Below are 72,089 nucleotides of genomic sequence, written 5' to 3'. Positions count from 1 at the left end.
TTTTTTCATGTGTATATATACATATATATATATACTAAAATAAACATATATTTTATATGTACATGGAAATAAAATTATTGATTACACAGACAACTTCTTAAATGATATATATCTAAAATATTAAAATGAAAATTACCAAATCCTTCTGGCTTGATCCCCTGCCTTGTCTTTGCTCCCTCATGTGTATTCATTCATCCCTCATGCTGGCTTGCCCCTGAAGGACCAAGGTCTGTAAGCAGAGAGAGAGTAACTTCTCTAAATCTCAAATGGCAATAATCCAGGATTTAAGAAGCAAAATGGTACCATTACTGCAGATAATTGTAACTCTGGAGAAATAGGTCAGAGCTGCAGTTCATCTCACCGCTGCTACCAACAAATGAGGTCACGATTTGCTTTCTTTTACTGTGCTGTTGCTTTAAAATAAAAAAGCTTATTTTTCTGTATCGATGAAGGTAATGAATTCCCAGGCAGCAACACAAGAAGAGATAAAAGCAGGAATTAAATCTCTGGTCTATGTGGCCTTGGGTATCCAGTCCCACACAACAAGTCAAGGCTCTTTTTAATACTTCTTTTGCAATCACAACCACTGTTCCCCTTCAGTTGCATACAATGTGCCTGCAGATGTAACACTGTTTTCCAAACACCCTCAGTGGAAAGGATAAACATGCAGGCTCTTCTCCCTCCTGAAACCTGCATTCTCTGGGTATTTGTTAGAGACAAGTTGTCTCTGCAGAACAACTAAAGGCAATGAAAATAAGAATCTCATCATTTTCTGTAATAGCTCTTGTGGAATGTAGTCATTCAAGGAAAAATTCGTGCAGCTGGTAAAGGCAGTGTGACTACAAAAAAATGCAGCCTCCCTATAAATTCTCTGTGATCCCTGAGGAAACCTCAGGAAAAAAGGCCATTGCAATGCAGATTTGCATGGTTCCCTGAAGGATACTGCACTTGCACAAATCCTCCCCTGAAGAGATTAAGCTTTGCAACAGTTTGCACTCAAATACAATTAATTTTGATGGCCCCTGCATGATTACAAGTCTAATGTTTAGTTTTGCTATCAATTACCACACGAGACTCTTCCTGGGTCACTACTCTGTGAGCTACTATGGCTTTACTTACATTGAGCCATCTCCATTCTCTCCATAATTTACACATTTGGAGCACAATGGTCTCTCTGAACCAGCTCAAGTGTAAAGGAACAGTAATAATAATAAATAAATAGTAAGTTAATGCTTTTGCTGTCAAGTATTAGAGGCATGGAAGAAATTAATGGCCACCTCTCCTGTTCTACACCCTGGCATAGGAGTTCAATTTTGGTTCAAATAATAGATGTTTATGTGAATAATAAGACTTGTGTGCAGGTAAGTCACTAGCAGAGTCTTGTGTGCAACCATTTACTAATTAATGCAGTTTGTTAATGGCAAGTATATGTATAATTGTTGGTATTTAGGTAATTACTTACCATTTGTAAAAATCCAATCAGCTTGTGCTAGGAGAGAGCTGTTAGTTCTTTTCTGATTAAGAAAGGTTACCCTAACAAGAACCCTGAAAGTTTGCAGTCAAGGTTTTTTGAAGTTTTCTGCTTCGCTATTCACCTCAATATATACATCATCTGTGAAATATTTACAGAGGAAACCACTTAAACAATGAAATATAAATGAGTCCAATGCATTTCTCTGCCAGGTTTTACCCAGAGTGGTATTTGGGGGTTTATGCAGGGATAGCATTGCCTAATGAATCTGGCCAAGTGGAATCAATATGAGAGTAATTAATTTAACTCCATCTTTTTATTTTTCAAAGTGACAGATTTATGACGGGCCATGAAAGAAACATGAAGCATTACCACTTTCCCTGTACTGGAGGGTAGATAAAGATAACTGGTGCTCCTTCTATGACACAGAGGAAGAGGAAAGCTCTGAGCTGAAGGAGAAGGCAGGGGGGAAGAAGGAGGAGCTGGGAGCAGCAGACCTGGTCTCCTGATGGCCTGCAGCCATTCCGGGGGAGCAGCACCAAAGGACAGCTGTCACTTGCAATAACTGCGGCATTCCCCAGAACAGACAGTGAGATTAGAGCAACAATCACAGAAGAGGCACACATTGTATCTGCTGGAGTCCTTCACAGCTTCATTTCACCCACTTATGACCCGTTTGAATTGCTGTGCATGGAAAGAATAATTACTGTCCCAAAAGCTGCAATTTTGTTTTCTCTTTTATTTTCCTCCCAGATATCCTGCTCTTCTTTCTCTCCTTTCTTTTTAATGTAAAAGGACTCTAACAGCCATACTAGCTGCTGAAATGGAGAAACCAAAGCAACAAAAGCATTTAAGCCACCACTTGTATATTCATTCTCTCTCTTTTTGCATTATTCTTGGCTATAAATATTTTTGAATGTTGTCTCTGTGGCTACACACAGAAGTTCCCTTTAGCTTTAGGCTTTAATGACTTAGTCACCAACACAGTAAAAACCAGAAAGCCTGGGAACCCCGGACAGTTCACATCAACTCAAAAGCTGTCCCACTGACATAAGAGATCATTGCAGAAGCAATATTTGGAACACTACAGGAATGAAACAAGGGCTTGATTCCCTTTCTATGGATAAAATGTTCAACAATCACCCTGCTAAAAGAGTGCAAAGATAGCAGACTGAGTGTATATGTGTTACACTTGGCTTTTTTAGCATTAATTTCCCCTCTTCTTGTTTAAACTAGTGGAAGTATTAAAGCTTATGACCAACCATGGTAATTTCAATTTAGACCACTTCAGTTTGGTGAGCACTTTCAATTTAAAGTACACGCTCCAGCAATTCCAGCAATACAAAATACTTTCCTTTACAGCTGCCCAGAATAATACAGGATTTGAGCTCTCTTAAATCTTACTCTCCAAACTCCAAGGGGAAAATATTATTGCATGCTGAGAGTCCTTACAGCAATTTCTGCCAAGCCATAAAAAACCCTGTAGTTTTACTCATATGCGCTGATTGGTTTTGAGCAGTAGTGGAGATTTTGGAGGGTTTTGTAGGTGAGTGTGCATCTGTGCACCCTGTGTGTGAGCGGGTGAGTGACTGTGTCACCCTGTAGCAGGCTGTACCAGCTCCAAGACCTGCAGATCTCATTGGGAGCTCTGTTTATTCCAAAGGCTGTTGGTGTTTGCAGTAGGTAAAATGGCTTTCAAGCCAGCAGGAAGAGCCTGCTCCTGGGGACTACTAAAATACTGCTGGGGGAAAGAGGAATGGAATCTTTCAAAGATCTAAAACTGCATTTTGGGCACATGTAAACACTGAACAGAAATATCATAATCTTTAGTAAAGCAGAATCAGAGTTTACAACCCAGTGAGTGCCTCTACATCTCACCTGCTTGGAAATTTCTCAGGGTTTCAGTGGGATAGGACAACTTTTTCCAAGCATTTCTCCTACTGAGAAGGAGAAACTGTTGAAAAACATCGCCATTCCCAACGAACAACTCCCACAGCTTCCCAGGAAAACAACATTATATGCAATATATGAAAACAATATTAGAACACACTTACCACACGTGGTGGAGAAGAATGTGGGTAACTTCTGCCTGTTCCAACTCATTCCCTTGGCCACTGCACTCCACAGCACCAAATCCTGAGGAGCTGCTCAGGGCTTTTGCTGCATTAAGGTGCTGCTTTCACATGGTACCTGGATTCTTCTTGCTCCCACACTGCCAAGCCTCTGGTTTAGTCCTGGAGTGGGAAGTCAGAGCCAGCAACCAGCATCAGGAACAGGAGATACAGAGTGCCCACAGCAGGTACTCGTCCCACCTGCACCTTCCTATCAGTTTCCAAGCCACAACAAAGTAAATGGTACAGAGCAAACTTTTCCTGGAGCTCCAAGGGAACTGTCAGGCAATATCTCACCTGGGTGTGGTTTTGTACAATCACTGTGCACATAAATCAAGTGTGACACTTACATCAATGCAAAGTGACTGTAATTGGACTCAAGCAGTCTCTTAAAACAAAAGTAAATTATCTAGATACATGTAAATAAGTCCTGAGGGTACTCTTCACCTCCACACAGCTCTGCTTCCACGGCCTGTTGCTTGATTTAGAGTTTTCAGTCCTCACACCGTTATTTTCCATTGTCTTCATGGATTATTTATTTTACATCAGAAAAAAAAAGGCAAAGGAAAAAGAATAAAAGTAATAACTTAACAAAAGATGAAACCATATGTTCCTTCTTTCTGGTGTTAAATCCACTTTGGGAGCAAAAAAGGTTATTCGGTCTCTTTGATCTTGAATATGTTGGGTAAATTATATCTCTGTCTAACCAGTTCAGTGATTTTCATACTGCACTGATACTTGACAAAGAACTTCACTGAAGTCTCTGAAAAATGTGCAGCTGTGAAAAAAGCATAAGCAGGAGGCTAGGATGTGTGAGAAATAAGTGAATAAATAAGACCCAATTTGTGATTCCTGCATGAGAAGTGAGCACTCATCCCTCTGCAGCCAGGGCATGCTGCCAAAGCAGGTGGATTAAGAGACCAAAAGGGATTTTTTTATGTTTTGTAAATTGACAATATGGCGTAATTCAGAGATTCCACATTTACTGAATAAAAACCTGTAAGGAAAGCTACTATTTACCACAAAAGCAGGCTCTTCGTCATGTGTGTGTGCACACATTAGGGTACAAGAAATTTTCTTTGAATTTGATGACATTTAAAAAATGATGACATTTATACAGGACTTTCTTTACTTACTACAAACATAGTATGTGTGTGACCTGTGTTTTTTGGAAGATGATAAAGTAACTGGAAAAAAAATGTATACTCCCTCTTCCCAGTGTTTTCCCCAGAAGCCTCCATAGCTTGCTGTGTATTATTTGCTGAACAGTAAATACTATTGCACAGCTATCTCCCAGCTGTCATCTGCTTTTGCTTTAGTCATTCTGCAAGACTTAGGAGCTGGGTTTAATTGTTTCTACACCCAATTCAACTGGTAACTCATAACATGCAGATCAGCTAAGTGACAAAAAGAAAAGGTCAGGAAAATCAGAAAAATTTTTAAAGAGGATTATTTAGTGAAATCAAGTATTTGTTAATACTATGCCCTTCTACATGATTACTATTTTCTGTTTTAAAGTCATTTATTGCAAGAAAATGGTATCTCCTATTCCTGAAACACCCTTAGAATATTAAAATATCTTAAATACCTTAACATATCAAATATAAAATACCCTCAGGTATTTTCTTAGGTTTAATATATTTGAGAAAGTTGTCAGAAGCATATTAGTTGACTTGTATTCCAGTTTTAGTCCATTCTGAAATTTTACTCAGCAATTAATCTGCCACAAGAAAATTGTATTATTCCAATATTATATGATAGAAAATGCTAAGTCAGAGTCCTGCATAAAAACTCCTGATGAAGTCTTTCCTGCCATACCTCACTGTTCACAGTATCCACAAACACACTGCTATAAATGGTATTTTTTAAAACTGTATGAGACCTGTCTGATGGTTTCACCTAAATCAACACCAGTGGGTTAAATAGCAAGTTCAGGGTTATGTGGTTATTGCAGTTGCCAGGATCAGAAAAAAATCTGTCATTTCCAGTAGACAAATGAGAAAATTTAGTGAAACCCATACATAAATAACACCTGTACTGCCTAAAAGCAAAATAACACTGAAAGCAACTGGCTTACAAAGTGCTGGTTCTATTGCAGACTTGAAGGCCAGGTAAGATTAGGGCCCAAGAGCAGGGCAGTGATGCCAGCACAGGTGTGAGGGTACAGCCCTGGCTGCAGGGCCTGTGTTACCTTGCCCTCAGGGGCATGCTGAGGAGCCCCAAAGCTGCAGCACCATACACCCACATTTCTCTTCACAGAGAAAAGCAAGGCACAATTCTTCCCAAAATTATTCTTATCATTTGCTGTGCCTGTGTTTGTGCCAAAGTAGAATGCAATATGGAGATTGTTTACCCAAAGTGATGGTGTTTTGTTTCCTTGGCCTATCAGGGCCAAGTGTCTGTGTGTGTGTCGGGACTGTGGGCTGACAGTCATGAAATTCTGTGCAGTGTGTGCAGAGTTGAGTGCTTGGCAGATTCAGTTTAGATGTAATGTAACATAGTGTAATATAGTATAATAAAATAATTAATTAACCTTCTAATAAAATGAAGTCCTCCTCATCATTCCTTCCTTCATCAGGAGTTCCCTGTGAATACTATACAGCATGGCTTACCAAGGCAAAACTGAGGCTCTGCACCATCCCAGGAACACACAGCACAGGGTGAAGGCAGCAGTGCAGTTCTGAGTTGCTCTCACTCCCTGTAGACCTTGGGGCTGTTGCAATGAAGGCCTCTCTATTTCCAAGGCAAAGCCATCATGGCCTGGCCTGTCCAGGGCAGCCTCAGGGCTCCTCCATGATGTCTCCTCCAGAGGGATAATCTCCTGGCCAGAATGGTGTGCTGAGGACACCTTCCATCTCAAGGACACTGCAGATCAGGTGATATTCAAGAGCTTGCACCAGTAACAGAAAATGTGTTTCATGCACAGATGAGGCCAATATACCCGTGCAGAGCTGCTGAGCAGCTCAAGGGGCCCCTGCAAGTGTTTTCACAGGAGCATGGAACAGTTTGGGTTGGAAGAGACCTTACAGATCATCCACCCACCCCTTGCCACGGGCAGGGACACCTTCCACTGCACCAGGTGGCTCCAATCCCCATACAACCTGGCCCTGGACATTTCCAGGGATGTGTCCTGGGTAACTGTGGCTCTCCTGAAGGGAAAGCCAGTGTTTGGATTTGCTCTGAATGTCCCTGCAGGTGTGAAACGTGGATGGCAGTGCTGCTGGAACCAACTCTCTTGTGAGGTTTCCTGTACTCTCTGCTAGCAGTACTGCCAAGAATATTCCTCAGACAGCTTTTTTGCAGTCACTTGGAATTTCACACTCTAGATGAAAGCAATTCAAAAGCAAATTGAGAAGCAGAGCTTAAAAGAAATAAGAGTATTTCAGGTTAGTTGTTTTAAGATTGAAGAAATGAGCAGGCTTAAAGGGAAAGACTCCTTCTTTTGGAATCAAGAATGCACCCTATGGATCCAGAATGCATCTGGATCTCTGCCTATAGCTGGAAACAACTGAAGTGGTACAGTAGCATAGCTGGCTTATCCATGTTTTGGAAAAGCAGTCCTCTCTCAGCCTGGGGAAATGAAGATGTGTAAGGATATTATCCTCTGCAAGAACTCCACATCTGACACTGCTTTTTGTTTCCCCCACAAAACTCCAGGCAGGAGAAAGCTCAGCTCCCCACAATCTTCAGCAAAGGTCTCTGGACTCTGGAGAAACTCCCAAAGCAGCCTCCAGTCCCTGTGTGTGTGATCCTCACATGAGAACTATTTCCATCTCCAGCTTGCCTGAGGACACGTGTTTCCCTTCTGAGTTTTTTTGTACAAACCACCTCTTGGTGAGCAGCTGCAAAACAAGGAGACGTGCTGGAGTCAGCTCTGGAACTGCTCCCGAGTGCTTGCTTGTGCCTCATGCCAAGGAGCTCCAGTGCTTGGGTTTCATGTGGAATATTGTCTGTGCTGTCACCACGGGCACAGCTCCCAGGTCCTGCAGGTATAAGGAGCCTGAGCACACTTCTCACATCTCCAGGCACAGCAGCTGGAACCTGAAACAAATATTCCAAGCAACATTTCCTAAGGTATGTAGAGAGGGCCTAACACGAGCCATCAACACCCAGAGGTCACTGATTTAGGAGGCTTTATGGATGGAAAAGGAGAGGTGCCCAAAGTCCTGGGTCAGGAGGCTTAATACAACTATTTGTGTTACTATGAGAGTAAATTTGCTAGCATTGTATCATAACAGTTACAAGTGTCTTGGACTGTCTTTCATTGCCTAAATATCTGCTTTTGTACTAAATATTCACATAGACTGTGATTGAGAATACACTAAAGTCATCTCCTCATATAAAAATCCACACGAATGCTTCCGTTGTTTGGAGTTTTTTGTTCAAAAGTGGACAAAGAATCAACATCTTTCCTGCTCCATAAACCAATTCTACCTGTATTTTTTTGTAGAGGCTGAGTGTGTAAAGCCAGAGCCTTCATTTGAGGGGAACTCTGTCATTATCTTCCATCTTCTGCTTCTGTATCATTCTACATTTCACAGCCCAGAAGCTTACAGGTCCAGCTGAAGGATCCTTGGAGCTCTACCCTTATTCCAAGGGCTCCCAGAGGTGCAGAGAGTGGTACCAGATACAATCCCACCTTTTGTCTCATGCTTCTCAGATGCTTGTTCTTCACAGGAGCTGCTGCTACACTTCTCTATGAGGAATGTTGGAGGAAGAAGTCACAGACACAGTATTTGTAGAAAACATGAGAAAAAATATTGTATTTTTAAAGGAAGAAGACAGCTTGAGCACAAATGAGAACAAATCAGAGTGAATCATTTTCACTCACTGAACTTAGTACAGAAATGGGGGGAAGGGGTGAGTGTGAAGATACTTCCCTGTCTCATTCTATAAAGTAATAGCAAAACCTGCTCAGGACTGCTTTAAAACCTGTATGAAGCACTTAGTGGAGATACAGCTTCTGTACAAAAACTCAGCAGAGCAAAATCATACAGGAAGAAAACCCATGGGTTGATTTAACAGTGGCAGAAAGGCCACTACTAACTGTGTCCCCACCTAGCACATTTACACAGCTTTTAAATCCCTCCAGTGATGGTGATAAAAGTTACTCTGGTCACTCTGGAGAGAAAGCATCTTCAAGAAGATGAAAAGGCAACCCAGCACCCTTCTAAACAGGAAATCCTTTAAAGAGAATGATCCTAAGTGATGGCAAGACCAAGAGCTGAGGGGGAGGGATGGGAAGTGAACCTGGCAGGGGTAAAAGCTGGAGCAGAAGATGTGCACAAAGCCCAGGATTTCAGTGCTGAGTGTTGAACACCTGCCCAGCTCAGTGGTTCTGGGGTGAAGAAATAAATGCAGCTGTCTCTGGAGAGGTGGACTAACAGTGCTTACCCACGTCCATCCTGCACTGACTCTTCTCCAGGCCGTGCTGCTGCAAGTTGGCCTCTGCTGGGGAAGAAAGCTTGGCAAAAATAAGTTCCTTTCTTGCTCAAGGTCTTTGTGCCGACTAGCAAGGGCCAAGTTCCCCAGCAGGGCTGGAAAAGGTGCCAGGATGTGTAACTCAGTGAGCTTGTCTTTTCTTTCTTGGTCACAAAAAGGAGTTACTGCCCTGCACTGTGCAGGATGTGAATACCTCCCCCTTTATCTCCCAGGAAGAAGGGAAGGGCTCCAGAGAGGATCTTACCAAGGACTCCCCTGACATCTCACCCAGAGCACCTTGTGTCCTCCTCCCTGTCCACCATGTAATTTAAACTAAAGTGAATGACTTCACCCTTTCTTTGGAAACAAATAATAAACTACACAGCATTTTAATGACAAATCCTTACGGAGATGAGTAATGCTTTGCTGGAGAGCAGCACCTGGACTAGGAGTTTTTTGTGTTTGGTCTCAATCTATGCACACCTTCATACATAAAGAATTTTAAGATGATCTGAGGGCTAAATTAAGAAATTAGAATCAGAAAAACAATTACAAAGAAGGTGTGCACTTCTAACAATCTGGGTAATTAAACATTGGAACAATTTAGCAAGATGGGGGCGGATTTTCCATATGGTTTAACATGTTTGTACTTAGGCTGCTTCATAATGAACACGTATCTGTAGCAAATTTATGAACACGGTTTGAACACAGATTTTTGCTTCAACTTGTAGCAAGAGCATAAATAGACTTAAAGTCATTAACAGGAAGGCTAATAGAAAAATGAATCACACCATGAGCCACACTGGTGATCCCACCTACCTTTCAGACATCACAGGCAGAGTTGAACCAATCTCCAGAAGGGCAGATTGGGATAGAAAAGAAAAAACAATATTCATAAGAGATTTATAATTAAAGCCAAAGATTCATTTCCGTTGGAAACAGATGGCCAGGCAAAGGCATTGGGGATAATTTAGCTAAAGCCTGTGCTTCAACTTGCTAACAAAAGCATGGATTTAGTCTTCCATGCAGAGGGTAACCTGTTTATTCCGTATTACAGAGCAGGAAACACCCGCATCGCTTCAAAACTGACACACTCACAGGGCCAGTGCACAGCCAGCACTGCTGGGAAAGCACTGCTGCCTCCAAGGAAAAGAAATTCCAACTGCAAGGGAACAGAACAAACAAGAAGACCGGTAAAATCCCAGGGAAGAGTAAGAGATTGAGGGCTGGGTGAATCAGGAGAATGTAGTGATAATGGGTGGGAGATGCTAAAGATGGACAATAAAACCTTTGTTTTCCTTCCCTTCTTTAAGGTAAGGAAAACCAAGGTTACAGTGTTGCAGGATAAATCTCAGCACCAGAAACACACTTTAACACCTTGGGAAGTCTTCTGTCTTGGGAGAGAAGAGTCCCTGGCGTGGCTTTTCCACTGGGAATACAAGGAAAGTGTTGAGAACTTTACACCTGAACTTGCTCTCCTTCCATCTACCCTCCCCATAATGAACAACCTTGCTTTACTGCTGTCACACCTATCTCAGTAATTCCCCAAATGCCCCTCTACACCCCTGTGTGTCTCTCACCTGGATGTGTGCACAGCAGGAACTTCAAACTCTCAGACCTGCCCCACTCTCATTATCAAAGCTGTTCATGCTTCCAGCAGTACTGACTCCCTTGCACTGCAACTCTACTTCTCCTGATATGTTCTGAAAGTACTTGGTGAAAAAAACCAGTGTAAAATAAATGAGCTTTGGGGAAATAGTATCACTGGATAATTATTGCCTGATGAATTCTGGAATTAGAAGAGAGACTGAGTGAATTTCCTCATTTAGCAGTGACAAACCAGCATGCTGCACTTGGAACCAGGAAAACGAGAATGAAGATTTCCCTCTAACTATAGAAATGGAGCAGCTATTTTATGGCACTGATTACTCACCTCTAAGATCTTCAACATGCTCTGCTGGGAAATGCAACCACTGAAACACTCCTACTATGCATGAGACCCGAGGGCTATATCTGAACAAATATAATTTCTCTGATTTCAGTTAGGGGGAATTAAACAGAGCCTACCCTCTGTAATGAGGAAATGGGAAAAAGTGACTTTTGAAAATATAATCCTCATACAAGGACAGGTGTATTTTTCCTGAATTACACATTATAGGCATGGCTGCTGTGAGCAGATTATGGGATATAAAATATAATGAGAAAGTTTATTCTGTACCCTTTTTCTTTTACCTGCTTTGCACAGGCAGCTTTTATAATATGGTTGTAAGGGTTGAGACAGAGAATGGAAATGCTGTGAGAAAACATTAAATCCTTTTTCTGGGATATTTTCAATCTTGAGTGTTTGGTTTGGTTATTTCTTTTTCTTTCTAAGAATAAACAACACCTAAGGAGTAAAAGATTGCCTCACACAGAACAACAAAAATAATCACAAACTCCACAGCCAGTTCCCAGCCTAGGAGTGCCATCCCAAGCCCAGAGCAGCAGGGGATGCTCTAGGCTCAGTGCAGCCCACAGGGCTTTCTCCACAGGAGGTAATATTCCTGTACATCATTTGAAGGACACTAATATTGGAGTATTTTATTTACTTTTGATGACCACACTTTGTACAGTCTACTGAAAATCTGGAGAAGGGGTGTAAAAAAACTTCAGCTCCTACTTGGGAACTGGAGAAAGTGCCATAAGATGATTAGACTCTAAGGAGCCAATCTGTTCAGCTTCTAAAAAAATATTCAAGGTTGGAATACAGATGTACAATCAAGAGAGGAAAACAGCAGGTGCCAAAGGACTCTTTCTCTTGTGATAAAAATAACATAAAGCTGGAATCTGTAACCAGACCAAAAATCAAACTAAAAAGAATGCATTTATACCTTTAACTCAGATATTAACTACTGCAAGAGATTTACAGTGGGAAGCAATGGATTTTCCATATTTTTCTGATCTAAGTCAGAGGTGGATGCTTTTCTTCATGTTAGTTCAAGAAACAGCTACTTTCCAGTTAAACAGAATTTCCTGGGTTTGAGCAATGAAATGGGACTTGAAGACAATGATAAGAAATGGCAACCTGAATCCTGTGCCTTTGGGAAGGCACAGAACTGTGTTCTGTGTTTCAGAAGGCTACTGTGTAAGCAGACAGGACAGTGAGAATGGTTATTGGATGTTTATGAATTTAGCTGAATTTAGGACTCTGCTATAGGAAATGTTTCCTGTGTGCCTCTGAGGAACAACCACAGCTAACACAGGAAAGACATGATCCACCTGGATTTCAAGGACTGTCTCCTAGTACAGGTCCATGCTGGCCTCTGGCATGGACGAGAAAGAAACAGAATGTCACAGGGATCTCAGCCTGCTGAGACTTTTCCACAGATTTCAATATAAGCACTCCACAAGTTCAGTCAGGCTGCAGGGTAAGAGAGTGATGGAAAAGAAAGACAGGAACCATTTAATCTCAGCTTGCTCATTACCTGGGATAACTACTGGATCTTGGCAGGCTCACAGGCTAAGGAGTTGAATGACTGCTGGTGAGGGCTCAGTGGCTGTGGCAGGGGAAACAGCACACGGTGTTCCTCCTCACAAAAAGCAGACACTTGCTCTTCTCTGCTGCCATTCCATGCAGGGGCTTTCTAAGCAGACTTTCACATCCAATGTTGAAAGCAGAATTAATCATGCAGCCTTTTTCCTTGCAAAGATAAGAGAAAAAAAAATCTAGCAGCAGTAAAAACCTCAAAGAAATCACATTTAAAGACAAAAGATGCTGAAGTCACCTGGGCTGAAGGCCAGAGCTATGTGCTCCCTCTGTACTTTTTCAAATCCTTCATTGTGGATTTCTTTCAAATTCTCCACAGCCACAGAGTAATAAGAGATCAATTCTTTAGGTCTGCCAAGAGATTGCTTAGGGGTCACTTGAGAGCCTAAACAATTTGGTGAAGATAAACACCACAGACTCAATATGCTTTTTATCAACACTAATTATATTCCCTCCATCCAGAGTGACAAGATGTAATGGAATCTGCTGATGAAAACCAAAATAAAACTGGAACCAATTACTGTAAAAAAGTACGCCGTGAGAGAAGGACTTCAGAATGTTGCCCAAAGGTAGGACATTACTAGTTATGCCCTTCAAGTTTTGCCAATATTCAGAGCTTTGAAGCTTGTGTTTCTTTAGAAGAATATTAGATGATGATATATGAAGCATTTCTTTAATGGCATACAGCTCACTGTCCCAAAATGCTCCTTTTAAGCAATGTGCAATTTCTTCATTCAAAGTCTGACAGTAGTCACAGCTTGGTGCTCTTCATCTTCTCACAGGGCCACACTTCCCCTCCTTCTCCAGCCATCTTAAAAACCACAAATGCAGCTTGGTTATCTAAAAGGAATTAGTCCCTAGCTTTGGATTTTGGCAAATCCTTACAGATGTTGTCACTAGCGATGTCCCTTTCCAAACTGTGCCCACACACTGCTGGTGTAGAACCATTCCTACACTCAGAGTAAGGCTCTGACTTTCTCCTGCACACTGTTGCATGCTGAGCCAGCTCAACTAGCAGAAGCAAGCCACATTTAATGAGGAATAAATAGGCCCTTGCCAAGTAATGCTCGTAAGTGATCTTTTGAAGCAAATCTAGGGAACAAAAACAAATATCATGGCCTGCATTGATTTCAGGTGATTAAATACTTGACTTTTACTGAGACACTGATGTTTATAAGGAATTACAAAAAAGTATTTTTCAGGCTACATCAATATGACATTTCAGGACCCTGTTCTCCTTTCATTATGGAAATTCACAATAACAGTTGTTAATCAGTTCTGTAACTTCAGTCACAAGCTAAACTTCAGCAACCTTGCCCTGGTTATACCTGAAACAAATGGAATTAATGAAATAACTTTATAACATGGATTATACTTTTGTTGCACCATTAATTCAAATTCAGGTACTTAATTATACCTTCTTTCATGTGGTTATCTGTATTTATATTTTTTGTTATTAGCTTGCTTGGCAGAGATGAAAGTAGGAAGCATAACACAGGAAAAGAAAGCATTTTTGTATTTTCACATTGGCCTGCCTTTGACACAACTCCCCCACTTCATCAAGACCTTGACTTATGATCCACAGAAAGGAAATCATGTACATTACTGAGTATTCCTCTGAACAGAATGAGATGCTGAAGTGGAGCTTGTGTTCTTTTGTGGTCACATTGTCATTTGCAGATGACAAAAGGAACCTGCATTAATCTGGGAGTGTTACATCCTGAAAACCAACAGGTACTTCTTCCAGTACTTGGGTATAGTGCACATCAATAGTCATCAAAATAACAACTCTTTGTTCATAGATCTCCTTAGCTGAAAAAAAAAAGCCTATCAAACATATTACAAGTGATTTTCTTTCTTTTTTTTTCTCAGAGATTTCCTGCATCCATTCAGAGTAGGACCTGGGACATCCAGCACCCCCATTTGCACGAAAGAATACCACTGGGAGGAATTGACTATCTGACAACATGGTGGAGTGACCCCATGGCCTGACACAACACTGTGGAGTGACCGCACAGCTTGCCGTAAAATGGCAGAGTAATCCATGCTTTGCCACAAAATGGTGGAGTGACCCCACGGCCCAACACAAAATGGTGGAGTGAGTGACCCACAGCCTGACACAAAATGGCGGGGTGACCCACAGCCTGACACAAAATGGTGCTCTGACCCCACAGCCCAACACTAAACGGCTGTCACTCACAGCCCCACACAAAATGGCGCTCTGACCCCACAGCCCCACACAAAATGGTGGCCTGACCCCACAGCCCAGCACACACCCTCAGACCGTTTCCCTCACACACCCTCACTCACCATGGCAGACCAACACCCCACCTTCCCCTGCCCTTCTCCAAGATGTTGGCCTGTCCCACTCACCCCCAATGGCGCCGTGTGTCCGTGCGTACCCTCAGGGCCCATCAAAGTGTGGCCATGCCTGGGGAGCGCAAGGGGAGCAGAGCAGAGCCTGGGACACGCCCCGAGCTCCCAGGGCTCCCCTGCCATGGATCCAGAGGCCCTCAGGGCATGCTGGGCCCCGGGGTGTTGCCTACATACCTTTCTCCTTTTTCTTCCTCTTTTTTCTCCTACCTTCTTCTCAAAATACATTGTACACCAAACTAAAAAATTCCAGACAATGCCTTAGAAAGTGCCCTGTTGTGTCTGGATCAGTCAAAGTCTGGCTAAGTTAAAGTTTACCAAGTTCAAGTTTGTGACATGCTTTACTTTGGGTGGTGTTTAAAATTTACAGAGTATGTCACTATGCCTTCGTGCTCTAAAGTTTGCAGGTCTGGCTGAGCTTCACACGCACATGGCCATCCCCTCCCATCTTCCCCACAGGGAAGGACTGACAGTTCTGCTTTACTCACCATTCCTGCCTGGCACAACCTTCCACTCCTCTTTACCTGTAGCTGTGCAAGAGTGTTTTGTCTCCAAATTTATGTCAAACTAAGTAACAACAACACAACAATAATAATAACAATAACAATATTATTGGTAATAAAACTTTAAAAGTCACTGATGATGTTAAAGTTATCTTACCATTAGAAGATTGTTTGTGAAGAGCTATAAAATAAAATTGTAAAAACCCGGAAAAGACAGTATTCTTCTGAAGAATAGGCTGGCCCCCTGAAGGTGTAGTTGTCTCTGAGACCAGGTCAGAGTTATATCCAGCCTGCCTTTTCCTTGTGCCCACACAGAGTCTGGAGAAAGCTTGAGACAATTTGAAAAATCATAAGTAAATGCTCCCCATTGTCCGTCCCCTACCCAGCCTTTCTCCAGGTCTCTTTTCCAGAGTTTACCCATCAAACCTTCCCCAAGAGTGGGCATGAACATATCTGCAGATGCAAACAAGCTGTGAAATCCAGCTGGGAGCGTGTAGGAGCTACTGAGAGCTCAGCAAACAGACAGTGGGGTTTGAGAGCTACACAGCACCCCCATGAACCAGAGCCCAAGGTGCTGCTGCAGTGAAACAAGTGTTGTGTGAGAGCAGACACAGAGCATTTCAGCAAAACATTCAGGAATGCAGCTCAATTGTGGCTATTTCCTACCTCACTCTAAAGCCAACTTCTGCCCTCCACTAGATTAAAATATCAGATTCACTGAAAATGTACTCCCACTGAGTACTCTATGAACACTTACTCACGTGGCACATTTATTTAATACACAGAGAACTGATTCACTGCTCTGCCTTGCACTGGTTACTTTCAAGGACTCCCATTCTGACTGACAGAGAACAGATATAAATAATTATAGAATAAAATGTTGTCAGGGAATAATGTTCCCTGCTGCTTTTGTCCAATGAAAGCCAAAGCCATCATAAAACTTTCAGGAAAAAGGGCAATAATTAATTCTATGAGGATAACACTCTATCACACTGCCTTGCTGCTATTATGACAAAATAAATTAAAATATTCTAGTCTCTCTGTATATAGTTTAACTTATACACCTAATTTTCGTCTTTTAAAACTACCTTGGAAAATTAAATTAATCTTCTCACAGATATGAGTTTTATAGATCACATTTTGAAGAATAATATCTCAATATGCTATTCTCATTTCTTTTAAGGACATCAACAGCATGTCTTTTAAAAACTGAGAATTTAGAGAACATCAGAGTTCCTGATTACGCACTGGATAGTGTGGATGTGAAGAAAAGCTAGACAGATTTCTAAGGAATTCATTAGTCATCTTAAGGACCACGCAGCATGAAAAATAACAGTGACAATATCAAGCACTTATGCAGATACACACCATCCTTTTATAATTATTATTTACATGCAATTCTCCAAGTACATTTTTCTGTGTCCTCCCCAATATATTCATTACAGAAGTATCTTGAAGAGCTGCCTGACTTGTTTCTGTGTTTTGTTAATGGCAGCTTTATTCTTCTTTACATTTTTAAGTAGGCCATTTGCTGGGGTTTGGCAGTATGTACCTGCAGTTAGTTGCCTTTTGAAAAGGTCAGAGGTTGCTGGAGTTCTGGACAGCTGTATTTCACTCAGATTTCTGTGTGCATTGATTTTAGGAATGCTCATTTTTTTAGCCATAATCCATTTATATAAATATAATTTCTGAGTTAAGTAACACACTGCTGAAAAGCAGGTTTATCTGAACTTTTACCCAAATAAATTATAGCCATTCAAGAAATGAATCATCAATTTTACTTAACATAATTCATCTTGAAGCTTATATGTGTGTGTTCATTTTATCAATTACCACAGATCACCACCAATGTGCAGCCAGTCCGTGCATCCATCATCCATGCAGACACCTTGGAAAAGGGCAAACTTTGAAGCATGTCTCAAATGATATATATATTGGGAGAAGAAATTCTGTTTCAGAAGCAAAATGTCATAAAACATCCCTGTACCAAAAATAATAGTAATGAAACAGCTTACTTGAGTTTGTTTAAAACAAACTAGGCCAGAATTGCTATTTTGGATGCAAAAAAAGAGGCAGACCACTTTTATGAATGCCATAAAAATAAACTATTTTAATAGGTACATAAATAAAAGGTTAAAAGTAGAATTTTCCCCCTGAACATCAAGATGGCCTAGTTTCTGTACAGAAATGAACAATATTCATGGGACTCCTAAATTAAATAAACCCTTTGTTACATTCAAAACCACTGAAGGCAAATACATAATGCAGTGATGCACCTGAATTGTTCTCCTTCCTCATCCTAGCAGTGTATACAGTATTTCCTTGGTTTACAGTACTCTGAGGATATGAATCTGTTAAATAAACTCTGAATGACAGGGTGGAAATAAAATTTAAAAAGTCAACATTAAAAGAACCCAAACAACTCTGGCACCCACAGGGGTACCTTGCATCAGCCAGGAAATTTTAATGGAAGAGAAATAAGGATTGTGCTGTAAAATAAATTATCTATTTTACATATTGTTTTATAGTTATCTTAAAGTGTTTAAATATTACATTCACTTTGGTGATGTGTTTTTGTCTATCCTGTAATAAATTACATGAGGTGTGTGCTTGTTGGTCATGTGTTTTACTGCAAATAGGGGGAGCTCAGCACATCTAGGAAATGTTAAAAATATTTCAGATTTAGTTAAGATGGACAAAATCTAATTTAAAGCAGCTTTCCTACTATCATGCCCCCCGCCCCAGCACCTCTACAAAGTTACCCTGATGGCTTCAGTTTTGCTGTGTTGTATCAAAACATGTCACAGGCTGATGACTAACACTTACTGACACACAGAGGTTCTTGGGTTTTGTTTCTCCTCTCTCCCTCTGAACCATCTGTCAGCTTGAGAACATCTGCCATTAACATCTCCATGCTCTCCAAAGATTCCAGCTAATTAAGGCAAGGAACCATCATTTGTCCATCAAAGCTAAGTTTCCTGAAACAAGATGCTATCCCTGTTGTTATCTGGAATGTGTCTGGTGATGGGTGAGGACCACTCATCCTGTGGAGGAGAAAGTCTGTCACATGGTCACTCAGAGTGCTAAGGTATCTTGTGCTGGTGAAATCAGAGACAAAATTAAAAGATGACAACTTTCATTCATAGTGCAGAACTAGCATTTCTAGTCTATTCCATCAGAAGTTCAAGAAGTGGGGCCAGGCTGACTCAGGTCTTGCCAAGGACCCTGCTTAGAGTTTACCCACCAGCAAGACGTGACCGGCAGTGAAATGACTGCCCCTTTATCCGATTGGCTTTCTTCTTCTTCTTCTTCATCTTCTTCTGCTTATTTGCACCTTTGCTTTTGTCTGATTTCTTTTTCTTTTCGTCCTCTTTAAACCATGGCCCCCAGACTCCTCCATTGAGCTTGGGGTTGCTGCGAGGGTCCTTGGGCGGGTAGCGGACGGGCACCGCGGTCTTGTTGAACTGCGAGAGCCTCCGCAGCAGCTGCTTCACCACCTCGGGGTGCCGGGCAGACAGGTCCACGCGCTCGTAGGGGTCGGCCGTGATGTTGAAGAGCCACACGGTTTTCCCGGCCGACCAGGAGACGCGCTCGTTGTGCCAGCGGTTGGGACCCGCGTTGCTGAAGGCCTGCGGAGGCACCCAGTCGCTGTAGCCTGGGTTTCCCGTCAGCAGCTTCCAGTGATTCACTCTGATGGCAGACTGGATGGCAGTGTTCCAGATCCCATAGCCAGCGGCCCAGGAGCCGTTCTTGGCTTTGGTGTAGATGGGGTCAATGTTGTGCAGGATGTCCACCCGCGGGGAGCGCTGGCCCTCGCTGATTGTCTCCCACACGTCGTAGCCATCCAGGTGGATGTCTTCATCGATCTGCCCCTCCGCCAGCGTGATCAGCGTGGGGAACCAGTCTGTGATGTGCACCAGCTCCTTGCATACAGACCCTTTGTTTTTCAGAAGGGGGCTGTGCACAAACCCGACGGCGCGGATACCTCCTTCCCAATAGGTGCCTTTGCTTCCTCGGAGTGGCCAGTTACTGCCTCCGGCCATCGGCTGCCCGCCGTTATCAGAAGAATAAATGATAATGCTGTTCTCGTAGTAGCCATACTTTCTCAGAGCGAGGGTCACGTTGTTTATGGCCTCATCCAAGCAGGCCAGCATGGCCGCGTACCGCCGCCTGTTGATGTTGTTTATTGAGCGGTAATGTTCAAAATACCTGCCTGGTGCCTGAAGAGGCGAATGGACAGCTTGGTAGGCAATATAGAGGAATATGGGTTTCCTGGGGTTATGAGAAGCCAGGATCTGCTGCACTTTCTGCGTGTACATCTGCGTGGAGTAGATGCCATTGTCGTGGTCCCAGGCGGCGTTGTTGTTCTCGTACAGGTCATAGCCGCATATCCCAGGGCTGTCGCACTTGAAGTGGGTGTAGTAGTCACCGCTGCCCAGGAGCGAGCCAAAGAAGGAGTCGAACCCCCTCTGGGTGGGCATGCACTCCCGGCGGTAGAAGCCCAGGTGCCACTTGCCCACCATGTGCGTGGAGTACCCAACCTCCTTGAGCTTCTGAGGTAGCGTGACATTATCCAGAGGTAAGCAGTTGGGCTGTGTCGGCCGGATGATGGAGTGCTGCAGTCCCGTGTGGATCTGGTACCTGGAGGCGGGAGGAGACAGGCATCAGGGTGGTGGAGGAAATGCTCAGGTGTATGGACACCTTAATCCTAACATAAAATGTCCCTATGCATGCCAAAGCCTTCTCTGGAAATACTTCAGAGTGCCTGTGTATGCTGCTTTCAAAAACCAGCTCGGTCACACCATCGAATCTGTCCTCGCCTCACTGAGGGATGAAACATTTCCCTCCATGACCTGAGCTACTCAAAATACCTACATATACAGGAGCACAGGTACTTCGAGGCACCCTTCTTTCCTCTACATGTCTCCATTTAACAATGGCTATAGAAAATTATGTGGATAAATACAATTTTTACAGTGCCTCGTAATTTGCTAGCGGTGAATGTATTTTTAAATGCTGCGCTTTGAGCATGTAAGAGCAGTATGTTTAAAGGATGGGGTAATAAATTCTGCAGTGCACTACAAGCTATGTGTAAAGAATACATATGGCTTCCATATGATGAGAAAATGAATCCAGCATGAGCAGCAGTAAGTATCAAAAATCAAGGGCAAATATATTTATACCAGTTTGACACTAAAAAAAGAAAATGTAACAGGAGATAGTACACCAAAGAAAACTTCTCCCTGAGTGTGAGAAGAGGTTCAATTCTCAACAATGCATAGAACAGCCAGGTCCACCAATACTGCGCATCTCCCTCAAAACCGGTTCTTATTAATTTGTGGTAGCAGGAGTTGGGGCTTCTTGACAAATTCTGCTGGTGTTGCCAATCTGATTGGCCTCCTGAGCTGTCTAGAAAATTAAAACCATTAGGCTCTGCCTGTCCATAAACAACTTGAAGCCTGCTTTCATATGAGGGCTTCCTGGCCAGGATCTCCAAAGGCGCCATAGCTGTCTCTAATGGCTGGCAGCATGGATGGATTGTGTAACTCCCAGTTCATTCTGGAGCTAATTTCTTCAGACCCAGAAGCTCTGCTCTCACTAACTGCCTGCAGAAGCTCTGGCTGTTGTGCTGCTCTGGACCCAGCGTGCTGCAGGGCTGCTGCTGTGCTCCGCCCCCTGGCCCCTCTGCACAGCATTGTCTCTGGGACCAGGCTGGGGACCTGGAGCCCTGCCACCCAATTGTCCCCAAACTCACAGGCTGGTGCTGACAGCACAGGAGGTGCTGCAGGAGAGAGCTAAAACACACCCTCAAAATGATGGGTTTCTGGGATCTGCACTTTGCTTTTGTAAAAGAAATGTCACACACACAAGTCCCACATCCTTCCAATGGTTCAGCTGCAACATTCTCTTCTTAAAACAGGTAAACTACACCAGGAAAGCCATGCAGTGCTCCATACTTCAGCTCATGCCATATTTGGGACTCCTCAGGGAGCTATGTCCATAAGGCATTTCATTTCCTTCCCCTTCTTTTTCCTCTGCCTTGTTAAATCCTTTCAGAAAATTCCCATTTTTTGATCCAACTGGAAAAGTCCTTGTCCCCACTTGGCTATTTTAGTCAATAGTTTCTGCTTTCTTAACTCTGACAGGCTCCTTGATCACAAGGTCAGCCCCCAGTCCCAGCTGGGCAGTTCCTCCGTAACAAGCTGTTTTGCTGGAAGTCAGGATTTTCTCTGAAGGGACCCAGCCGGATCCTTCCACCATCCTTCTCCTCTGAAAACTGAGAAGCTAGGCCTGAGGGGAACAGGCCACAGAATCTGCAAAACACTGCAAACCAATCTTCCTCTTGTAGGCAAATGTCTACACAGAAAGCACGATAGTCACACAACATTCATTCCCATCAAGAATTCCTAAAACACCAGGCAGTTTCCCCAGCGAGGGCTTTTCAACTAGAGATCCAAGCATGAAATTCCTAAGCTGTTGATCTGACAAATATTGAACCAAAGCCCAGCAATTATTAGCCTCAGTCACAGAGGCGTTCAACAGTGCCTCCTGCTTCAGCAGTGCCCTAAGGAAGTTATTCAATATGCTGGTAACACTGCACATATAACACACATCCATCTATATGCACATATATTCCCTGCTGCTGCCTCTTTGCAGGAGACTCCGGTGTGTTTCCCAGATGTGTCTGTGTGCTATTTTTGGCATGGCTGTGCTTTGGAATATACCTATAGGCACACAGACAAAGAGACACATTTTTACACTCTTATGTGTAAAAAAGAAGTCTGCAAACCAATACATTTTAAGTTGAAATATTTCAAGTGTAGAAATGCTTCAAAGAAATATCAACCTCTGATTATCAGAAGACTGTTCACTGTGACAAAAAAGGTCAAGATTTGTACACTTTCCTGTACCACATGCCTTTCTAATTGATCCATTATGTGGCAACATTACTTTTTCAGTGAAAGCATTTAATTTTCAAAGGACTTGCAGGGCATCCATAGAAAAGCAAAGTAATCTCAGCAAAAGACAATGATGATATGGAAGCAAACGGCACTAACAGCAATAGAAAAATGTCTCAAAACAACTGTTTTGAAACTGTTTCCAGACTGTGCAAGATGAAAAAAAAACTGAACCAGGAAAAACATAAAGGGATTAGGAGGCAGATGCTGATTTCAGGGTGTTTTCTACCAGATAAAGTCATGAGTTCATCAACTGCCATGAAATGTCTGTAAGACACATCCTATAGATTTCATGGCTTCTATTTTTTATAATAAATTGGCTGAATTTAATCCCAAATGCAGAAAGCAAGTTAGGACTGTGAATAGTCTGGAATTCATTATTAGAATTTCAGCACCAGTAACCAGTCAAATTTAAGCAAATGCTGACAGGCCACAGAATCTAATTTTACTGGTTTTTACACTTTGACCTTCATGGGCATTATTTGCATATAGGCCATTAACTGCTGAGAGAGGCCATTAAAAGAGTGGGGGTTCAAGACTTGGGAATACTTTAGATGGATGTGCTGTGCTCTCCTTCTCCCTGCTCCTCTGACATTCTGGATCATAGGTGTCTCCTTTAGAATACCTGAAATTCCCAATCTGCAGAACAAGGAACTAAGTAAAATTTGTGTGAAGTGTTCAGCTAATAAGAAGCATATTAAAAATTAATTTCTCCTCACTATACAGGGATGGCTCTTTGTGCATTTTCTACTCTTGTTTTTGTTTTCTGGTGTGCTGTTCAGATGTTCACAGTAAACCCACTGTGATGACTGTTGCAGCCAAGGCAGATGCTCAGTGCTGGCTCACTGACACACTGAGCTGTTTTCTTGTTTGCAGGGGAACCTTTAAAGCAATGGCCTCCCTCTGGGAGCATCCCAATGACTTCATTGCCCTTTGCTTCCTGGATGCTCAGAGAAATATTTCAGAGGGTTCTTAAAATAAATAAATAAGCAAATAGATCCTCCCTCCTGAGTGTGAGCTCATGACACCCCTTTCCAACACGAAGCTCAGGCAGTGGCTTCACAGCACTCCCACCTCCAGTCCCAAGGTGCAGAGCCCATGAAGCTGCTGAAGGTAAACTAAACTGCACACTGAAGTGCTGGAGTGTTATGGATGCAAAGCACCACAGGCACACTGAAGTCAGCGAGACCTGAGCTTGAGGAATGTGCTAACATTGGGAGGGAGGCTTCATTTCCCCCTTCTGATGCCCTCAGCAGTGCTGCATTAGTTTCCAGCTCTCCTCTGCAGTGACAGAATCTCTGCACATTTCACTGCTGCTCCCCAGGGCAGAGAGCAGGGCTGGGGAGGGCTGTGGAGGGGAAGGGATTCTCCTGGCACACCCCACATCCCCTGCACAGCCTCACACACATGTGGGCCAAGCCAACTTTCCTGAACAAACGTTTCCCTAAGGAGTTTTCTATTGAGTGTTTTCCCCCTTAACTTCAGGGTGGGTTCTGCACCATGCTGAGGAAGAAGTTGGGATGTTTCTGATTTTGTAATGTGCATGTATAACACTATTGATTTCAAGCTCTCACAATTTTCAAATACTGCATTATTTGTCTTCAAACTGAGATTCTTTTAAGGCTCACTGTAGATTAACAAAGAAGCTCAGCTGGAAGTTTCTAATTTCAGGAACTTTTGCTAGCAGAGGTCTAGTTAGTACATGTGGAAAATGTATTTTTATTATGCTTGCATAGCTCAGGATATGTTGAAAAAAACCCTCAATTTTAAAAATAATAAACTCTAGCCTAGGATTCAGAAAAGGATACTTTAAATAAAAACCCCATATTTGCCAGGAGTTGCATAGAGAGTGACAGCACTGAGGTCTGCACGCTACATATATTAAAGAGATCACTATTGATGATTGTGCATTTCCCTGTTAAAAATAATGAGATACAATAAGCAGATACCAGTCAAGAACATCGATTTAGGGGTTACTAAAGAACAGTCTTTGACATCTTACCTGAAACTATTTGTATAACACAACAGCTAAAACAAAGGAATTCCAGGTGAGTAAAAAAATAGGGAAGTATGTGATTTTGGGGGCTCTCAGTCCTCAGACATCCAAGTTACTGGGAGGAAAAAACCCCAAGATTCCATTTGTCACCAGCAAATCATCAGAGACAGGACACCATCACCAGTGAGAGAAACCAGATACAACAAAGACATTCTTAGAGTGGACTGAGGCTTTAGCATGGAGCCCACAAGCCCTACATGTTTGACAAAGTTGCTACTTTGGGCAGGGATGTTCACTCTGAATCATCTCAAAGTTGTTTTCAGCTCTGTAAGGTGCTTGTGAGGAAAGCAGGAGCAGTTCAGGAGCTCTTCCACCCAGGCTGATGAAGAGCAGGGCAGGGGATCCTGACCATGGGCATGTTGGGTATGGACCAGCATGAAAGAATCACACAAAAGGACTCTGCAGCAGAAATATCTGCCATAAAAATGAAATGTTTCATGCTGCATATGCTGAGGTTTTTAAAACTAAATCAGAGTAAAGCTGGAAAAGGGGTGAGGTGATTCAGGAGACCCTGGGGCAGAGGGCAGAGCTGAGCTGATTTAAATTGGATGTAAATAAAGCCCTTACAGCCTGACATGAATTGCTGCCAAGCCTGCAGCAAGTCCTGGTTCCCTCAGACTGATGACAACAAAGCCAGAGTGCGTAGCCACAGTGCTTCTGTCTCATTGCTATTATGTCAATTTGCTGAGAAGCAAAATGTTTTCTAAATGTTCATGTACTTCTTATTTCCATTCTTTCCCTAACTTAGAGACTGATGACAAGGGTTGACTTTGCAGACTTCCAAATGCCAAGCTGCCATGAGAGCCCAAGCAGTGGTGGCACCTTGGCACTCCTTAGGGCAGCAGGTTATGCATCTGTTCTGGACAAGAGCAGGTTAAGCTAAATCCTATCTATCTCATTTCTTCAGTGTTTACAGTCTATGGCAACTGTGTGTAATCCCATGGGATACACTTCTTAATGTCAGCATCAAAGTTTTCATGCTACATAGTCTGCTCAGTGCCTATCCCAAGGAGCCCCGAGCCCACACTACATTAGTGTACATTTCAGCTTTCAAAAATAGCAGAAAAATACAATTTTCTATATTGGATATATCATTCATTATCTATCATTTAACCATTTTTATCTTCTGGCTTATGACTTTGGGATTTTGGGGGAAGGTGGGTTATGAGTGGAAATGCATCAGAGAAGAAAATGCAACATTAAAAACTAAATACAAACTCCAAACCTTCACAGACTTTCACTGTGTCAGCCCACACAAATCAAACCTGAAGTCTTCACTCAGACATACACACATTTATTTCATCCTCAGCTGTATTCCTAGAATTTTTATGTGCTTATAAATCAGACTGAAAAAAGCATCTACTTCTTTACATTAAAAGGCTAACTTACATTATTTACTGTTTTATCACTCTGGCAATGCTATTGCATATGTGTCATTTGGAAGATTCTGTATCTTGCCCTACTTTCAAGTTTTTCATTGTTGTTTTTAAATCAGTTAAGGATCTTCCATCAAATTCAGGAAAAGAAAAATAAAGTAGCAATTTCCTTGCAGACTAATAACGTTATCAGTGTTGCTCCCATGACCTTTCTCCAAGGACTTAGAGGAGCTGAGACATCCTTACTTTGCCAAATGCCATTTGGATTTTGATGCATGAACTCAACCTCAGAATCATGTTGAAATTCTGATCTCACACCAGCCCTGGCATCTGGCCATTTAAATAATGTCCGTACACCCTGATATTGTTTATACTGCGAGAAGGATTTTTATCACCTGGCACCTAGAAATGCTTGAAAACTGGGGAATCATGCCACAAAAAGCTGTTCTCAATAGCTCTCTATTCCAATAGTTTTACATCTCCAGGATATGCACCAGATCCTCTCTCTTTCATCTTCCCAACTCCTGCAGCTGCAACTGGCACCCCAGGAGTGAGGCAGTGCTCGGTGAACAGCAGGAAAGCAACTGTTGCCTCCAGAGTTGTGAGTTTTAAAGGAAAAATATCTTACTATGGGACCAAGCTGGGAGGGAAAAGAACAGAAACTTTCATCTGCATTTCCTGAGGGCTTCTCTCCCTGGTTCCAGAAGCTTGAAGCTCCAAATTAAGTTGCAATTAGTATTTTCATACACTAATTACAAATTTTCTACCAAACATTATTCAACTGGCAGCTTATCTGCTACCAACCATTCCTGTCACTGAGGCCATTTATCTGCTCCAATGGGAGGATGTTGGGAAAAATGAAAGTTTGACAAGAAAGTCTCACAGATATGTATGCTCAGAAGAAAGATTTTTAAATGTCAAGTCTGATGAAGGAATAGAGATGGAAGCAAGTTTTGATATAGAAGAAAAGAGTTGCTGAGCCAGCCTTACTGGCTAACCAAGGAGACAAAGGGTTTGTTAGTTGGAAGGGGTTTTTATGGCTTAGAGCAAAGGATAAACCCACCTCAAACAAGAAGATGTTTTTACCCAGCAGAAAGATAGCACAGGCAAACAAGTTGGCAAATGTGGCAAATAGAAAAATGGTCTCAGAATTTTCCACTGCCAGAAAACTGAAAAAACAACTTCTAGCTTAAACTGTAATGTACTAACTTTTGGTGATTGGAGAATAGTAACATGAATATGGTAATTATAGTAGTTATGATAGGCTATAGATAATAGTTAAAATATAGATTGGTTCTACTGCAATAAGATGCTCAGCAAAGAAAAGTATATAATGCACTATAACCAAAACCAAAGGGTCTCCAGGCCTGCCTGCAGCTGGAGCTGACAGCTGTAGGCACAGCTCTGTCACCCACGACCCTGGACTGCTGTAACCTCTTGGATGGAATAAACTGCATTTTGGAGAGCCCCTGGAGTCTCACATCCCTCATTTTGGCTCTTACAGGAGGAGAGCAAGGAGAAGGGAGAATGTGGGAGTTGGCAGCAGCTGAAATGCACATGTGTTCATGCAGCTATTGTTTTCTTTGCTCCCAGTTTGCTGCAGCTGTGGAAACAGCACAATGTTTCCAGCTTTATCACTGGAATTCATTTAGGAAAAGGGGAAATGTGTGATTGCATAATCGGTGTTGTGGTTCCATGTCTGCACGCGAGTGACATGGAAAGAAAACAATGTCACCAAATGCTCTGCATGCCAACCACAAACCCAGACCCTCACCACCGAATTCTGGGCTCAGCAACAGCAGATGCCAGTGGATATGACGCCTAATCACCATGGTACAGGGGAAAGGAACCTAAAATGACTCTGCCATTAATTAGAGATGGATTTGTCATCCTGCTTTGGTCATTTTTGCAGGAGAAAAACCAGAAGAAAAGGAGATAAATGGAGTCTAAAAACTGCGTGCAGAAGAATCCCCCCCCCTCCCTCCTTGGGTACTCCCAGAGTGAGGCTGGAACAGGACCAGCATGCCGGGACAGGGACACAGCACGTCCCAGTTTGTAAAGGAGAGGTGCCTCCATTCCGGTCCCTGCTCTCTGCTGAGCCGGGGAGAACAGCACCCCAGAGCCTCCTAATATCCCAGAATAGTCACTGCTACAGACAGGGCAAACTTCAAGGTGTCTCATATTCTGTCTAAAAGAATACTTAATTGCAAATAACACAGGAGTTTTTACATGACCTGCCATGCACATGTGTGAAATATTTTCCACCTATTTCTGTGACAGTTTAGGAAAGTTGGTTCATCTTTATATAGGAAGAATTTATTCAATGACTGCACCTAAGGGACATGAAAGATATTCATTATATGGCTGCCTTTCATAAGAAGACATCTCTCATAAAAATGACATATTTGATGGCAGCCCTTAAGGTAGCAGCCAAACAGTTATTGTCTTATATTACTCTCTAATTAAAGTTCTCATTTTGAGCATTTAGTACCATTTCTGAATTAAAACTGTCCTTAGCTATTATTTACACATCCAGCACTTAGAGCCTTTATCGACCGAAATGCTATAAAATGACCTTGAATTGACAGCAAGGATGACTGAGGGCAAAAACACAAGATGTAAAATACAGGTTAACAACTACCACATCACAGGCTTATATGGTATCATTTGAGAGAGGTAATTGCTTTATAATTAAAGAACGTTATGACATGGAAAAGAAAAATAGGACTATTTGGTGCTTCAGAGACATCTCAAGTGTTTTAGACACCTTCACAACATCCAAGCTTTGTGACAGCTGTAATTTTTTATTAACCACTGAACAACTACATAAACACACCATTTCTGAGTGTGACATTGCAGAACATCATAGTTCCACTGCTTTAGTGAGCATAAGTGTACCATAGGCTATTAAGCTCCATTTGAATCCTTGGATAAGTCTTACAGACAGTAATTTAACATTGGAGATAAATTATTATTGGGAGAGTATGATGATCAAGTGGTAACAGCCACAAGCTCTCTTTAGTATTTATAATATTTCTATTATCCTGCTCTGTGAGATGTCTCAAGCTCAACTGTCTCCAAGATTCTATAACAGGATAGAGAACAGATTCTGCCCCCCATAATCAATATGTACCTATTTAAATAAAAGTGTAATTCAATCAATTTCAATTGAATAGACTTCTAGGTAAATTTTTTTCAGAGTCATCAAAGTATCAAAATGAGTCTATGAATTAATGCACCAAACTCCTTTTTTTCATGTGGAGGTTCACCAGGAATGCTGATTAATTAAGAAACATTCTTGGATGATTATTCCTGTTTCATCTCAACTTTGTTATTCTATTTGTTCTACTTAATGCATTCTATCACATAACATCATTGTAAAACATGTACACAAGCATCAAAAGGAAATTATCTTCTCCTTCATCCCCAATGTATGGCACAGCAGTCTGAGACAGCAGGATTCCTGCTGTAGTCTTTGGAGTTTAATTATGCATTTCAGCCAGAGCACTGGATGCTGCTGCATATGAAATGATAAGGTGCTGCTCAGAACTGAGGGTGTCACTCACTTCAACAAGCAAAGCTCAAGTTTTACAGAGGCTGCTGTGCCCACCCAGACCCCTTATGTGAGGTCTGTTCTTGGCAGCAAGAGAGCAATGCCCTCTGGTGCTCAGACACTACCCTGGGACAGACACCACCCACAACTGCTCCATGCCACTTCAGAGCACCTTCCCAGAAAAGCTACAGCCTTAATAATAAGAAAAACAGCTTCATCTGGAAAAAAACTCCAAACTCTAATTTGACTTTTCAACAATATTGCTGGTTTTCTGGGCTGATGTTTACTGGCAACAACAGTGGCACTGAACCATTAGTGAAAGGAATTACCTTGCCCTGAAAGGGAGGGAGGCTGGCAGCCAAGGGATGGTCTCTTCTGCCTTCTGCACAGTTCTCAGCCTGAGCATCCCCACTGACCTCCAGTCCTTTTGTCCTTCTGACACTCTGATATCAGTTTCTGAGTCTATTGTGCTGCTCATCCCTTTGAGCAGGGATGGAACCATGCCTGTTGCACAACACAGCTAAAGCTCAAATGGGCTTTTTAGTCCTGATAAAAGAGGTGGCAGGATGTAAATGAGCCTCACCCTGATGCCAAACCACTTAGGAACCGTATTTGTTAAAATACGGTGCTTACAGGCACCTGCTTATTTACAGTGATTGCCAGCAGTCATGTATGAGTTCAGTCACATATTGCTGGCTGCTGGATTTTCTTTCTATTTCCTGATATTTGATTCACCTGAGAAATATAACATGAAAATCCCTTTTTCAGAATTCACCACAATATTCTCGTTCAGTTTTGATCAAGACAAAGGCACTGTGTGTGGTTCCCAAAGAAATAATGGACAAAGATAATGAGGTACTGAATTAACCTGGGTCCCACACGACAGGTTCCTGACTGACACCATGGGGAAATGGAACATCTTTGTTTACTCACAGGAGAGATTCCACATGGAAAGGAGCTGCTTTCACTGCCAGTGTCTGAGTGGATGTAGGTGTGCTGTTGTAGCACAGGGAGAAGAGTGGGGAGCAGTGTTGCAGGGCTGTCAGTCAGTTCTGTGACAATTTTTAACTACCACATCAGACATCACACACTACATAGTGTGTGATTAAAAAGGGAAGTAAAATGTCTGCATTCAAAGCACCACATGTTGGAACTCAAAAGGAGCAAAGCAACTTCAGCAGATACATGACCAGCTCACTGTGACCCACGGCTGGAAAAGACACTTAGGATGGAGTCCAACCAGTGACCTGACAATGCCAATTCCTCTGCTAAACCATGTCCCTAAGTGCCACACCTATGTGGTTTTTAAATCTGTCAGGGATGCTGACTTGAGCTTCAGATGGTTCCAGAATTTGACAGTCCTTTGGGTGAAGATATTTTCCCTGCTATCCCACCTAAACCTTCCCTCGGCACAACTTGAGGCCCCTCCCTCTTGTCCTGTCACTAATGGTACCTGCTGAAGCTCAGTGGTACTTCAGAGGGATTTCTCTGCTCCTGTACCAATAGATTTGAGTTGCTACCTTGGCTCCCTGCCCAAACTAAACAAGGGCTAGGAGAAATGTAAGGCTTCTCTGTGGAGCAGGAATGTGATAGAATTGGAGAACTCTCCCTGTCACACTTGATGGCTGCAAGATGCCATGGCACAGACACTGTGAAGCCCCCTCACATCACTCTGCTGCATTTCTCCCCCTCCCTCAGCCTCCCCCACCACAGAAAGGAACAAACTGGAGTTAACAGGGGACAGAGGTTAACAGCACATCTGTTTCTAGGCCACTGTGCAATGAATAATGAAGAGATTTGGAAAAATGCTTCTTTATTCCCTCCTAAATCCAGCTTAGCAAAACAAGCAGTGCTCTCTTGGATGTCAGTGCTGCACTCCCTAATCCCTCCTAACTCTCATTCACACTGCTCCTCGCTCACATCTTGTTTTGCTGCTGCATTGAGGCAGTGTCCAAAGGCCTAACAGCAACTGGGGCTGTGGTGCAATATCCCTGGAAATAAAATGGAGCATAAAATAGGTGCCTTATTGCTGTTGGTCCCACAAAAATCTAGAAACAGAGTCTCTTATATGTCTAGCAATTATGTATAAAAGCAGACAAAGCTTACATAAAGCACTTGCTATAAAATGTTAATGTATTAATGAAGCTGTGCCTTATTAAAGATGCTAGTAGGTGATTTTGAGCCTGGACAAAATACTTCAAAAATGACTCATGTAGCAGAGTGAACTGGATAAGAGTAAGTGAGGTGTAAATAAGAGTAAGTAAGGATAAGAGTAAGTGAGGGACACACAAAGTTTTGGACGTTTGCATTCATCATATCCAGCAACTCAATACACTAATGGAACCTAAGCAGAGATACCATCAGCACTGTATGCTGCCTTCTGTGGGGCTTTTGCCCCCTGTCTGAAAACATTTATTTAAGTAAAGTGATATTAGCATCACATACCCTGTGAGAAGGGGTTAAAGGGCAAACACCTCCTGGAAAATGAGGATCACCCATTAAAAATTGAAATTAAAAGGTATAAGTAGTGATTCTTTGAGAAACACTAGTTCAGGAGAAAGGGAAACACATTTAGCATTTATCAGTGTGTGATCACAGAAAAGCAGCTCCTGCATATTTGGTCTCCAACCCCAGGGTTTCCAGTGAGAAATGTAGTTGGAAAAATACGACAGCAAGATCATAACCCATCCATTCTTCTGAAGCACAGTTAACTCTGTGGAAAATTACTCAATCAGTGGCAAGTAACTTGTGGCTTCCAAATCACTTACATCCTGTCCAGGTTGTGAAATTATGTATTTCAGTGGTTAATAATCCTGGCAATAACATCAAAATTTACAAAATGGTGTAATGCTGAACAAAGCATCACCAGTTAGAATCTGTTCTTGTTATTTTCAACGTTCTTCTCTAAGTGGGAATAGAAATTTGCATGCTGTGGAGGTTGTAAAGGGAAAAGAGGGAAGGAGAAGAGATAAGAATCAGGCATGCTTTGCATCTGTCTTGAGTGAAAAAGCAAAATCTTTCCTCTTCAGGAGCCAGGAAGGCTAAAGGAGGAGCAGATCAGCCCCACAGCAATTTGCTGACATTGTGTACAGTGTCTGTAGCAGCTAAGACTGTACCACAGCACAGAGGTGACGAGTGGTGATACCACCACAGAGCCGTGGCTGTGTTCAGGGGATGAGAACATGGCAGGAACACTGCTGGAACCACAACATCTGCTCGGCTTTGTTTGCATTCCCTAAACAAATCTGTGGGGTGTAGCTCCAATGGGTCACACAGGAGACAGGAGCCAGTGGAAGCTGTGAACACTGCAGGGACCCTGTCAGCTCACATTCTTATCTTTACTGTCCCATTAGTGACAGCAATTAGAACAGCATTACTAACTTGCCCCACCAAACAGATATATCAACAGCCCTGTGTACAGCTGTACAAAGTCAGAGCAGTAAGTCACTGCTAACTTTGTATATATTGTCAGAGCACTGGGCTTGTCCAGGATCACCTCACCAGGTTTTTCACAGGAGTGGGTGCACGCTATAAAACACATTTTCAACTTCTTCTACAAATATGCCCCTGCAACTTAACCACACTGCCTTGGTTCTTCATGAACTCTCCCAGCTGGCTTGTTCAATATCCAGCACTTAAAGTATACTGAATTCTGGTAATCTGGCTGCATGACAGTAAAATTCCTCAACAGTCCATTTCATGCCCTGCTTTTCATGAGCAGTGCTCAACAAACTGCAGGACCCACTTCTTTGCTATTATTTGTGTTAAAGTCAAACATTTGCTTCTCAAACCCAGGCTTAGGTCTGTGTGTTCAAAATCAAAATGCAGAGGAGGTGACTAAAGAGTCAGCAGCAGCAGAATGGGAGAGCAGCAAAAGGTCTGTAAAACCTCTGCCTGCATTCCTTGAAAGCCAAGAGTCTGGGCTGAATATGCATTCTGGCTCTGACTTGGAAGTTTCTCCCACATAATCTACTCCTATAATCTCTCTTATATAACTTCTCATATAATCTACTTCCTCAAGATGGAAGCAGGGCTGATGGTCACTGGGGAAACTGCAGCCACATCTCCTGGTAAGGAGATTATGGAGAAACAAGGTAAAAGAAAGAAGGAAAAGATGAAAAACCCATAAAACCCACATTATAATCAGAGTGGAACTCAGTGATTCCAACAGGGCTTCCTCCAATGAGTAACATTACCCAAAAGTTTAAATTAAGCCTTTCATTTTTTTACATTTTCCTTTAGAACTTTCAGACATAGAGCCAGTATAAAATCAGTATTTTAAAACCAAATAGACACTAATCTAAAAATCCAGATAAATCCAAAAATCTGAATTACAATAGGCAACAACAGTGTAAAGGACACCATGAGTCAGCTAACAGGCAACAAAATTTCCTCTCAGATTTTTATTGGAAGTTCAAATATTTTTTCCTGCTTAGGGGGTTGTGGTGGTTTGGGGTGATTTTCTTTGAAATGTCATTCAAATTTAAACACTCCAGTATATTTTCTCATGTCGCTCTCCTGCTTCCCCTTTTCCCTTGCAATTACATTATTATACCAAAAAAAAAAAACAAAAAAAAATCTTGTGGCAAACTACTTTTCTGCAGTTGGTCACAGTGAGCATAGCTTGGACATGATGCATCCATCTAGGAACAATAGAATAGGAAAGAACTGAATAATTGGATTTGAAATGGCAGACATGCTGGGATAGCTGTGGAAAAGCCATGGCTGGACACACTTTCTCTGGAAATATGTAACTTCAGTTGTGGGATGGGAGAGGAAGTTTTCTGCTGGCTCTTCATTTTTTTTTTTTTTGGTATGTTACATAAGCTCCCTTTCCTCTTTACTTTTATAACAGCACATAAATATTTTATGAACTATAGGCCTTTGAACTGTGTTGCTCTGACCCATTGACTGATTCTCATTTGCCTCTCTGAAACTGCATCTCAAGTGCTTTGAGAAATGCATCATCCTGGGCTGTCATATAAAACCCAACATAAACCTCACAACAGCAATCCTGTTTGTTGCCAATGATACAAGTCAACTCCAAGGACAATAAATTTCCACTTGCTAATAGCAAGGTTGCTGGAGACATTGGCATTCTGATATATTAAAGGCATAAAGTGCAAACAGCTTTTAATTCATTCTTTATATTCTTTTAGTTAGCCACCCCCAAACAAAATGTAAGAAAAGGAAAAAGGGAAGAACAGCTCCACTTTTGCTGTAGAATAATGTAAATCCTGATTTTCACCAGCAAAATAATGGCTATGGATCTTACTGCATCTCTGGAATTATCTGTAGGTGCCAGTGATACCCATGCTGTTTCAAGGCAATCCCAGACCAACATCTGATGCTTCACAAAGTGCACAAGACTTTCTCATATTGTGGAAGAAAAAATATCTAATGTAAGGCATTTAAAATGGTCCATGAAGCTATTTACCAGTCCAACATTAGTAAACAGCTCTTAATCATTGACTACATTTTCTAGAATCCTCCAAACTGTTCCAGTTCAAGAGAACTTTGGTGGTTTTTTTTTTCTTCCCCCTCCCTTCTTCCTATCTGTTTTCATTCTCATTCCTATGGGATGAAGGATCAAACCCCATGCTTGAAAATACAGCCAATTGCAGTTCTAGGATCTAAGCTGGAAGGCTTGGTTTGACAAGGAAATACCTCCTTTTCTTCTGAGATTACCTGTATTCCCTGTACAGGATCTGAAACTGCTGCTCCAACTCTTTCCCAGTTGGACTCAAAATTAACATGTTAGCTTCACCATGATGTAGAGCACTTGCTTGGGAACAAACCTCATTTACCTCATTTTTATTTCATTTGCTCCAGGAAGACCTCTCATCAGTATTCCTCCTGAGCCTATAAATATTCTTTGCATCAGGCACTTCTAAGGACTTGATGTGCTGGAATAAAAGCCTCTCTGGGTCACTGGGGCTCCTTACTGGGGCCATGCAATCACAGAATGATTTGGCTTGGAGGGTCCTTAAAACTTATCCAATTCCAAGCCCTCTGCAGTAGGCAGGGAACCTTCCACCAGAGCATGTTGCTCCAAGACCATCCAAGTCCTATTATCACCTATATTATAGCTAATAATATAGCTCATACAGATACTCTGCTGGTAACAAACACAATAATGGAGCCAACAAAATAAAGAGCTGTGTATGATGCCCATCCATTTGTTTTTCTTTTGCTTTTCTAGCTGAAAACAACAATTTTTCTTTATTCCTGCCTTACCTAGGGATGAAAAAAAGGAAGAAAATTCTCATTCTCTTCTTGAATCTGCAATTTCCAAGGTGTGCTACTGAGACAAGAAAATGCAACAAAACAACAATCTGACAAAGGTGAAAATTTTCAAGTGCCTGACTACTATGGAGCTCTTGATCAGCCTGTAGATGGAAGAGATAGATTTGAATTAAGTAGTTAAACAAATGAAATCACACAAAGCACATGTTGCCTTCTAATAAACCCCCAAAATGCACACAAATTATTTCATATTCTCAGGAGACAGAATGATTTCTTACACTCACTCTCTCAGGAATGTGCTTAAAAAATTCCATTTCTCCTGCCTTAACTCCTACATCAAAATTCTTCCCAATAATGACCATGGCTTCAGCTGCTTTTCCAAAGCCAGTTGATGGCCTTTCTCTACCTGCAGGTAGTTTCTTTTCTTGCAGAGAAGTGACAAAAATTAAACACTGTGCCTGCCCATTTCCATCCTAAAGCAAGCTAGCAGCTGAAGCAGCAAGAAAGGCTTTAAGAGCCAAGAAGTGGCCATGTCCATGGCTCAGGGACTCTCTCCATGCTCATGGTGACAATCACAGGTTAGAGAATCACATTTTCCTTCCCAGAAAAAGTTTTGCGATTAGCTAAGGCACAGGTTGGCCTCTTGCTTGCCTGGCATTATCATCCACCCACTCCAATTAAGCCATAGTTCCTTTGTTCCCTCCTTTCCTTAGATAATGGATTGATGAGGTGTGAATTCAGCACAAGTGCTATCAGCAGCCTGGGCACGCTTGGCTTTTTCTGTACCAACACTCTAGTGCCATAAATAGGTGAAATCCTCCCTGTCAGTGAAGGGAAGCAATCTGTTCTCTCCCTGTCATGTTCCTGGCATGCCAATCTCCACTTGTACACATAGACGCAGTCCCAATAGGGGGCAGGAAAAGGGAAGAACACACAGTTCAGCTACATTTCGAATTTCGTGTGTTGCTGTGGGTGCATTTCTGTTTTGCATGTACTTCCTGTCTTCAAGCACCTACTCCTTTACCTAAGGGGACTGTGGGTTTATTTAGAGTTATTTAACTAAACAAGTTATTTAAGAAAATACACACTTTTATTCCTAGGAGGTATATCAAATTATAGCTTCAAGGGAATGACATTTTGTGTTTAGTGAATTATTTCTGGTTTAACCATGGCAAAACTGTGTGTATTAAATAAAATCTTGTGAATACAAGCTTCACTGGCTCCTAAATTTAGGTGTACTTACATAACAAACTGAAGATGTATCAATGTAAAAATTAATGGAAAATCATAGAATTGGAATAATGGAATGACAGAATGGTTTAGGCTCCAATGTCCCTGGTATGGCAGGGACACTGAGCATGTTCCATTCCTAGTCCCTGCTGCTAATGGAGCATCACTGGCTTGACAGGATAGAAAGGCAGAGGAAAACAGGGAGCACACCTTCCCACAGAGGTCACATACATTCACCCAGCACAGCCTGGGAGGTGAAGGACACTCACTGGCTGTCTTTGGCAAAAAGAATAAAATAAAATAAAATTTAAAAATTAAAAAATTTAAATTGCATTTTCTGAAGCACAAGAACACTGAAATAAGTCTTGATTTATGCTGAGTTTTGTGGGGAGACAAACTGACTGCAATTAAAGCATTGCTGTGAAAGCCCAAGTTGCTGAAAGATTTCTTTAAAAAAATCTTAATGCAGGAGAACATTCTCAGTTTGGATCAGGGTACTATAGACCAAGTTTCTCTATGGCATCAGCAGCTGATAAGCCTCGAGCAGAAGGCAGAGAGGAAATATTTTAATTCCATTCCTGTCTGGCCAGTGTTGCACCAGCACCAACTGTTTCAGACACTTCTGCAGAACAGCAATATTTGCAAGTGTTTCTTCAGAAATGTGCAGGATTTAATTCCAAGTACACAGGACTGTTTTGACACCATTTATCAACTGCTCCCAAATAGATCAGGCTGGGAGCACACTTGTTCCATTTGCTAAAGTCAAAATTTCCCTTGTGCAAGCCAAGGGAATTAGGCTAGACAAGGGTGGGGGTTTTCTTTGTACACTTTTGCTGTGTTTTTGCAAAGCCAAATACCCTGGCCATGGACATTGGTTGCCAGAAGACTGAGTTCAAGTGAGAGAGCACATTTACCTTCCATACAAGAATAGCTGAGCAACAGACCTTGCCCTCTCCAGTAATGCCATTTTATAAAAAGAAACTGGCAATTTATTCATATATATACACATATATATGACATAGATATATCTATATATTTTATGTTTTACTCTGGCAAGGAATTAGTTTTCCTCCCTTCTTCATCAAATCCATGGATTTTTGGCAAGGAAGAAACTCTCATGGTACTAATAACAGCATGCATGGTTTATTCCCAAAACCAAAATCCAATTCACTGATAATGAGTGACTATTCCATTTTGCTGGACATGATTCAAAAGCAAATGAAGGTCATAATTCTAATAAAAACCTGTATTAGCTATAGCAGAGCAAACACCTGGAGCGTGCCTAATTGGTCAGCTCCAATCTTTAAAATGTAATGAAGGCCCAACAGTAATTTTGTAGGAAATGTCCTTGCTGTTAAACACCATATATCCACCCCACAAGAGCCAAAAGCTTCAAGTGGTCTTTTAAGAAAATGTCTTTATATGTCAATGTTCATTACATCATGAAATTGGTCTTTGCTCAGCAGAGAAGTAAGATTTTTAAAGATCACAAATGTATTTGTATTTTTGAATACCAGAGCTGTACCTGCCTATTAGTTTTCTGGCCCTGCATATGACTTACCAGCACCTTGACCTGCAACACAGACCATTTTTTGTGATGAAACACAATCCAGCAACTTCATCTGTTACAACTTGTGAAAGACAAATCCTTCCTTGCACAGAACCAAGATTCAGATGAGGACAGCCTGGATTCCCAGCTCATTCCAGCCTTGTCCTGCTGGCCTCAGCACAACACCACAGCTACAGAGGAGGCTCTGTCTGCTCCTTGGGAAACTGCCTGCCTCATTTCTTCAGAGAAATACCCAACCAAATGAAGATGGAACAATCAGCCTATTCTTATCTTTCTGTAATACCTGCAGGTGACATCCAGTGACACTCCAGCAGAGCAGGATGCATGGACACTGGCACAGGTCATTGGACACTGGAATGCCAAAACTCTAGATCATTATTTTGCTTGATGAACCAGAAACACAGAGAAGGGAGAGCAGAAACACTTCAAAAACAAAACAAACTCAAAACACAAACACTCAAGACTCCAAAAGCTCAAGGTTGAAAAAGACATCCTGAAGAAAACATTTTACTGTGAGGAGGTGAGGGGGTGAGCCTGGCACAGGTTGCCCAGAGCAGCTGTGGCTGCCCCATGCCTGGAAGTGTCCAAGGCCAGGCTAGACAGGGCTTGGAGCAACCTGGGATAGTGGAAAGTGTCCCCGCCCATGGCAGGGGGTGGACCAAGATGAGCTTTAAGGTCCCTTTCAACCCAAAACATTTTATGATATGCCCATATGATTTCTTTAACTAACCCTGAAAACTGATTTGGCAAATTCAAGTTGTAAAATGAAAAATTTGGAATAAATATATTTAAGCTGCAGGCTTTTTCATTCCTAAAGTACATCTGTGAGGAATTAGAAAAAGCAATTGGGTTAATTACATTTTGAGTGATTATTTTCATAGGGGTTATGAATATATGTTTAAGGTGAAATTTATACAGATTAAATTCCACAACCTGTTCAGACTGTAAATTTGCACTCATCAAACTGCTGCACTGCCTGTTGAAGAGCTGAAATTCAAAAGGAAATTGAATTAGAGGAATAACCTGAACTGAACAGGAGGCAATTCACTTACAATAACCACAAAGCAGTGCTTTTGGGGTCAAATAATCAATGACAGTAACTTATGTTTCTTGCAGAAAAGAAGATCTGGGGCTTGCTGCTAGCCCAGCCTGAGGGTGAGTCAGCAATGACTTGGTGCTATGGAAAAAAGCTTTGTCTTATCAGGACCTACATGAGGGGTTAGGGAAAACCTGACACCCTGCTTTAAGTAAGGCAATAAAACACAGGCTCCCCAGGTCTCTAAGAGGAAAAGAAAATGCATTTGCTTCATATCCAAGCATTGAGAAAGGGGACAGAGCTCCCACCTGGCCGTTATCCTGTCATGGGATGGTGTGGTTTGAGTGCACCTCACCCTGTGCTGCACAGAATGTGGGAGTTGTCAAAGGAACAAGCCCATAAGGATGATCAGCCTGGTTTAACTGGCAGATCACAGCTGAACTGGTAAAAATAGTACAAGATCTGTTGTTCCTGTGACATTCCCTACCCATCAACAGCAGAAAAGCCTCAAAGACTCTGATAAACAGACGCTTTGCCCAGATTTTCTGCTGAGGTAAATTCATGCCAGTAAAGGAGTTGTTATGCTGCCTTCCAATTACTCAACTGTGAAAATATTTTAGTAACTTTGGGATTGAGAACAAGATAGCAAGGCTGGACTGGTCAAACTTTTACTGGAACATTGTGTCCTGTTCCTGATGACACTTTGCAATAAGAAATAGGCCCAGATATAAAAGTCCAGAGGAGTACACTAAGAACCATCAAAGGTATATAAACCAAGGTCTGTGAGGAAAGATGGAAAGAACTGAATTTACTTAGGCTGGAGAAGGGAAGAGCAGAGATGTGATAATAGACTCAGATGTACAGATTTATCACCTTTTGTAGCAAAGTAAGTTCTTCACCTGAAAATTGCCGAAAGATCAGAGGCTTAAACTGCAGGAGGAAAGATGGAAGTTAGACAGTTTCAAAGTTATATAACCCAAATTACAGCTGAGACTGCCTAGGGAAAGTGTGGAAATCTCTGTTGAAAGTTTTTTAGGAAAAAGTTATTCCCAGATATTTAAATAGCATTTTTAATGATTTCTTGAAGGAGATACATAGTAATTTACTAGGATTTCTTAAAACTGTTTTCTTGACTTTTCTGTGGATGCAAAGCAACAAATGCCAGTCTGTTCCCTCCCTTCTGAACTGTCCAGCAGCAAGGCAGTCAGCTCAGGAGCCATAAGGGGAACCATCCAGAGAGCACCATCCAGTGAGCCCAAGCATTTATTATAAAATCTCCTTTGACAACAGGCTTTTTAACTGTTTCAAAATAATTTCAGAACTGTGCAAGGAGTATTACCTTTTATACCCCTTCAAGTGTATTTACAACTGTAATCAGCTATAATTAATCCAGCTTTAAAATACTGATAAGGAAAGTATAAATATTATTTCTTTATGCATACAAATCTTTACACCTGCCAATAACTGATTAACAGAAACATAAATTCTTATTGTATCTGAAAGACACATCAATCTGCTCTCATTCCAAAAAATACCTGAAGAATTAGAGAACTAAAGGACAGGGTGAGACAACCCATTCTTGTGGAGAAGACTTGGTTTGGCTCTTCCTCCGCTTGGTGCCAGAGAGGATAATGGGGAAAATGAAGAGAATGGATTTAAGACTGGCAGCCAAACTGATTGGCCTTGGAAGCAGAAAGGAGACTCTGAAAGGACATCCTGGTGGGCTGCTGTCCAGGAAAGCCTGGAGGTGGTTCGGGAGGCTGCAAATGTTTCAAACTAATTCTGGAAAGACCTGAAAAGGCTGAGTGTTTACTGGGGATAGTGTGCGAAAAGGTCAGGGAGGCATCCTGAAGGACAGGAGGGGAGGGTGGCACAGAGCACCAGTATTACTGCAGATATAATAATTTCCTGTGTTTTTTTCTTAGAAGGATGGGAGGCTGCACAAGGAACTGGCAACCAGGTCAAGCTAATAAATAGTCCCATTTTGTAAAACACACACCTCCATTACCAGAGAAACACAAACCAGGCAACAGCTTTCTCCAGGCTGACTGGGGAGCAAAGGGATTGCTCCCCACTTTCCCCTTGGATGATGGGCACCCTCATCCACAGGAAGGGTTTCCAAACACACGAACCTAGGTGAACAATCACAAGGGCAGGAAGTAAAATCTTGGTTGTCTGACTCACTGCTTGAGTTGTTTCTTCTGCTTCTGACCCCAAATACATTTATTATGCAAATCAGTAATTTATTAAGGAGCAGAAATGTCCCCCAAGTACCCCCAAAACCCAACTATGACATGAAATCATTTAATACAGAAATGCTCCACTCTGATTTTTTTTTTTCTTTTAAGATATCTCAGGCTGCATCTTATTTAGAAAGAAAAGCAAAGTAGCTCACAAATTTCATTTTGCATTACCACGGCTCACCAGGGTTAATGGTAACAAAATAAATGTTTTTGTTGTTGTTACAGTTTTTCAGATTCAAAAGCACTTTAGGGGTTTGCCAGGAAAAGCTGCATTTCTATATATACATATATTAAAAATCCCATTAAATCAGTTTACTGGTAAAGACAAGGCATTGTAGGAGGTAACAGCTGAAATTCAGGCTATTAAACCCCAGTGCACTTCCAGGTCACATATAGCAAGAAACACGAAAACAGAAGCTGGTAAGAATGGAGAGGGCCATAAACCAAGCAGCAAATACTTCATTTTTTGCCTAGAGTACTTGTACAGGGGGAGAAACAACACAGAAGTAAGTTGTTCCTTCCTCCCCTCCCCCAATTTTATTTTGACAAATCAGAACCATAACATAATTCAGGAATTAAGAATTAAACAGACCACAAATCAGAACTAATGTGGAATGATGGTAGGCAAGTACGTACAAGAGTAAAAAAATCTGCTCTTAAAAAAATCAGCAAACAGGCTAAAATAGCTTCCTCTGAAGGCTCTTGAAAATGGGACCATGGAAAAATTAAGGAAGGAGCTGCCATTATGCCGTGGTCATTAACAAAGTCTCTAATTAGATCAATTGGCTCTTTAAAAGAGAAAAAAATAAATATTAAAAAGTTCACAAAACACTTTTCTTAACTAAAATTAACAGCATGGTAAAGTTAGGAAACTCCCTAACAGTCAAGATTGCAATTTCTTGAATACTTGGCAATATTTTTTTATTTCTAGGAGGAAACAAACAATAAAGAAGAGTTTATAAAGTCAGTGTGTCCCTGCTGTGTGATGTAATTCGGCAGGAGACCTAATTCAGCAACCTCCAGAGGCCCCCTCAAACCCAGTTTTCTGGGACTTCATCAACACTGATCCACGGCAACTAGATCGGAGTATATAAAATGCAATGGTAAATGGTGTTTTGACAAAATTTATTACATTCAGAGAGGTACAATTTGTGAGGCAACAGTGGGTCTATTAGAGTATATTTAGTCTAAAGATACTACACTGCTTCCCCCTATCCTGAGACTAATTTTCTCTTTTCCCTTCAGCTTCCCATTTTCCTCAAATTATAGTGTTTCTTCAAATTTGTAATTTTCTGCCTCTCCAACACAGAAGGGAACTCATTTCTCATGAGAGCTTATTATCACAGAGATCGCATCTAAAGCAGTACCTTGGTACCCAGTTGTGTTCTATAAATGCTAAGAAAAATTACATAATGGGAGAAAAATCTCTTTCAGGGAAGGAATGCTTTAAAACTCATAAATGGAGATAAAAGTAGACTGAATCAGAAAATGGACGCAAGAGATTTGGCTAGAAAACAGCTAATAATCTGATAAGAGGATGCACTGGAATTAAAATCTACCCCAAAAAGCTGAATTAATATTTCAATTAAAAAAGGAAAAAAAAATTAAAAGCCAAAGTAATTTAGTTTGAATTCCGCACTCACAATCAGAGTGCCATGACAGTGAGAAAGCTGCCATGGCACAAACATCCTCACTAACCACATGTTTAAGTGTAAGGAAAATAAGGACTAGGTTTGGTTTCCAGATGTGAGATTTCTGCCCCAAGGTTGAAAATAAAGGCTCTGGGGCCATAACATACTTATGATATTAATAGTGGCTACTTCAATGCATGTTATCTAATATCTGCAGAGATGCATTTGAGAAGATAATTTTGTGTTTGAAGCAGATTAAAATCTGCCTAATTATCCCAGATTTGTTTTCCAACTTCAGCAACATTGTGTCCCTCCAACCTCGAGCTTGATAATATGTTGCTAACAGCCTGAATTAATAAGCAGGTGATAGCTGACACTACCAATTAATGTATTACAACTGCAGTTGAACTAGGATGATGAAACATACTGAACTGCTTTCTTATTATAAACCAATAAAGTTCCCCTTTTAAAATTCTGCAATTTCATCACAGGCCATGAAGCTATTTCAGTCAATGCTAAAAACACCTTTTGTATTATGAATCCTTTCCATTTGTTACTCATTAGGATTGTCTTAGGTTTTCTCTGAACTCTTGCTATTGCATTCCAGCCTCCCAATTTACACGTACAGAGAGAAGCTGAGGTCAGCAGCCAGGTCTTCTGGTTTTTAAGTGAGAAAACCAATAAATTGGGTAGCTTTGATGAAATGCTTACTGATACAGAGAAAGCTAACACATCCTACACAAGATCACTCGCACAGGCCCAATCTTCTTTGCCTTGTGCTATTTATATTAATTGAAAAATGGCTGGTGAATTACCTCCTTCATTCTGGAACAGACATTCCAGAATGGACCAAACTCAACTCAGCACAGAAAATCTGACTGTGAATCAATACAAAGCCAAGCAAAAAATATGGAGGGAATAGGAAATATCAAAGATTGACTTTAAACCCAAAGTGCAACAAAAATTCAAACCCTAAACTAAGATACACACAATTGTCAAGACAAAGCCCTGGGTGTGGTATTACCACCCACAAAAGTGTCACAGAGACAGAAAGAATGTGGACAGATCCTTCCCTTCTTCTGACATTCAGCTCACAAATCTGGAAAATCTTTCTATGAAATGTAAAGTGTCTCAAAGAAAACATTAATTTAATTTGTCCCATTTCATTTGGTCTAAATCCTTTGACAGGAAAGCAGACCTCATATTTTAATTTCCAGTTTTATTTTCAGCCACCCATCTCAGGTTCCCATCTTGATTCACTTGAAGGAAGAGTAACAGTGAAAAGGGAGAACTGCACAGGAGTCCATGGCCACCGCTCATCCAGCTTCTTGTCACCAGCAGTGCTGTGTGCCACCAATGCCAAAGCATGTATCAGGAACAATGCTAAAAGGGCTAAATTCCTTAATTATTTTAAGCTTAACTTTTCCATGGAATTTAATTTCTCTTTTACAGTTGGAACACCCAACAAACCAAACCGCAGGATAAAAGCCTATAACAAGCTCTTTGGAGTACTGATAATTTACAATTACAGATTTTCTAAATTTATTTCCAACTCTATTTCAGCCTACTGTACTTTGGAAAAGTACATAACTTGGAAAATGAAAAACAAAAATCAATTTCCACTACATAGTTATAAATGTCAGGCAATGCTGTTTACTCCATGCAACAGACTTTGCCTATCAAACAATATTCTTAGAGGCTGCCAGAAAGTGATGCAAGAAAAAGTTATCACAACCTGTCCTACACTTTGCTACTTCCTGCATGTGCCACTTTTTATCTTGATTGCTTGCATGTAGTTTCCCTTCCTGCTCTGTTCTCCACATGCTCCTCTGTGCAGTCAATTAATAATTACGATGATATAGACAGACCTCTTGTAGCTTAATACCCCAGAGCAGCTCAGTACTTGGATCTAATTTTCCATAGAACAGAGGAGAGCAAACAGAGGCAGAAGAAAAAAAAGAAAAATAAGTCCTTGCATTTACTTATTTACTTGTTCTCTGTGTGTGCTTCATATATATGTATGTATGGACAGTGTCATGCTAAGCGAAAGACATAAGAACATGGAAAAAGATACCTCAACATCTTTGGCAGCCGTCCCATAAACGGTCCTGAAAGAAGTCAGCAGAAATAAACAGTGACATACTCCAAGAGTTATGAGGCCTAGGGGGAAAAAATATTGAAAATTTCCAGAGAAAACTAGGATAAAGAAAACAGGAATTTCTAGGAGAAAACTGAAATTCAACTTTCACACAGCATTTTCTCTCAGAGTGAACACTGAAATAGTTTCTGGCATTTAGTAGTGTTTTATTCACACCATGCCTCAGAAGGCCTTCTGTATTAATCTGTACTTCAAATGAAGCACAAATGAATCCAAGCTGGAAGAGACCTCATCCAACTCTTTTCCCCAAGACAGACTCAGCTATGTTATGTCATTCCTGACATATCCTTCCTAATGACTGCCGCTGGAGAAACCCAGCAATTTCTCAAAGCCAGCTATTCCAGGGTTTCACAACCTCTATGTTGCAGGTTCTCCCTCTGATCTGACCTGAAGCTTTCCTGCTCCAGAAAGCCCCTCATTTCTTGTACCATCCAGCATGACACTGAACACACACAATGCCCCTTCTCTACACAGCTCTTAAAACACCAGAGGCCTACCACATCCCTTCCCATTTTTCTCTTCTTCTGCCTAACAGCTCCATTTCCTCTGATCCTTCCCCCTGAGTTATCTCCCTGAGATATCAGATCACCCTTCTCTGGACACTCTCCAATGATACAGACATTGCTCTTGGGGAATGATGCCCAAGTTTGGGCAAAAGTGCTCCAGCCATGGAGAAGGGTTCCTCACAGACCCACCAGGCCCCACATTCTCACAAACTCATGTGATGTTCACCTTTTTTGTAACAGCATGACATTGCTGACCTCACACCTAGTGCATGATGCACTGTAATTCCAGCTACTTTTCTAAAGGAATACTGTCTAAGGAGTTGATCACCAATCTCAGCCTGTTAAATTTCTTCCTGCTTCAGGAATTCAGCAGAGTATCTTCTATTTATCACTGCTGGCTTTAATTTTGTTTTATTTCGGATTATGTCTCTAATTTGTCAAGATGATTTTCAGTATCACTACAGTCCCTTAATGCTGGCAGGCCCTCCTCTCCCACCAGCCCATTTAATCAGAACATTTTATTTCATCATCTCAGTTCTTAATGGAAACACTGATCAGAATGAAGCTCAGGAGCACTGACTGCCAAGTCCCTTTACCCCAGAGCAGATAAAGTATCAGGTCACCTTTTGCTTCTTCAGGCTGATATTCTGCAGCCCTGATGTTTTGTTTCTAATGGAGTGTTAGATATGCTTCCCAGTACCCTGTCAAGGCTCCAGGACCCTTCACTGCACTCAGAGCACAGCAGGTAATTCCCAGTCCCACACTGCTGTACTGGCTCCTTCCCAGAGCAGCACCCTGCTGGAACTGCAGCCTGGGCCAGGATACACCCAAAAGCAAGGAGAGAAGAGGATGACCAACAACTCACACCCGCAGAGTAAAGGATTTCTGCTTGCCTTGAATCAGCTACACTGCCTGCAACTCAAAGTACTGAGCCCACTCCTGTTTGCCAAAATAAGTCTTAGTTTGCTCAAACATTGTCATTTTTAATGCTGAACTAGGTATCACTACACAGGGATGCCTAGAGCCATATGCCTAACACACATAGCTATATATATGCTTATAAATGCGTGACATTTCTAAATTAGATAAGAGATATAGTTACTTCTATTACAATAACACTCAGATTATGCTTACTGATTACACACTCTATTTCTGTCTGCTTTGAATGAGCAAATTCTCAATATTCCATTTTATCCCAGGGGAAAAAAAGGATTTATTTCCCCAGACTTTCAGCATTTCCCACCATCTTCCATCTCTGCATTCCATCTACAGTGCAAAGCTCATTCCAGAGATTAGTGCAGGGCTTCCATGACTACGAAAAGGATTTCAGATTCTCACTGATCTGTAACCCCAGCTGTGCATCAGATTCTATAAAGAGAGATCTCTATTCCTGAATAGATGAGGAACCTTCGTGTGCCCCAGATGGATTCCAGTGCACACCATGTTCCCCAGGCTACAAGTCTGATGGTCAGCAGAAAACCAGGAGCCTAGAGGAGGAAGCAGGTATCTAAACAATGCCAAAAGCATTTACAGCATATTATGTCTAGATTCCTCCTTATCAGTCAGTATTAATTGTCAGATTCCTTTGCTAAATTAGGTATTGTTCCAGCAAATACCCCTGCATTGCATAATGCCTGCTGCACAGAACTGGGACAGCTACCCCAAGACATGCTTCTCTAAGCTTATAGGCTTTCAGCCAGGTACCCCATTCTGCTCAAATTATTTAGGTTTTGAGGTATGCCTGGTACTTTCAAGAAGGAAACAACCACAAAAAATACTGTACCACACAAAACAACTCATCTGGAGACAATTTATGTCACTCACAGCCAAGCCCATCGACAACCACAGGTTTAGTCCAGCTGTAGGAGGTGGGAGAGGCCAGGCAGTGTCCCAGAGCTGCCCAGGGCAGAGCACACTCTGTCACCCAGGTCCCTGCTGCCACACCAGCTGTGCAGCTGCTGTGCAGAGCTGCTCCCTCACCTCCTCTCACAGCCCCCGCACATCACACTGGCCCTCAGCCCACTGCTCACGCCCTTCTTCATTCCTGAGGCTCAGCTCAGCTGCAACCCCCCACACACACCCAGAAGTACAGCCCAAAATAATAAGCTGTGGAAGCCAGCCCTACTAATGGCCTAAAAGCAATAGTTTTGGATGGAGTGAATGGGGAAAGTGACAATACTGTGGGAAAGCAAGGAACGAAAGCAGCCAAAGGCTCACACACAGGGTGTGAGAAAGCTGATAGGGACTCAGAAGTGGTCAGGATGACAAACTCACCAGCTGCCACACTGTGGTACAGCACAGGGGGAAAAAAATAATTCTGCCTCTTCCTTCTAACAGGTCATCTCCAGCCTCCTGCCCTGTACTAGCTCACACACAGGACAGCCACCATAAGAAGGGTCTTTTTACTAACACAGGCCACGGAGGGGCTGTCTGGAGACCTGTGAAGAACTTGGGCTGTTCAAAGTCTTCTCCAGAATTTAACTTCCACTTGGCAACCTGAGTCAATCATGACTCTGATTTACACAAGTCCCTCTGGATTTGACTGAGCCAACGGGCTATGTTTGGAACATGCTCTAGTTCAAGATGTCCATGTCCATGGCAGGGGTCTGGACTTTTAAAGGTCCCTTCCAACCTTAACTATTCTTTGGTACTATGTTAAGCACTGGATGTGTATTGGGAGGCATGGAGCATCCAGGTGATCCTCCAGAAGATGAGCAGGTCTTTAGCCTGGAACTAACACATTTAACAACTCAAGAAATACCACCACTTGTCCTGGATTAGGAGTGCCCAAATCCTGGCATTTTAATTAAGACACCTCTTCTAAGAAGGCATTACAAGCAGTCATCAAAGCATTTACCTTCAGCAAGAATGGAAACAGTATTCTCTGAACCTGCCCTGTGAGTACTCTATCCAGCCTATCAACCCCTCACCAATCCCTTCCTGATTCCTCCCTCATGAGAAACAGTTCTCTCTCTACAGCTCCTTTTTTCCCTAACATAGAACAAGATAAAAAAAAATACTATAAGGGCTTCAGACCAGCAGACTAAGAAAATAAAGACAAAGTATAAGCAAATTTCTTTTTTCCTATAAAAGTTTCCAAAACCAAAGCAGGCAGATTTACAGAACCATTTCCACCTAGCAAGCCAATGAAAAGAGCAGGGCTCCTCAGAACATGCCTACCTTTTACTGTATTTAAAGAAGGATGAAAATAGTTAAACTGAGTAACAGTTATCCTTAACTTGTACTTTTCTCACGTTGAGACAATCTCTGCAGCCTCCAAGAGCCAGAGCAGCCCCCTGGTTCCACTGGAACTCTGTCATCCCATTCCTGCAGCTGCTGCATGAGTCATTGCTGTGCGGCATGACACTGCCTTTGTGAAGCACTGCTTCCCAAGCCATCATGCTCAGAAAGCTGGCTGCCTACGTGCTGCTGGCAGAGCTCCTGGCCTCCAAGTGCTGCGTGCCTCTAAAGACAGCCGAGGTGCACTGATCGCTGCCCTGGCACCCGTTTCCCTTGAGAGCTGCTGCTTTAGCGGCCTCAGGGCAACTCTGTTCTTGTGAATGAGTGAGGAGGTGCCTCGAAATAACTTCTGAGACACAGTCTGCACAAAGAAGTAAAAAAAAAAAAAAAAACCAAACAAAGACCTGTGTGGAATTCTTGCTCTTGATAATGTGTCAGCTCTTCATGCAAATCTCCCTGGTCCAGCAAGGCTGGGAAATAGACCGAGACTGGGAATTATCTCCAGCTCTACCATATGGAGATGCGAGACACCAGGCCAGTTGCTTGTTATATTTAACATGTGTTTCTTTTACCAGCAGTATTAACATGGCCTTGTTCCTGTTTATACTTCGGGAAAGGAGAAAATAAACTTTTTTTCCTCTCATTTTGTTTTGCTCTTTTAGGAGTTCCCTGTTCCTGTCAAAGGGAGTTAAGCTAAACAGAGACAAGGAAGCTCTGTTCCAGAGTAAATGCGTCCACAATTGGAGATTTAAAAATTGTTCCTACAGTTCAAATGCATAAACTCCCCCCCTTAATTCTCATTAACCTTCTGACGTAAGAAGGCCCTGAGTTTGGGTAATTATTTTGTTAGCAGACCACAGTATAACACAACTTTAAGGCAAAGCACATGACACCCACCCAGAGCTCTCACCAGTGAGGAGAGGCACCTATTTTAGTGGCTTAGGAGTAAAGTTTGTAATTGTCTGCAAAGTGACGAGAGCCATGCTGCAGCTATGAGGGTGCTGAGAGAACCTGAACTCCCCATGCCCCACATGTCCCCATGTGACACACTGGGACACCAGCTCACAAATGCAGGATAACCCTTGGAAAGAGCCCACATCAAGACAATGCCAGTGAGACCCGTGACCCAGCTGCAATGAACACAGGAGGAGAAAACGAAAGGCTGGCATTTCCTCCTCCTCTGAGTGCCCTGGAAATCACATAGCAAAGCGGAGCTGCTCGCTCCCAGCAATAGCAACGTTACTTGACAACCAGCACGTCTGTCAGTGATGCTGTAAGCACCAACGTGCTCCAGCACTCTGCAGGGCAGCTCGCAGTGCTGAACCCTCCTGCCTCACACGGTGACAGCTTCATCTCGCTGTTTCAAATCTATCACAAGTCCATTCCATTCAAGGTTTTAAGGGAACCACAGAGGCACCTTTTGCCCATAGGATAACCCACACGTGAACCTGCCAGGTTCACCCCTGCTCTTTCCAACAGGGACAGCGTTTAGGCTGGAGAGGTGAATGATGAAGCAGTAGAAACTTACTTTCCAGTGATCAATTGGCTTCTGGACGGTGTACACATGGGCTGGACATAGTAGTTCTCCAGCTTGACCCCTTCGGCAGCCAGCTTGTCCAGCGTGGGCGTCCGGATCTCGGACCCGTGGTACCCCACGTCCCTGAAGCCCTGATCGTCGGCCAGGATGAAGATGATGTGCGGCTGCGAGCGGGGGGCGCCCGCCACGGGCTCCTCTCCCAGCAGGTTCCCCGGCGCCTCCCCGGCACCTCCCCGGCGGCTGCCCCAGGCCAGGTAGCCGCAGGTGAGGAGGCTGAGCAGGGACAGCCCGGCCAGCACCGCCGCCACCATCCTCCCCGGGCTGGGGCGGCGCGGCCAGCGGCGCCCACCGCGGGCCATCCACCGCGGCGGGAGGGCAGAAAAACAGGAACGAAAAGGAAATAAATCAACAAAAACCCCACAAAGCCAGGCGGCCTCGGGACGGGCGGCGCCCGTCAGGGCTCCCTCCGGGCGAGGGACATCGCAGCCACCCCAACTTCGGCAACTTCAGCCGCTGGAGCCGGGCGGGTGGGCAGGGCCCTGCCGGGGGTCACAGCACCCTCGGCCCGCCCCCGGCCCCGCGCCGGGGCGCCGCTGCCAGCCCGTCCCGGGGCCGCTGCCCATGGCGGGGAGAGCCGGGGCGCCCCGGGACGGGACGGGGCCGGGACAGGCCGGGACGTGCCGCCCCCCGCCCGCCTCCGCCGGCGCTGCCGGGCCGTGCCGCTCCCTCCCCGCTCCCTCCGCCCACCCTCGCCACCGCCCCCGGTGGCTCCCGGTGCTCGGACCCGCCGGAGGACAGGGGCACCACGGCCCGGCAGAGCCCGCAGCCCCGCTCCTCCCTGCCCGGCCCCTCCACAAGCCCGGCTCCGGCACCGGCCCGACCCGTCCGCAACTCTTTTCTTCCTTTCCCTCTCGTCCCCTCCCTCGCCCGCCCCCCGCATCCCAGAGGAAAACCCCCCACCCTGTTCGGCCGCCAGCCCTGGCCTCCCCCCCCCACAGCGAGGTGGTCCTGCTCCTTCCGCCCCCTCGAAATATTGATTGTTTTAAGTGTTTCTGACTTGGCCACAAACATCTGGAAGGTATGAACGTACCGGATTTGTTTCCAGCCACAAAACAGCCCCAAATCCCAAACCCTCCAATTCTGGCGAGGCTGTGGCAAACGCCAGGAATGCGCCTTTGCAGAATACAATCACTTTTAAGAATTTGGCTTAATGTACGAATGTGCTGCAGTTGCAAAATAAAACTTCGCCCTGTCCTGGAAGACACCGAGTCAAGCAGAAACTGATATTCACACACGATTAGGCTGAAGTAAATCTGCAGGTCTGACCTGTGTAACGTGAGTCAGCACGAACGACTTTTAGTCACACCAGGTTTTAAAAAGCTTTAACTCTTAAACAGGAACTTGGACCAAGCCCTCTAGTTCCTGCACCTCTGTGCTAAGCTACAGCTGGTCCCTGCCAAGGGACTTTCTATATCCCTCTGGGATCCCTCCCGGCTTAAAAATAAAGTAGGGCTGTCTTGAGAGAACTTTAATTTGGGTTGAATCTAACTGATTCGGTTCACATCAGGTTGTACAAAACTGTCCCCACTCTAAAATTTCCATTGAAAAAGACCCATTCAGAAATAACTAACTGTTAGGCTGAAGTTTTCAATGATACAGCAGGAAAACATGGAAGTAAAAGCAGATTTAGGGATTTCAGTGTGCTAAGTAAAGGCTTGTTCATGCTGAAAGTTGATACAATAAAGTAACAACTGCACCGTAAAACCTGCAGAGTTTAACTTCTGAGGTAGAACATCTTCTGAAATCACAGCACATTAACACAAGAGCTTAAAAAAAAAACCAAAAACAACCCAAAATCTTAAACTAAAGAAACTGTGACATTTTCATCTACTGTCCCTGCCCATGGCAGGGGGGGGTTGGAATTAGAGGTTCCTTCCAACCCAAACCATTCTATGATTCCTTGAAGTTACACTTCCTTTAAAAGAATTTTCTATTTCTATTCCAATTTTTACTCCTGCCTTTTCCCCACACTTACAAGACCAAAAGAATGTATGTAGACACTAAATCCATAAATGGTCAAGTGCAAATCAGATTAGTGATGCCATTTTGCCTTTAACACAAACAAGATATGATGATTCCCTTTTAATATAAGCTGTAGTAGCACCATGGACCCAGGCAAACATCAGAGCATCATAAGTATCTGATTGAATCTATACATACATATTTTCTAGCAGTAAAGTAGGAAAACTATATTATTAAGAAGATGCCATAGAACAGTCTAAGAAGATAGGAGGAGGGCAGAGCCTGTGACTTGCCAGTGCCCCATTAACCATACCAATCCCTATTAGTCCCACCCAGCTGCAAATGAAAATATTCCAGGGCAATCTCTGCCAGACATCTATAAACTTGACCTTCTTTCTTTTTAGGCCTGACAAAGCTTCCTTTTTTTTTTTCTTTTTTTTCCTCCCATTTTTGCAAAAACAAAAGTAGGCTTATGTCAGCAAAATACTCAGCTGACCTTCAAGCAGAGAGGCCTTAGAAGATAATGTGCTACTAATATTCTACTTCAGGAAATATTTGTAGATGCTCAGAAATTGTAGCCAAGGTTTATAGAGCCCATTCAGGATGCTCAGTGAAAGGAACAGAAGAGTTGTGAAAGCTGAAGGAAGTATTTTTTCCCTGAGGTGAAAGAAATCCTGAACATCCATAGGTATTTGAACTTGAGTGCAGTGAATACATTAATTCAAACATACACTAGTTAAAACTGAATTTAGCACACCATTAGGAAAGAATATATTTTTAGTCCTTGCTATGCAGTCTCTTGTGTGTATTGAGGCCATCAAATTAAATTTGTGCAGAGAGGACGGCTGCAGTTGGAGGCTCATCTGCAGTTACCTGCAGCCCGGGTGGGGGCTCTTAGAGCTGCCCTTTGCTGGTTCTTTCGGGTCAGGCTGCTACTGACCTGCTCTTCCCAAGGCAGATGTGTATGACACACAAAGATATCCCAAAAAAACACGTGTTCTGTCTCCTTTCTCTGCCCTGACTGCCCTTTGTGCCAGCTGCCTCCCAAAGGTGACAGCCCTGTGGTGCAGGAGACTGGAGAGAGCTCCAGCATGAAGGCTGGACATGCAAACTCCCATTCCTTGTGCCAGCACTCTTCCTGAGAGAGAGCTTCACTCCAAGTTACAGAGAAACAGGAACAATACTGGTAAGTGAGGTCTTGGGAAGACAGTTTATAGAAAAAAAAAATAGATTCAAGTGCTAAGGCTCCTACAGTAGCTGTTTGGCTAACCCTTAGGTCAGTCTTGAAAAGGTAATTCTTCCTAGCTGGACAAAGGTAATTCTTCCTAGCTGGAGCCTACATGTTTCTCTTACCTGTGACTCACAGCTGTCAGTAACAAGGAAGGATGCAATTTGGGATGTGCAATTCAGTGCTCTTCCTAATCATGCCTGAGGCCAGGAAACTTGGCCTGAAGAACAGCTTTGTGAACTGCTATTTTTAGCTGAATTGCTGCAACTAGAGAAAGAATGAAGCAGGCTTTGGCCTACACACAGAGTCAATATTCTACATATTTCCAAGAACAGTAATTTCTGTGCATTTCCTTTCACCTTGCTCATTTCTGCACACCCCTGTCCTGAGCATACCTTCCTCACAGAGGAAGGAAAGGCAGGACATCCCTGCACTCTGCTGTCCAGGTGGGTGCTGTGCTTTTGCCAGGCACTCATCACTGAAAACAGCAAACTACAACATGAATAGAAGTCTGGTGAGTCACAAGCTTGACATCATTCCCTTTGCCTCCTTTGGTGGACCCTGGTAATTAATTTTCAGATGTGCTGCTTGGGAATGCTCAGATTCCACCCATGGCTTAGTCCCTGCTGCATGATGACATAAACAGAGCTTTGCTCTTAGCTTATTCTATATTTAACACAGACTTTCCTCAGCTCCCCACTGTATGTCGTAGGCAAAGGTCCAGATTCTGATCTCAGCTGCCTGCACTGATGTAAATGTGCACTCACTCAACTGATGCCAGTAAAGTCACTCTGGAAATCTGGGATGTGACCTTAGATATCCCTCTTCTGTCAGTCCCTGCAATCATTGAAACAACACAACTTGGGAGCTGGTGCTGGCCTTCCTGGAGGCGTCTCCCATTTCCCAGTTGCATAAGGTTTATGGTCCCAAGTGAAACAGAACCAAGTCTTTAAACTCCTGCAGTCCTACTGAAATGGCTGCTTCTGGAAACAGCAACTGCTGTGCTTCTGTAGGAAAAGGGGACATTTTGGTAGCAGGTGCCAGGAGAAGTCACAGAATCACAGAATGGTTGGTTTGAAAGGGACCTTAAAGACCATCCAGTTCCATTCCCGTGCCATGGACACCTCCCACTGGACCAGGTCTCTGAGCACAGGTCACAGTTCTCTGGCTGTCAGAGCAAGGGGTGTGGACACTTTTCTGGCTTTACTGAGTCTCTGAAGAGCCAAATAATTCAAGAGGTTACAGCACACATTCAGAGGCTGCCACAGCCATCAGCACGTAAGTGCTTTGAAACTTTGGCATGTTGGCTGAATCTCTTTCTCAGCTACAGTCTCCAGCACGGTTTCCTTGCCACTAACAGTAGAGAGGGAACAGCCTCATCTGTTCCTACAGTGTGGGGTTTTACACAAAGGTCACCTGTCCTGTTTAAAACTTGCACTCTTGGTTAAAACTGCACTCTAGTGCACTTAAAAAGGCCAGAGAAAGAGAAGTGAGGCAAGGCATGAGCTTATAATGAATGCAATTGCAACATAAATCTAAGAAGTTCAAACAGGATGGAAGATTTATTCTCTTCTCAAAATTACTGAAGTTTTACAAAGGAAGAAAACCCTTTTTCTCTTTCCAGAACAAAACTTTCCTAGTTTAGGAAGGATACACCACAGACTGCTGCAAGTGTTCTACCAACTGCCTGGCATTCACACAACAGGACATTTTTATCCCATGCAACAATAAAGCTGAAAATATAGACAGGTCAAAAGGGTACAACTACAGCAAAAATATAATTCTAAGTATTTCTTTTGGTCTTGGGAAGGATTTGATTTCAAGGTTACGAGTGCACAACTGACAAAACGCCGTACCTTTCCAATGCAAGCTTTAAGGGAGAGGGATGATTTAAACCAGGAATGGTGCTTGTCCTTAGAAGGAAGAATGCTAATGAAGTGTTTGTAAGGCTCAGGATGTTTTAAATAGCTGTTAAATACTAGAAATGGCATTTAGATGATTCACTGCTACACACCAAATAAAAGCTTCGTGCATACAGAACTCTAAAGATTGCAATATCAGAGATTACTCTGGTAATAACGCCTAATTTCACCTTATCATGATTCACGTAAAAAACCCCAACAAAACAAAACACACAGTAAAAAACCCAAAACAACTCAGAAAACCCAACAATCGCGATCCCAAAACACCCACTCATTACCTCCACAAAAAACCAAAACAAACCAACCCAAACCCACCCCAACACCTCAATTCTTCACCTTTACCTGGGCCATTTCGTTCAGCTCGTTCCTAGTTCAGAATTATTAACTGCTAGAATGTCATTGCTGCAGAGAAGTGTTAGGTCATGGATCATAAATGTCATCTGTGTGGCTCACTACTCCCAGCTACTCACAAACCAAACAGGAGGACTGAACTCAAAAGCAGAAGTTAGCAGTCAAATCAGAGCAGCACCAACTTGCATTCCTCCTGCACACACTGGAAAGAGCAATAAAGCTTGATTTGGCATATTCCTTATCTGCCTGGAGCTGCAACAAATGCCTCTTGTCTGGGAAATGGGTCCCTTCCAGCACCTAGCAGGCTGGGGATTTCCTGAGTTTATTGTGTCATAATCAATAACTGGGAGGGAAATTATATGGTTTTCTATTGAACCTGTTCCTGGTTTTGATCTCATCACCAGTTTGGCTCAAGCACTGTGAGAAATACTGCCTTGGGTTTGCTTGAAACCCACTAGTACAGTTCATTTTTGCAACTGCATGCTGCAAGAACTTTCATTTGCTTTCTTTACTGTGAGATTTTCAAAGCCGTCACACCAGCTCTTAGTGCAGACAGTAAGAGTTAGATTTAGTTACAGATTTTAAAGCTGGAAGAGCCCACCATTACCATCTGTGTAGCAACTCATGTCACAGAGACTACAGGACTTCCCTGAAATAATGCTCTTATAAACATGTGGGCAAATGTTTTAGAAACTAACCAAGACTTCACTTAAAAGTTATGATTATAGACCCTGATTCACTATTCCAGTTGTTAACCACAATCACTGAAACTTCTGTATTTTATTTCTAGTCTGAATTTGATACCGTCCAGTCCACAAGGCAACTACTTGCATTCCTCACCCAATCCTAAACTCTCTGCCTACTCACATAACCAAAACATGCATTGAAAGATAGAATATGATAAAGAAGATTGAAATTTAAAAAAGAACCACAAGGCTTTTAGGGAGAAATGTGCTATAAATCTCTTTTTTGATATTTAAATAAATCAATACTTCCTGCAAGTTTGGTAAATTATCTAAGTATGTGTGAACACAATGTATTTCAAACGAAATGCTATTTATTATGAATATGAGAATGTATATCATCTGGGGGGGTAAATTTCCTCACCGTATTATTCCCATTTCTATGAATGAGGCTCTAGGTCTCATTCATAGGTCTTTGGTAGAAAAGGTCTTTGGTAGAAATGACTTCATCTACAGATAAGATAAACTTCATTAAAGCTGCTGTGCAGATACAGCCTTGTGAGCCCAATTTACAGCCTGTTGGAAAGAGACTCCTCAATGGACAGCAGTCTAATAAAGCTCTTCTCTTGCATGGTGCTGCCAGGACTATTCTTCTTGTGGATAATGGCTGCATGTGCCTTTTTCTGCTGCAGGCACTTTTTTCTAGGATCAAGGATATAATCATCAATTCCTCCCAAAATTAATAGAGCAGCTACACATGTAAATGACAATTAAGCAATTTTACATTCGTTTAAAAACCCCTTTCTACACTAAGATCACTTCCTGTGTTCAGGAAAACTACTGCCTACTTTGCGCCATAAAGCAGCAGGTAAAGGGATAACTAACCTGGCAGAAAATAAGTGTTGCTTAGGAACCAAGAGGTAAGTAGGAAGAAGAATGCATTTATCAAATTCTACAGCAAAAGCTGGCCAGAATGGAATTCAGTGGCACACTGAATCACAGAAATGTAAAATGTAGGCTGCAGCATGTTCTGAACACCAGAGCAACCAAAAACTGCTGATTAAGGTCAATCAGTAATTAAAAACCATAAAACCCCTCTGATTCCACAGAGGGTGAATAATCCCAGGTGAAACATCGTACAGGAGTGTGTTATGCAAATGAGAGCCTTAGGGCACTGTTGCAGTATTAGTAATAACAAGGAGCCGAAATTCTGCAGGTAGAGTGTTTCTCTCACTTCTCTGGGAATGTGTGAGCATTCTCAAAGTCAGCAGCTCCACAGGTTAGATGGGATTTCAGCTGGGCCTGGATGAGTGCCAGGATTCCTGAAAACATACCATCCCCTGCCTGCCCAAACTGCACACGTAGTAAATTAAGAATTTTTTGAGAAGCCTTTCCAGCATTCTGCTCTGGTAACATCACACAAATGGCTGCTTGCATTATTAGCCCCAGCACCGTCCTGGCCTCGTGGATGAAGCCCCACCGATTCCCTCTTCCGAATTCCTGTCAGGCATGTTCAATGGCTCGGATCAGGATGCCTTTTCAATTACACACAAACCTTGTGAAACATCTCCAATGAGGAAACTCAATCCTCTTCCAGGAGATCATCAAAGTAAAGCTTTGCTCTGGGATTCATCAACACACTCTGCTATCCTGCCCCAGCACCCATCGGTTCTTATCTCCTCTCAGAATTGCACATTCCTCCATCCCTTTTCCAAGCACAGGCTCAGCTCCTGCGAGAGGACTTCAGGCAGACAGAGCTGTGCAACAAAACCAAGCTGCTCTCCCAGGTGGGTTTGTGTTTCCTTCCCCACGCTGAAATGAAAACCTCCTGTCTCCCGGCCTTCCCGTTTGGGATGAATTACCCATGCAGTTCCTGTGCTGCCAGCTCTGGACTCCTGACAGTATCATTAAGCTCAGCTCCACCAGGGACACATCCCTTCAGACACTGAACAGTAATACTTTTATGCTGCCTGAGGAGTCTGCAGTGTTGCATGTTGCGTTGGGAAGCAAATCCCTCTCCCAGGGCAGGAAAAGGCATGGGCAGAGTGGTCAAAGAAGGCGTTGTTAGAGGTCCCTCTGTGTTTCTAGAGAGCAAACGTTGCCTTTTCTTCTGGAAGTGCTCAAGACAGAACAGGCTGCTCCTCTTTCTTTGCTTTTTGCTAGGAGCTTACAATAAATCTCTGAGTTGTGCCATAGGCTGCAGGCATGGAACATTGTGTGAATGCCCTGGGCGAGCAGCTGTGGGGGTACTGACAGCCCCAGGTACCTTTTCAAACCCTATCCTGGAAAAAAGAACTTCCTGTGAAGTGTGCACACCACTGCACAGTGCCCACACAAAGGAGGAATATGCTTTACCTAAGGAGTGGTTGAAGTAAGAGCCATTGATGTCCATGAAACATCATGGACATACAGCTGTGGAGCTCTAATGAGCTATGGAATGCTCTTGGAATGACAGCAGCTGCTGTAGCATCACGATTCTGCAGTTGCTAAAATAATTGCCTCAGCTTAGAGGAAGTTTTACTACTTTAGTTTCCTCTGTTCCCCTGTGCTAGGCCTTGTAAATGCTGTGAAATAGAAACTATCACCACACTCAGCAGTGAAAAAAAGACCAACAGAGGAAAAAGCCCTGAGAAACTAATTTCCTCAACTGGGTGTCAGCAGTTTCTGTATCAGCCTGTGAAAGCCTTGAGTTATTTGATCCTCAGGTTACACTTCCCTGAAAATGGACTTTAAGTGCATGTATTTGGCAAAATCTACTCTTAAAGCTGTAATAATTTGCAGCTGCCTGTAGGTCAATACTTTTTTATATACATATATGATGGGTAAAACAATAGCTGTTTCTGTTAATTTACTATGCTCTTTATTGCACAGGTTCTTTCACCCACAGAACTGCTGCTACCATAAACCCTCAGAATTCTGGACACAGTAAGAACACGTATGGTCTAAACTTTCACTACTTCAATCATCAAAAAATAAAAACCTAAATTGTATTTTGTGCAGTAGAACTGTGTGAAATACAAGAATCTAGAAGGAATGTGTTGCCCCTTTTTCTGACAAGTGGCAATGAGTACTTACAAGTAAGCCATATCCATCTTTTGGTTTGGGTGAAGAGATATAAAATAGAAGCTCTTTTTTTACTGTTATAGGAAATTCCTTCTAATATTGTCTCTAAAGTAAACAATTATAAACGTATTCATGGGCATTTATAACACTGGCAAAGATCCGTGTCTTCAGATCATGGATCAGGCACCTAATTCTCATGGGATTTTAAAAAAATAGTTTAATTAAAGTTTCTCTAATTTGTTTAATAAAAATTTGTTTAATTTGTTTAATACATTTTGGATCCTATATCTCTTCTGAACTTGGCTGTTTTAATGCATTTTCTCTTCATTTTTTAAGGGAAAAAAGCAAGAACAGTCCCACATTTTTATCACAAATAACCTCAAGGCATGTTTTGCTCGCCTCTCACACTCAGGTTTGAGTCCATAAGTAAATTTCAGAGGCTGATAAAATCGTTAAAGCCAGCAGCCCAGCAGCTGTACTGTATGTCTTTAGCTGTATTTCATCCTTATCAGAGGCAGCATCCAAATGTTCGCCAATTTTAATGATAAAAGTGGACACACCTATTTTACATTGAAGAAAATATCAGGTTTAGAATAACCATGGAAGGAAAGCTGAGTATCTCTGTGACTGAACTGTCATAAACACGGATTAACTGAACATAATTTATAGATTTTGATTTTACCAGCAGAATGCGTAGATTAGAATTTATTCTTAAAGTTATGATTTGAATGCTTGAGCTCATCTGTAAAAATCAGTCTGTGCAGAGGCAAACCACACAAGTTGCTTTCTGAAAATCAAATGGGCCTATGTTTGCTTAATGCCGAAGCTGTCACTGATTAAAGATAGGCTTGGCAACTGTATCAATGGGGCTTGAGGAGGCAATTCTCCGCCACGGCAGAAACCTGGAGCCGAAAACCTCGGAGGTCTACCCCTGAACCGTCTTGCTTGCAACTAACTCCGGCTTCTCTCTTGTCTGATTCCAACCATCCTGACGAAGACATCAATTTCCCTTTATTGGTTTACAGCAAATCACGCCAATCTCTCTGTTACAGCAGAGATTACACAATTTAACAGCAGAGCTGTTACAGCAGAGCTCTCACCATTACAGCAGAGCTCTCACAATTGCTAGCAATACAGATCAAATCCACAGTTCCGTTCCTAGATGGTTCACTTCAAATTCACCAAACAAATATCCCGTAGTCCTCATTCCAAGGATACACTAACTTGGATATGCCTGGAGACATGGAACAGGAAACTTGGTTCCTTTCCATATTTTATGACTAATAGTGTGGGTGTATTAACTCTCAAGTGGAAGGTATTGTGCTGATCAGACTTCGATCCAGAACCTTGATCCCAGTCTACTGTTTCCAATAGTCAGAGAAAGAGTCCCTTGGGTAAAATTTTGGGGTTAAAAAGATTTAAGTGTGCGAGGTTGGAAGCAACTCACAGAAATAAGTAATACATGGTCAGTGGAGACTCTTGTATTGCTCAATACATATGGCTCAAGGTTTGCATATGGAACTCCAATGATTCCCAAACTACAGGATTTTCTCTTCACCTGTTGCTTGCCACAGACTGCTGAGCCACAAAATTCCAATACATCACACACAGAGAGCTGGAGGGATGTACAAGAAAATGCATTCTGAGATAGCTTCAGGAATGTTAAAATGGACTAAACTCCCCATGAGGTCACTTTTCAACCTGAAGTGCCAGGACCCCAAAAATTGGCTGCTATAAATTCTGTTGGAGTCACTTCTATACTTTGCAAAGAGACATGAATCATCAGTGAGGCTCTGGGAACTCTGCAACTTGCGCAAGGACAAAGTGTCAGTCCCAAAACACCCTGCTACAGAAAGCAGTGTGCTAGGGACAGGGAGTGCTTGGCTCTGCCTTGGAGGGAGCTTTAAAGGCCAGGCCTAGCAATAGCATAAAACTGAGACCCCAAAATGTTTTCTGGGTTGCAGCCACTTATACCTTAGGAATAAAGTGTAAAAAATTTTAAAATAAGGTTTAACAAATTTTCTAGGGATCACATTGCTTTTCAGAAGAATAAAAAAAGAGAATGGGCTCAAATGAAAGTTTCAAAGCACACTTAAGGAAAGAGAATGCTGGAAAGGGAGTCTGGAACAGAGACACCACAGCAATCACTTCATATCTGCAATTAGGAATAGCTCTGCCCTGATGCACAGCAAAAGCAGTGGGGAGGCTTATTTTGGGGGAATCTCCCTTCAATCCAATTTATCACTGATTGGCTCTACAATCACAGGATCAACTAGAAAGAAGGCTTTCCCAGTGGGATTTCACTGAGACCATGCTTATTCCACTGACTTTCATAACACTCAGGGGAGCCTCAGAGATCCAGATTACTTTGCATTTTGGAAAGCCCAGTGAGGTCATTACCACAGATTTAAGAAAACCAATATTTGGGTTTTATATTTATGATCTTTTTTCCACTTCTTGTATTTTAAGCATTGGTATTTCATGGTTTTTCTTTTTGCCAGCTGTTCCCTTATAAGAAGGGTGAGCTATAAAACCAGTTCCAAACTGTAGATGGTTTTGTAATCAGATGAAGTTAAGGGCAGCAGCTAGGGACAGTAGCACTCAATAAAACTTGACTAGTTAAAGAAAAACTGGCACCAGTATTTTCTCTGTTAATATGATTAGCCCACTGGAAATTACTGCATGACACACTGTGCTTTGAGCGATCTGTCTCCTTCCTTTGTTGTTGCACTGATCACAGAGATCTCCTTAAGGACATATTTATATGTTTTAGAAATTCTTCAGGAAGAAAACGTAATACAGCATTGATGCTAATTGTTGTAATACCATGTACTGAACTGATTTTAGGATATTATAAATATTGCTGTTTCTATGGAAATTGAGCACCAGTTTAGGGATACAAAATCCAAATTCACACAGGCAAAACCCAAGCACAAACAGACGCACACACAAACACACTTGGTGAATGCTTTTGGAATTAGTCCAGGATGATTTATTTTCCAACAGTAAATTTCCTCCGTGTACAACATTCGCTAAACACTGTGAGCACTATGTACAACACTTTACCAGGATGAATTACACCCTGGGAAGCTTTTAATGCCAGGACAGAAGAACGTCAGCCAAAAGGTAAAACTGGGGGGGAAAACCCACCCCATATTCTTGCTTTTAAGGCAGCCAGTATCAGTATCAATATGAATGTCAATTGATACTCCTCTTTGTAAGGAGAGGGAAAATAAAACAAGCCTGCATATATTATATGTCAGTGCTTCTCAGTAACAAATAAGCCAATTGAAGTGAAAAACTAGGAAATCCACTTATGCAAGGTCTAAGAAGAGACCTTGAGTTTGCCAACTCAAGAAGTGGAAGAAAAGCTCCACAGGAGGATTTGAGAACAGGCAAGTGTGAAGCCGGCTCCTTAGTGAACTTGAGCAATTTGATTTCTGGTTTTGTGTTTCCCAAGCAGTCACCGTATTTTATGTCCATAGCCTGCATTATGCACTTTATGACTGGGACACATCACACATCCATTACCTAGGATGACTAATTATTTGGGAATTACTGCAGTGAGTAATGACAGCAGAATTTGCTTTATTGCCTCAGCATAGCCGAGCTGGAAAGTGCTTTATGGATAGATCTAATTCCATGAAGACAAACAACTTTATAGCCATCGTTAACACAAGCTGTAAATGCTAAACATGCAATTCTGCAGGAATTCTTAGAGGCAAGGAAGAAACCCCTGAAAGCCTACCTGGAATATAACCCACCCAAGGAACCTCTCTGCTGTCCCATCTAGGGAGAGGGAAGCAGAAACACTGCAGCAATCAGAAAACACGGGGAGCTCCTGTAATTCAGTACAGATGTAAACCCGGGGTAAGTCTGTCAGCATAAGCAGGATTTTCACAGTGTGGGAGTGCTGCCTCCAGGCATTTGGAAACACCTCCTCCCTGCTGGCTCCTCACAGTACCTCGGAGTGGAATGAAACCAGACCTGTGCTCTGCACTATCTGCTTTACCCCACGCTGACTGTAGCACTGATCCTGCACACACTGCCATTCACAATCAAAATTCCAATCATAAACAGCCCCACTGCTCACGTGAGGCAAGTACAACACACACACGGTTTTTGGCAGGAGTGGAAATCATTCCTCTTTAGGGCACCATGGAATTGCTGACTGGATAGGAATGGGTCCACAAGTGTCATTTCACTGAGAGCTAAAACCAAATTGCAGAATCTGAGTTTTAATCACCAAAATGAATGCCAGCCACAATGCACTCGCTAAGCAATAAAGGTCTCCCAGAAAATGGCTTGATAAAAAGCAAAGCAAGTAATAGGCAAAAAGATCCAACAGTACTTCTGAATTAAAACAAGCTAGGTCACTCTTTCCTCTGCTTTTTTATGGGTACAAAGATGTATAACACAATCAGAAGAAAATACTGGATATCAGCAGCTTTATCCTGGTAATTCTCTTTTCTGGCAGACCCAAACCCTTTCAGAGCACCATCTCCTTCCACCTTCCCAAACACAGTCACGGGCTGGAAGATCACATCTGGCAAAGGTGAGAAAGCAAGGAATGTAAAAACAAAGTAAAAGTGGAAAGGAGGTAGTTCACTTTACAAAGCAGGCATGTTTCTCCAGCTCATGCTACTGAAGGAAAGGATGTGATTGAAAAAAGCTGGTCTGGGGCTTAGTTCTGAGCTCTGTACAGATGTCTCCTATGATGGAGAGCTATCAGGTACGACTACACCATAAGGTACTAAGTGGCACCTTGTAAATAGCATTGTTCACACAGATACTGCTAAAAAAACCCAAACATGTGGAAGTTTAATGGCTTCACAAGGATCAATTATAAAGGTAAGGAAGTTTTGAGTTTATACAGTTCAATTTCTGGAAACAGTGAGAGCCTTTTAGTTTGACAAATGAATTAGTAAATGAATATAGAACTGCAGAGTTTGCTGATCCTCTAGAGAAAAAATCTGTGGTCGTGCTTGGTACTGCCATTTGTTAAAAACTGCTTGGGGATTCCTCTGGAAACACGAGGAATTGCTTTCCATGTTCAAGGGCAAGCCAAAGAAAGTGGAACAGACAGAATTCATCAATGCTGAGTGTTGCCTCCTGTGTCACACGTTTAATGTCTGTTCAGTATGCTGTGTGAGACCCGTGGGTTTAGTGATCCCCAAATCCTGCAGGTCATCATGGATGTGCTGCAGCACAGGCATCTCTGACCTAGAGGAGATTTCTTCCAGAAGGATCATCTCTTTTTTGATTGGAGTTGCCCTGGTACTCTGACACAACCATAGTGCCATGGAATCATTCTGAATCTACAAGGTACTTCCCAGGAAGTGTTTTCTGAACTCTCACTTCCATTTGGGAAAAGGGATCTTGACCACTTAGGAGCCAACTGCCCTTTGCTTTTAACAATTTTTCTAGGGATCACATTGCTTTTTTGAAGAATAAGCAAAGAGAATGGGCAATTCAGCTAGTCCCATTCTGTATGAAACTACAACTGGGCTCAAATAAAAGTTTCAAAGCACACTTAAGGAAAGAGAACACTGGAAAGGGAGTCTGGAACAGAATTACCACAGCAATCACCTCATATCTGCAATTATTTTCCCCATGAGGAAGTTTGGGCCTCGACCTGTTGATTCACAATCAAAATTTGGGAGGAACAGAAACTACTAAATACATGACACGAAGTACATCCACAAATACCACATGAGCTCTATTACAGAAAAGCTTATTTGGCTGAATATGTGAAGGCTCTTATCAAAGCAGCCTTTGAGGAGATCCTCCCTGGATCCTCCCTCATTCCAGTCTGCCTGAAATCTGGGTGTGAGAAGTGCAGGGCTGAGAACATACATCAAGGTACTCTATGACTGCACTGCTCCAACATGCTCTGGAATTGCTAGGAAAATACAATGGTATTTTTTATTAGGAACTGAGAAGAGAACTGACCACAAGAAGGGAACCCAAAGGGCATCTCTGGTTGCTTATCCAAATTGTCACAGTGCTTCAGAGGAATCTCTTATGCAACAAATGACAAGAATTTTAGATAGATTGTTCTCTCTCAAGAGTAAAAGAAGGAATTTAGAAACCTTATTAAAAGTAATCCAGATGCTGTTGTTTTTTAAATGTAAGAATTAGATTTTCATTTCTTTCCTATGACAAAACAATTTCCAAACAAGAAAGAGAAAACTCCATATAAATTCATTGTTTCAAATTAATTTCAAATTAAATACCAAAAGCATTTTAAAATGAAGCTCAACAACCTCCCAGAATAAGAATACATACACTTGAAGATGGAGGGAAGTGGGGGAAGATAAACAATCTGTAAGTCCAATTACTTATTGAAGACCTTATTTAAGCTGAGGTCACTGCAATGCCTGTGATTCCTTTGCAGAAAGGATCTGGAGAGAATGAGTGGCTTCAAGGTGAGGGCAAGAGACCCATGCCTCCTCCTGTGCTCACTCTCTTTTGTGTCCTGCCTTTCAATTACAGAGCAGCTCGGCTGCACCTGCAGAGGAGGGAACGCAACCCCGGCAGCACAGGGCCAACATCACCTGCCCAAAAGCCTGAGCTGGGCACAGCCACAGGCTGTTTGAGGATTACCTTTGATCACATGAAGTTAAATTCTTTACCTTTAATTACTTCATCTCAACCTTCCACTTAACATTTAATTACTTCATTTCCACTTACGACCGCTCCATGCCAACATAAAATCTTTGTGAAAAACACTGCCTTGCCATCATTGTAGTACCTACCACCGAAGAACAATGGAAATGAGCCAGTAAACTCAAAGAAAACGCTCAGTTATTACACCAGGGCAAGTCTTGACACATACTAAGATAAAACAGAGAACATTGTTTGTACTGTGTGATAGTTTTTTTTGAAAGAAACAGTGACAGCTAAGTTCCGTGACAGAATGTGGTATAAAACCTGCCCTGGTGAACTGCCACAGCCCCATTTGGAGCATGTGCCAAATCACAGAATGGCCAAGTTGGAAGGGACCCATTAGCATCAGCGAGCCCAACTCCCGGCCCTGCCCAGAACAGCCCGAAAAATCCTACAGGCACATTCTGTGCCTGGGAGCCTCGTCCAAATGCTCCTCGAGCTCTGGCAGCCTTAGTGCTGTGAAGGCAATCCTTAATCCTTTTACAGCGTGCATGCATTCCAACTGTGCAGGGAATCCTTCATCCTTCCACAACGCTACCATTGTGTTGTCTTCCACTTATCTGCCAAAGCAACCTTCTTGAAGCCCAGCATGGAGCCAAAAGAACCCCAAACCACAAAAACCAGAGAGACTCACCCTTGCAGCAGGCAGACGCCATCCTGCCATCGTCCAGGAGTACATCGCAGGGAGAAGGGCTCCCAGGAAGAGCCCGTAATCCCACGCCTCGGGCATTACCGGGCGTGGTAATCATCAGGCCGGCAATTATCAGCCGGTGAGGGAGCCACGGGGCCGCCCTCCTCCGCCCCCAGGGGAGCCATCAGGCCCAGGTCTCCGCCTCCATCGAGCCCTAGCAGGGTCCATCTCATCCCCACGGGGCCCCCACACCGTCCCCCGGAGCGGCATGGCCGCAGCCCGGGCGGGGATGGCCCCACTCAGCGGTGGGGAGCACCCGCCCCGCGCCTGTGTGCCCCCGGGCGCGGCTGGCAGCTTTCCTCCTGGAGCGTGTTCGTGACTGCGGGGCACCTTTTCCGGGACATCTTCTCTTTCGAAAGGCTGCACTGGGAAGCATCTCTGGGAAGCCTTCGAGAGAGATCAGGATTTTTAAGTAGCATCAGCCCAGCTGGATGGCAGGAGAAGAGCCTGCAGACAGATGAGGTTGTGTTGGCACAAGCTGGGAGCGCTGAGCTGCAGCACCCAGGGCACCGTGCCATGACATCCAAGTGCTGCCAGACTCCGGGCATTGTGAAACCAGAGGCTCACCTCGGAGAAATCCGTGTGTGCAAATCTAACTGTCAGCCGCTGAAATTGCTGCACCTCTTTCCTCAGATAGCACCGTAATTTAATTAAGTGTTGATGTGTTCTGGGTGGAAGCCCCTCAGCAGCACTGCTTCTGAATAAGCCATTTCATTTTAGAAAAGGAATGGGAACAGAGGCCTTTCCCATTCTACAAAAATATTTTGGAACCAAAGTCGAATTCCACTTATCATTGTTTTCATAGTAGTTGGATTTAAACTCAAAGAAAAAAAAAAAAAACCTGTATCGCAAATTATATTCCTACAACACATTAAGGGTGATTGCAAAATCAGTGGAAAAACTTGAACCAAATCTCCCAGTACTGAGGGATTAATCTGTTTTGCCACTGTTTTCCAGGCTTATCAAAAGACAAATCTGCCTTGGTCTTCGCTTGCTATGTATGTATAAGGTGGTCTGTGGTTGGAGAACAGTAAGCTCTTGCTCTAGGATATGTCCCTTTTTCCAGCTAAAATTGTTACATTTTACATCTCAGGAAACCTCTGGAGGTGATTATAAGTAGCACCAACAAACCAAGACTCAGATCTACAGCTACTGTATTACAGGTTTCTTCCTCTGAAAAAGAGAAGCCACCCCCTCTCTTCCTCGCATGTATCTGAGAGTCTTTGTGGTATCAAATGAAGACCAAAGGAACGTATGGCACTGGGATTTCTTCTGGATGAGGTCATTCTGAAGCAAGGTCTCTTTTCCTCCACACACACACTCATGCTGTCCTCAGAATTTGGCCTTGACATTCCAGATAAAATTATCACTTCCCCAGCCCTTAGTATCTCCTCAATTTTCTGTTTTAAGTCAGCACTGGGAGGACAGCCACATTCCCTGCACAATGGCTGACAGATTCCTTGGGTTCCAGCCAAAATGGAACTGGTTCTTGCTGTGCTTTGGAGTCTTTTCAGCCCCTGAGCTGCCAACTGAGTTGGGAGTTTTGGGGGTGTTTTCAGGAATTATTTTTATTGAGAGCATCAAATGACCTCTAAGCCAGATATAAGCCCAGTTATTACTAGTTTTGAGGAAATTCAAGCTGCTCTTTTTGGAAAGAGAAGTTAGGGCGGTAGCAGGAATTTGGTTGAACAGTTAAATGTGCTCTGTGACAATAACCAAAAATAATATCAACACAGGTTCCACATCCTGCAAGATTGGTTGGTCTGTGTGACTTACAGCAACTGATGTGATGGAGTTGCACATTAGCAATGATTGTACTGGCACATGTTTTGAGATGCATCCTGTCTGCACATAAAATCCCAGGCATTGCATGCAGGGAATGGAGAGCAGGGGAAACAGGGCTTTGTGCAAGCACTAATTACGTACATTGGATCAGGACTGGAGTTGATGAGCAAAAGGAGGTACATCAACAAAAAGTTATTCTGTGAAAGACAAGGGTGTGAGGGTAGTATCAATCCACAAATAACATAGCTTAAAGGATTTTTTTTTCTCTCAATAGAATGCTTCCTTTATTTTCACATTTCTTTAAACAGCCAGACAAATTCCCCCAATTTAACTTCATTGTTAGTATTACTCTTAATTAAAAAAACCCAGTAATGAGCGGTAACAGGCATTATTCCTTAGATCCAGCTTGTCTCTTTAAGTATGAGGTCTCCCCTGAACTGCCCGTAGCTCCCATGGACAGGGAAAAGGTGCTCAGGAGGGCAGCTACAGGGGCTGGAGCCCCGAGATGGGGGCAGTGCTGGTGGGGAGTGCTTGGAGAAGCCCTTCAGCCCTCGCTGTCTCATCACCGCCGCTCTGGAACCCTGCCCTGCCCCACAGGTGCTGCGGGCTCCGGCAGCGTTCATTGGAAACCGGAGATTTTCAGCTGAAAGGCACTACCAAAAATATTGTCGTTTCCATGGCAACAGCCCGTGCAATACAATGGGGTGGCTCTTTGCAGGATATTGCCAAAAGATCCGAGACGAGAAACTCTCGCTTCAACCGCCAGAGCTGCAATGGAGCAAAGGAGCCCCAGAAGCCACTGCTATTTATATATATATATATATATATATTTATATAACCACCTCTAGCTTGCTTTGTGCCTTTGTGCAAAGCTCCTGGTTCTCTCAGTGCCCCATTCCAAAGACAAACTTCCCAGGACCAGAGAGTAACAGGAGCAGCAGTACCTAATGTAGTGCATTAAGGTCTTCTCCTTCCATAGGTTTCATACTGGTTGCCAAAATGCTCATCTGTTAATTTTGCTATGGCTCCAAGCACCTTTAGAGCCATATCAATATTTAAACTTGAACTACAGCAATATATTGAAGCCACAGAGAGGCTGCCCAGATTTACCTCAATAACGGAATCATGATTGCTTGAGGTAAAAGATTTCATAAACATACACCCACAGATAGGCTGCAAAATTCGTAGCCAGCCTCCTAAAAGTTGAATTTTGTAGAGCTGCTGAACAGTCGTTAGCCCTTAGGGTTTTAGAGTGGGATTTAGTGGGAATTACCAAGAGAAAAGCTGTTACTGGGATCAGAGCATTATGATTTGACAGCCTGAATGGATGTTACACCTGACTTCAATCCCATTCTTGAAACTCATTGCATAAAACCTAGAAGTAAACTAGGAAATCAATCAGCTTGGCCTTCATGAGAGCTGTCCTTGCTCCTTATGTCTAACTGGAATATGCAAGAGTTTTTGATACATTGTTTCTGAGTGAATAGTTGGAAGATAATTTAAGCAAACTGGCTTCCCATCCTTAGCTCTAAGTTATCCAATTTTCATCTCAAAAATTGGTCAATGTGCCAAGGCTTCAAATAAAAACGAAGGCAAAACACAACTAAATGAGGACATTTCTTGGAAGTTTATCTTTTTTGATGATTACAACAAGAGGCCGTTGGAGTTAAAGCACATCCACTGTTTATCCTTTGTGTGGAGAGGCTGCCTGTAGAAAGGGATTCAGTTTACATTGTTGTCAGTCTGGCAGGAACTGAGGAGCTGAGGGCCAGCATGCCTTGCTCAGCTATTCAAGAAATAGCATTCAGCAAGATCCTTCTACAAATATCTAATTGGCTTCTCAGGCTAATGTAATTAAATTAGCTTCAAACACTCGTTTGGTTGCCAAATTGTTTGAAGTACAGTATAACACAGGGATATTGCCAGGGAGATATGGATTAGCAAATGAAGAGAAATATAAAACTTCAGAGCCAAAAATAGAATTGTACTGAGGAAAAAAACCAAGGGTTTTCAATTAAGAAGTGAAGTTTTCTCTCTGATAGTTGTAATAACATTGGCAGTATAACAGTTATAGTATAAAGGTGAATATATAGCAAAGGGGAGTTCTCTGTGGACTGCAAGTACACACCTGTAATAATGGAGCTTACATTCCTCTAATCTCTATTAATATGATTTACTGATCTTGCAAAATGCAATCCTTATCAGTTGTCCCACCATGGCTTTGAGTAATTTCCATTCAGCAAGGCACTGAACTGTGTGATTTCAAAGGGATGTGAGCACATACTTAAAGTTAAGCCCATATAAGTGGAAAGGGATATGCCTAACTGCTCACTCAATTGCAACCTACTCTCCTTTGGCACCTGGCCCATTTGTAGGGGTAATTTCATGGCTTTTTTTCCTTTGTCTACAAGCAACTCCATGCTTTTCTGTGCAAAAAAAATGGAGATGCCAACTTCAGGTATAGAAAAAAGCAGTAAAATAAAGGTCATGTTTTATGGACTTTTTCCAAACTTGGCATCACTTAACCAAGACAGAAGTCCAATACAGAAGAATACATATATACTAATCAATGATTACATTTCACTGCAAAGTTCCCCTTTTTTCCATTTCTTCCACATTAATCCCCCGTGATTTTTCTGAGAACAGAGTAAAGCCTCCCTCACCATCTGACCTACAGTGATTTTTGATCTCCCAGAACAACAAGACCAGCATTATCCGTCCCGTCCTTCACATTTTGCTGTGGAAGGATTTACTAAGTAAAATCTGGCAGTAAACAAGGTTGCAATAAGAACTCTTCACCATGAAAATAATGAGTCAGTTAAATTATCCCTGTTCCACTTCCCTGTAGGAATCAATGGTCATAGCTAGAACAGCACAACAGAAAGAACCTTTACATTTTTTATTAGAAAATAGCATATGAATAGAAGTG

General features: G+C 42.6%; 1 protein-coding gene across 1 annotated transcript; it reads right to left on the bottom strand.

Moving 5' to 3' along the window:
- Nucleotides 1–17,495: 17,495 nt before the first annotated feature.
- ARSJ (arylsulfatase family member J) lies at nt 17,496–51,105 on the bottom strand. The gene is made up of 2 exons (XM_036382285.1): nt 50,738–51,105; nt 17,496–20,046 (listed from the first exon to the last, which is right to left on the bottom strand). Exons 1-2 carry the CDS (start codon nt 51,103–51,105, stop codon nt 18,642–18,644), a joined length of 1,773 nt encoding a protein of 590 aa, XP_036238178.1. The 3' UTR covers nt 17,496–18,641.
- Nucleotides 51,106–72,089: the final 20,984 nt, after the last annotated feature.

Source organism: Molothrus ater, chromosome 4 (genome assembly GCF_012460135.2).
Source record: "Molothrus ater isolate BHLD 08-10-18 breed brown headed cowbird chromosome 4, BPBGC_Mater_1.1, whole genome shotgun sequence".
In the NCBI taxonomy this organism is placed as follows: domain Eukaryota; kingdom Metazoa; phylum Chordata; class Aves; order Passeriformes; family Icteridae; genus Molothrus; species Molothrus ater.
This window is presented reverse-complemented; position numbering and strand designations above follow the sequence as displayed.

What these genes read in the sequence shown, in the direction of transcription:
- ARSJ (XM_036382285.1), bottom strand. Translation starts at nt 51,105, where the DNA reads ATGGCCCGCGGTGGGCGCCGCTGGCCGCGCCGCCCCAGCCCGGGGAGG. An exon ending in AGCCAATTGATCACTGGAAA is followed by an intron (nt 20,047 to 50,737) that starts GTAAGTTTCTAC and finishes TCCCGCCTCCAG; the next exon opens with GTACCAGATCCACACGGGAC.